General features: G+C 42.2%; 1 protein-coding gene across 1 annotated transcript; it reads left to right on the top strand.

Moving 5' to 3' along the window:
* Positions 1-30,982: 30,982 nt before the first annotated feature.
* Positions 30,983-64,526, top strand: LRIG3 (leucine rich repeats and immunoglobulin like domains 3). The gene is made up of 19 exons (XM_044277089.1): positions 30,983-31,382; positions 45,914-45,985; positions 46,140-46,214; positions 50,346-50,480; positions 51,018-51,161; positions 51,738-51,881; positions 53,241-53,384; positions 53,662-53,805; positions 56,551-56,631; positions 56,785-56,856; positions 57,840-57,911; positions 58,057-58,220; positions 59,117-59,437; positions 59,534-59,815; positions 60,276-60,728; positions 61,615-61,767; positions 62,430-62,573; positions 62,664-62,921; positions 63,933-64,526. Exons 1-19 carry the CDS (start codon positions 31,207-31,209, stop codon positions 64,163-64,165), a joined length of 3,267 nt encoding a protein of 1,088 aa, XP_044133024.1. The 5' UTR covers positions 30,983-31,206; the 3' UTR covers positions 64,166-64,526.
* The last annotated feature ends 7,563 nt before the right edge of the window (positions 64,527-72,089 follow it).

Here is a 72,089-nt window from a genome sequence, read left to right as displayed (position 1 = left end):
ATTCATTTCAATGTAGTTCCGTTCCGCGGGCCCCCCCAAAAAAATTATTGTCTGCAATTGCGGACAAGAATAGTCATGTTCTGCATTGGTCTGGCTGCGTGTGTTCCACAAAATGTGGAATGTACACGGGCCAGTATCCATGTTTTGCAATCTGCAATTTGCCAGTCATTGGATGCAGTAGCTCATGGGACCCCATCCATTTGGAAGGTGACAGATAGGGACCAGTAGACCAGTGAATAGAGCCAAGGAAACAGAATGGAGCAGGTGAGTATGAATTTCTAAAACTATCTGGGGGGGGGGGGGGGGGAGTTGGACAACCCTTTTAACAAGGAATGAAAAAATATATAATCCAAGGGAGGGAGGGAATGGAAAAGAGAGAAAATAGAGGTAGAAAAAAGAGTGTTGATGCATCTGCACAACTGCAAGCCAACTTTTTTTCAATGTGGTCAGCTGATTCTCAGCCAAAAACTGGTATAAAACCAAAGCTTAATATTAAACAAATAACGGAGTGAGATCAGCCCCAACAGCTCAAGTCATACAGGAACCAGCTCAGCGGCCACCCAGTTGGAGGAGTTCAGTTAATATTTGTATAAATATGAAAAACTATTTTGGCATCACTCACACCTAATATTTTCATAGCGTTAATATATGTTTAATCAGATGAGATTTCCTGAAATGTTTCTCTAAACTCAGAAAACCAAGGTGAGCCCCCTTCTAGTTCAGACACAACTCTGGATAAGGTTCCTCTCTTTGTGTAAATGACTTTGACACCTGCACAAAAGAATTCCATTAAAGGTGTCTGTGCCTTCATTTAAAGGCAGGTGTGAAATACTTTTCCAATGATTTGTTCCTGTTATGCTCCATTTCAAGCCATTGATATATTTCAGGCAGTGACATCCCAAACAATGGAGAGGTGTGATATGGTTCTGGATCTGACTCCAATAGTCAGTGATGTATTGTTGATGTATTGCTCCGAATGATATAAAATAATTGGCATACGTACGCCTTGAAAGAGAGATCACACACAGACTGTCACAGAGAAGTCAGTCAATGCAAGATGCTGCGTTTATTGAGATTACATGATATTTTATAGCAAAAAAGAGGAACTTTATGACTCGGCTAATTTTGATGATCTAATTGTCACATTACTAAGTCCCATGACAAGGTATCACATTATCACTCCATACTTTAGCAATGTCAGCACTATGTCAGCAATTTCAATATCATAAAGTGTTTAGTAAGGGATTATTAAGGGAGCTGGCTGCTACTTCAGGGGCCATCTTGTTTGTTAAGCAAACTGTTAGATATAATACAAGCAAGTATACATTTGATACTAGATATATAGATATATGATTCCACAACAGTCCCCCCTTGTAGACTTGATTGTAGACTTGATTGTAGACTTTCCCTAAACCTAGCGAATCCCCTGGCATACCATTCGTATCCTCTTCACCCACAGTGGCGACAACTTATCCCTTGTGAATAAGTTCCCGATTGAGCGGACTTCTGGTAATACCCTGGGATTCATTTGTCCCTAATTCTCATCATCTCTTGGATCTTCAGGTCTGGGTGGAGGAGCTTCATCCGCGGGAGTTGGAGAAGGCGGGGGTGTCGGGAATGTAGGGGGTGTCGGGAATGCAGGGACGACATCCACATCTATTGCGGTGCTAGCCATTTGTTCATAGAGAAGTAGTATGGCTTCTTCAGCAGGCTTCTTTCTGTTGGTGATACGGTTAATGCAGGAAACAACAAATTTGATAAATATGTAGATTACCATCAATATTAGGGCTATCTGTAATATTCCCTGAATTATTCCCATCGTCCATCCACTAATTCCCTTGAACCAGTTACTGGGATTAAGGAATGAGAAAGTGTCAGACCACCATGTTGACTTATCTGCACTGTGAGACTCTAGCCATTCATCACGTATCTCACTCATCTTTTCCAAACCAGCTTTTACTTGTAGATTACCTTGTGGATCGATATAATGGCAGCATGCAGTACCTACTACCTGACACATACCTCCATCCTTTGCAGTCAAGTAGTCTAATACTAAAGTGTGTTGATTAGTGACTATGATGAGCTGATTCTGGACAACATTAGATGTATTCATCAGTTTCATAATTTCCCAAATCTGATCATCCAAGTAGTCGGTAGCCATTACTAGCTTGTCATATGTTTGTGTAAGCATAGGATAGATTAATAGAGTACTAAAGAACTTGTTGGCACCACTCATTTCCACAAGATGGGGTTTTCCATTTGGTCTAGGAATGTTATCTGCGGCTCTTTTATATAAGGTGTGTTTGGGGATAGCATTGACATTTAATTTTCCATGAGGCAGTGTAAAAGTGGCTGGTGTGAGCCTAGCAATTGTACATAAACCTTTGAAATCCGAAGGGAGCCATTTATATGCCCTGTGTCCACATACTAGGTATATATTTTTTGGGACCGAAACCACTGTACTATTGAACAAACGAGTGATTAAGTGGGCTAGTTTGATACCTTCTGCCAGTTTTTGACCCTTTTCTTGACCCTCTGTGGTTTCACTAGTCATCCCTATTGTCAAGTCCTTTACACTGCGCCGGGCGCAGGCCAGATCACCACTTGCTTCAGCATATATACCAATGCACTGTACTGGACTGTCTGGGTTGGAATCATTACAGCCTGATCTGTTATGGGAACTGAAAACCATACCATGGGTTTGTACCTGTAGGCAGTAACAGTGGGTCCAATTTGGGAAGCAGGATACATTGCTCCACATATAGTCATTCCAGGGCATATTGCTATTCTGAGCTGAGGGTCCTGTTCTGTTTATCATTAGCCATGGGGACCCATCCCATGCTACTACTATTAGGGAAGCTTTTATACAACACTTGATGATGTTTGACAAACTTATTGTCCCACCCGTCATCATCCATTTCCGCCGGGGGAGGAATGTATGCACTGGTGAGTGTCATCAGTGCTAGCAGATAAAAGAAAATCATTTTGTTATTTCTGAATCTGGCGGGTTCTTATCCTTTTGCAGTGAGAGGCGTGGATCCAGGTGGATCTCCCTTCGAGCTTTACAGAAGTTGGAGTGGTCAGTAGTACTTGGTAAGGCCCCTCGAAGCGTGGTTCTAGGGTACTTCTGACGTGTTTCTTGACCACTACCCACTCTCCTGGTTTCAGAGTGTGGCTGCCTTCTAGGGAGTCAGGATCTGGAATGGAAGAAAAGACTTGTACATGGATGTTAGACAACTGTTTGCTCAAAGCTATCACATACTTTGCAACAGATTCATAATGCATTTGCAACTGTTGAGGGAAGTACAGCCCCATCCGGGGTCCCGATCCCAAACAATATCTCATGTGGAGTCAGCTTATGGGGAGGTTTGGGAGTGTGTCTGACTGCAAAGAGTGCTATTGGTAAACACTGAACCCAATTGAGCCCTGTCTCCCTAGTCATTTTCAGCATTTTTGACTTTAATACCCCATTCAGTCTCTCGACTTTGCCGCTACTTTGGGGTCTGTAAGGGGTGTGGAATGCCAGGTGTGACCCTACCATCTTCCAGACCTCTTGGGTTAGGTTAGCAGTGAATGCTGGGCCCTGATCACTCTCAATGACCTCAGGTACCCCGTACCTACAGACAGTTTCCTGTATCAATTTTTTAGCAGTAGTTGTTGCTGTCTGATTCCTGACGGGGTAGGCTTCTGGCCACCCAGAGAACATGTCTACCACTACTAACACGTATTGAAACCCTTGGCACATTGGCATCTGGATATGATCAATCTGGATCCTCTGGAAGGGGTATAAGGCTTTTGGGAGACATTTTTTGGGCGTGGGCTCAGTCCTACCTGGATTGCATTGGGCACAGATTAAACATGACTGGACATATTTCACTAGTACAGGAGTGATTCCTGGGGCTACCCATATTTTATCGATGAGCTCTTTCATTATTGTCTTAGATTGATGAGTGGGCCCATGGGCCACAGAGGCTATTACAGGATAGAGTGCTCTAGGCAAGCACACTTTCTTCCCTTGTGTCCAAAGTCCGGATTCTTCTTCCAGGGCTGACTCCTTTAACCAGGTTTCCTTTTCTGAGCGGGTGGCTTGCTTCTGCATCTGTTTCAGTAGATCCCATGATATTTCTTGTTGCTTGACATCCGGTTGTGCTAACATGATTTTATCTGGCTGTGCTCTTTCCTCTTCCATTGCTGCCTGTTTGGCTGCTTGGTCCGCCAATGCATTTCCTTTGGCTTCTGGTGTGTCAGCACGGGTATGTGCCTTTACTTTGATTACTGCTACTTTGGTGGGCAGGAGTACTGCAGTCATCAAAGCCTCCACTGCTAAAGCATGTTTAATTGGGGTTCCTGCTGCTGTAATGTAATCTCTGGCCTTCCATATTATTCCGAAATCATGAACTACTCCAAAAGCATATCTGGAGTCTGTGTAGATGTTAGCAGTGGAGTCTTTTGCTATGAGGCAGGCCTCAGTAAGGGCTATGAGTTCAGCCTCTTGTGCTGACTGGTCTGGGCGCAATTGCCTTGCACACAGTACTTCATACTCACTAGTAACTGCCATGCCTGTATGGAATTTCCCTTTGTCATCGGCATACCTTGAACCGTCTACAAAGAGTGTCCAGTGTGGGTTTTGCAAAGGAGTATCCTGTATTGATGGTGGAGTTCCTACTTCAGCTTCCATCATTGTAATGCAATCATGTTCTTGTTCTTTGTAAAGAGAGTCGGTTGAGGCCCATAGTTCTTCTTCCTGAAGATCTTCTTCAGCACGTAGATCAATAAAATCTGCAGAATCTCCATCTGCAGTATACTCCCCCCTTGGGAGAGGAAGGAGTGCAGCAGGATTGAGGATGTGGCATCTCTGGATGGTGACATTATCTGGCAGAAGCAGGCTACACTGGAGCCTGAGGTGGCGTTGTGCAGTGAGGTGTTTAGGTTGTGTTTGTTGCAGGATAGCTGAGATGTCATGGGGAGCCATGATGGTGAGTGGGTGTCCCAGGACGATGTCAGCTGTAGCGTTCAGGAGAGAACTAGCAGCATGAACGGCCCTGACACAGGAAGGGGTGGCTCTGGCTACAGGGTCTAGACGTTTTGAGAAGTAGCCTAGAGGTCTACTACGACCCCCATGGCTCTGGGTGAGAACTCCAGTGGCATGACCCTGACGTTCCATGACATAAAGGCGAAAGGGAAGCTGATAGTTAGGGATGCCAAGAGCTGGGGCAGTGACAATGATTTGTTTGAGAGATTGGAATGCTTTTATGGCTTCTGCAGTCATTTGGAAAGGAACAGTAGCAATACGGGGTATGCAATCAAATAGTGGCTTGCATTAGAACGGATGCATTAGGGATCCATGGTCTACAGTATGAAATGAGTCCCAGAAAGGTTTGCAGTTGGTGAGGGGTATCTGGCAGTGGGATGTCTGAGACTGCTTTCTTTCTGGCATCCGTAAGATGCTTACTGCCTTGAGAGATGCAGTGACCTAGGAAAACAACTTTTGGAAGACACAACTGTAATTTAGAACGTGAGACTCTGCATCCAGCATCCGCCAGGTAGGCAAGAAGTGAGGCAGATGAGTTCAGGCAGACGGGGTGTGAGTCAGCACAGAGGAGTAAATCATCCACATATTGTAAGAGTTCCACCTCTGGGTGATCTGCTTGCCATGGTTGTAAGATGGATGCCATTGCTTTGCTAAAGCAGGAAGGACTATTATGAGCTCCTTGAGGCAACACCGTCCAGGTGTATTGTTTTCCATCATGTGTAAAAGCAAAGAGAAATTGGGAGTCTTCATGTAATGGGACAGAGAAAAAGGCATTTGCTAGATCAATGACAGTAAAGATAGCAGCCACAGGAGGAATGCTAGCAAGCAAAGTGTGGGGATTTGGTACAATGGGGGTTTCAAAGACCGTAGCCTCATTAACTGCTCTGAGGTCTTGTACCATGCGATATACAGGAGGCTGTCCCTTCACACTCTTCTTTTTAATTGGGTATAAGGGAGTGTTACATGGTGAGGTGGTAATTTTAATAGCTCCATTTGCAAGAAGAGCCTGTATCTGGAGGGTGATAGCATCTCTCTGGGAAATGGAGAGAGGGTATTGTGCTTTATAAGGCAGTAAGTTAGGATTCTTCAAGGTTACAGTGACTGGTGGGACTTTGAGACGCCCAATGTCTTGGGGACCTTTGGTCCAAAGGGTATCAGGGATGAGGTGCAAAATGCTTTGCAGCGAATCCCCTTGTTCATGTGATTCAAGTGACTGGGATTTTAATGCCATTAGGAGGCAGGTTTCTTCAGGACTCAATGCCGTACCTAAAACAACTGTACCATTTTCCTTGAACTGGATGTTGGCACGTATTTTCTGAAGAAAATCTGAGCCTAATAGGTTATAAGGACATGTCTGGCTTACAACAAATTGTGACATTACTCCAGTGGGCAGATGTAACTGTGGAGATTGGCTTTGGGATTTAGTAGAGGGAGTAATCAAGAGAGGCTTAGTAACAGGGTTGTGCTGGGTGACCCCTTCTAAACCAGAGCAGGGTAAATGCATATCTGTGAGCCAGGAAGGGAGTATGGCGTTCTCACATAACACACTGCGGGCTGCACCAGTGTCTACAAGGAATGAGAGTTCCTTCCCTGCCACATCGAGGGTGATTCGAGGGGCGGGGCCTGCAGGAGGGGCAGAGACTGCCATACACGGGGTGTCCCCTCCCAGCAACACTGGTTTGCCAACGTCCTAGTGGGATGGAGCTGGCCATGGAGGAGGAGTTCCTCTTTGGCTCTGATCTGCTGGCCACAGATGTTTGGAGCGACAGTTTCTCTTAATGTGCCCTGGTTTGCCGCACCCATAACAGACACGGGGGCGGGGGTCTTTCCTCTCTTTCTTCTCCCGTCATGACTGCCATGACTGATATGCGGGATTTCTTTGTACTACTCTCCAGCCCTTTTGCAACTTGTTCTAAGATTTCCAATGTTAATGATTTCCATTCTGGGCGACAGGTTACAAGAGCTTTGTTCAGATCTGGCCTAAGGCCATCTACAAATGACCGTGCTAGGAGTCTTAAGTGCACAGGTTCATTTGGACTGAATCCCATATCTTTATAGTTTTGTTTAACTCTTTGTACAAACTTTTCTACTGACTCTGCTTTATCCTGCACCATGTCTTGCAGGGTCGTGGACTGCTCTGCTAGTCTGTCTTTCGCCCACTTATATAATTGCTGAATGAAATCACGGCCAGATTCTGAATCACGAGTGTCATAATTTGCTCCAGGGAGTTCTGGTTGGCGTATGTGATCCATTATAAGTGAAGAAAATTCACCAGTTTTATTTTGTACAATACTTTGCAAGTCTGACCAAGTACACCCGTAGGTTTGATAAACTTGTGCCAATTTTCTATAAAAGGGCATAGGGTGTGTATCTGGGTCAGGCATGAGGTTCACTATGGTGAACAACTGCTGGGGGGTAAAGGACACATACCTAGGTGGCCCGACTGGGCGAGTGTTCAAGTATATTTCCCTTAAGGCTTCAAGATTTCCTTGTCCTATGTTATGGATCTCTCTTTGCAGCTCTGTAATTTGGTTTTGAAAAGACTCATTCATTGCTCTTGCTGCACCCTGCTGACTACTTAGGGTAATATCAGAAAATTGTCCAAGGTGCGGTGGGGGGCTGCGATATCCCGGGGTTTGTGCTGCAGTACCAGGTGCATAGTCCACTGTCTGCTGTGAGTCTTCCCCTGCATCTTCCTTTTGTTTCTCCCCATCCTCATCTTCCTGATCTACAGCACCACTACCTCCTACCATTATATGAGCTGGAGCTATGGGCTGACTGGGTAGCATGTAGGTGCCGTCAGGATTTACAAGTGGGTATATAGCAGTGACTTGTGGCATGACAGAAAGAGCAGGGTTTGGGGAGATTACAAGTCCAGCCTTGGGCGTTGGCTGAGGACAAGATGGCGTCACTGCTGGGACTGGTGAGACGTGCTGGGGGGCTAAAAGAGCATGATTATGTGGGCGTGGAGCACCACAGGCTAAGCACGTATCACGGGGGGCAGGGTTCTGCTGACCACAATGTGTACAAGTCCAACTTCCCCTTTTTCTTTCAGCTGCGCCACTGTTATAGGGCGGTGGCTGTTCCTGTACTAAGACTGGGCCAGGCCGATAGTAATGGAGTCCTGATTTTTCATCAAACATTGCTTCTCCTTTTGTCTGTTCAAATTCTTTGCTACAGTCCAGCCATACCCTGACTGTATCTATCAACTTATCATCATTCAATTTGCCTCTTTTCTCAGTCAACAATGTCTGCCACACAGCAGAACACAATACACCTCCTTTTGCAATACCATAATTCTTTTCTAACTTGCTTAATCCTTTGACATAACCTTTTCCTCTCCGGTCCGCCACGTACTGTTCAGGTGAACAATAGCCCTTCGGGACACTATTTCGGTTACCCATCTTTTCAAAACAACACGTTCTGGAGCCTTCAACACTTTCTGGAGCCTTCAACACTTTCTGGAGCCTTCAACACTTTCTGTCTCTGATAGTTGGATTAGCACAGACACTGACAAACAAACACCTTGAGCTTGAGATTAACACACCACTGGGTTATCAGCAAGCCGTCTCCTTCCCTTCTACTATTTCTTGGGGTTACACACCAGGGTTACCCCTCAATGTAGGCACTTTAGGAGACTTCTATTGTTCTGTCAGTCTATGCCTCTCCTTTCTCCCAGAGACCAGAGAAACCAACCATACACAAAAAAATAATAAAACACAATACATCAAGCTTATCAATACAATGGGGTTCTTACTTTCATGCCCCTGAGGATGCCTCACTGTCGGTGCACCCCTCCCTAGAACAAATATGGATAGACTAAGCCAAGGGACACAGAATAGGTAAGATGAATATATTTTCTCACCTCTTATTACGGGCCGCGGTCCCGGTGTCCGTTGGCTTGTCTCTCTGGGTCCAGTCTCTGGGGGTACGCCAGCAGGAGGTCCAATCCTCAGGCCCCACGTTGGGCGCCAACTGATATGGTTCTGGATCTGACTCCAATAGTCAGTGATGTATTGTTGATGTATTGCTCCGAATGATATAAAATAATTGGCATACGTACGCCTTGAAAGAGAGATCACACACAGACTGTCACAGAGAAGTCAGTCAATGCAAGATGCTGCGTTTATTGAGATTACATGATATTTTATAGCAAAAAAGAGGAACTTTATGACTCGGCTAATTTGATGATCTAATTGTCACATTACTAAGTCCCATGACAAGGTATCACATTATCACTCCATACTTTAGCAATGTCAGCACTATGTCAGCAATTTCAATATCATAAAGTGTTTAGTAAGGGATTATTAAGGGAGCTGGCTGCTACTTCAGGGGCCATCTTGTTTGTTAAGCAAACTGTTAGATATAATACAAGCAAGTATACATTTGATACTAGATATATGATATATGATTCCACAACAGGTGAATGTCAATTATCACTGTCATTCTATTTCAGAAATACTAATGATCAAGTGTTTCTGTTTGCTCAAGACAATTTTGAAGTAAAACAGACTCCACACACCTCATTATTCTCTTCTAATTTTCTGCTGGAGCATCAGTGGTAAGTATAAAAATCTGCATCTGATACACAGTTAAAGGGGTTGTCCGGGTTCAGAGCTGAACCCGGACATACCCTTATTTTCACCCAGGCAGCCCCTCTGAGGCTAGCATCGGAGAATCTGATGCTCCGATGTGCTCCCTTGCCCTGCGCTAAATCGAAACTTCTGCCCGGCAGTGTGGTCGGTGACGTCACCGGCTCTGATGGGCGGGCTTTAGCACTGCCCTAGCCATTTTACTGGCTAGGGCAACGCTAAATCTCACCCATCAGTGCCGGTGACATCACTGGGCTTCCTGGCAGCCCCATTAAAAGCCTGGTTCATCACCGGATCTCCAAAAAATGCCTTTTCGCTGTGCGATTTAGCACTATGCTCAAGTCAGGGGAGCTGCTGGGGTGAAAATGGAGGTATGTTCGGGTTTAGCTCTGAACCTGGACAATCCCTTTAAGATATGGATGTGGACTGTGGTTGTGATCCTCATGGGCAGTGAGGACCAGGAGAAGAGCAACTATTCTTCAGGGAAATTGAAAAGGAGTTGTTGTTTAACAATGGCAGAAAAATCTGGATTCAGGAAGGGTTTGGAGGCAGATACTTTACAAGTCTGCTTTATGTGTTGGTATATATCAGGGAGTACTGTGGTTTTCATACAGTAGAGATACAGGCAGTGGCATCACTAGGTCAAAATATTCAGGGCTTGGGCTCTGGATGTTTTGCCCAGGGCCTGAGCATTGTGGCCGCAGACTATACAAGTGTATTGCCACTCACTCTCATAGGCCTCAGGCCTGTGGCTACAGGCCTGACATCTATGAGAGAGCAGAATGGCACAGGAGGTCATGATGCAATGACTATCGGCACCGGGTCTCAGGCAGCACGATGATGCAGGCAGTAACTTGATTTAAACCTAAACACCTGAGTCCAAATGGTGGCAACTCGACCCACAGGATGGAAGGGGCCTGTGGCTTGTATCATAGACAGCACCAGGGAGTAAGCTGAGTATTGTATTTTTTCCATTCCATGGGAATATGTTACTGGTAGCACTATGTAGGGGGGCATTATAACGGCAAGGGGGCTGTATAAGTGCTGGGAACATTATACCTAATTGGGGCACAATGTAGGGGGACATTATAAATAAAGGGGTTCACTTTAAGTACTGGGGCACTACAGGGGGTACTGTAAGTGCTGGAGGCAGTACAGGGGCACACTATAATACTGGGGGCACTACAGGTGGTACCTACTAGTGGCACTACAGGGCAATATAGAAACATAGAAACATAGAATGTGTCGGCAGATAAGAACCATTTGGCCCATCTAGTCTGCCCAATATACTAAATACTATGAATAGCCCTTGGCCCTATCTTATATGAAGGATGGCCTTATGCCTATCCCATGCATGCTTAAACTCCTCCACTGTATTTGCAGCTACCACTTCTGCAGGAAGGCTATTCCATGCATCCACTACTCTCTCAGTAAAGTAATACTTCCTGATATTACTTTTAAACCTTTGCCCCTCTAATTTAAAACTATGTCCTCTTGTAGCAGTTTTTCTTCTTTAAATATTCTCTCCTCTTTTACCTTGTTGATTCCCTTTATGTATTTGAAAGTTTTTATCATATCCCCTCTGTCTCGTCTTTCTTCCAAGCTATACATGTTAAGGTTCTTTAATCTTTCCTGGTAACTTTTATCCTGCAATCCATGTACTCGTTTAGTAGCTCTTCTCTGAACTCTTTCCAAAGTATCAATATCCTTCTGGAGATATGGTCTCCAGTACTGCGCACAATACTCCAAATGAGGTCTCACTAGTGCTCTGTAGAGCGGCATGAGCACCTCCCTCTTTCTACTGGTAATGCCTCTCCCTATACACCCAAGCATTCTGCTAGCATTTCCTGCTGCTCTATGACATTGTCTGCCTACGTTTAAGTCTTCTGAAATAATGACCCCTAAATCCCTTTCTTCAGATACTGAGGTTAGGACTGTATCACTGATTTTATATTCTGCTCTTGGGTTTTTACGCCCCAGGTGCATTATCTTGCACTTATCAACATTACATTTTAGTTGCCAGATTTTTGACCATTCCTCTAGTTTTCCTAAATCTTTTTCCATTTGGTGTATCCCTCCAGGAACATCAACCCTGTTACAAATCTTTGTGTCATCAGCAAAAAGACACACCTTACCATCGAAGCCTTCTGCAATTTCGCTGATAAAGATATTAAACAATATGGTTCCCAGAACAGATCCCTGAGGTACCCCACTGGTAACAAGACCATGGTCTGAATATACTCCATTGACTACAACCCTCTGTTGTCTGTCCCTCAGCCACTGCCTAATCCATTCAACAATATGGGAGTCCAAGCCCAATGACTGCACTTTATTAAGCCTTCTATGTGGGACAGTATCAAAAGCCTTACTAAAGTCCAGATAAGCGATGACTACTGCACCTCCACCATCTATTATTTTAGTCACCCAATCAAAAAAATCTATAAGATTAGTTTGACATGATCTCCCTGAAGTAAACCCATGCTGTTTTTCATCTTTCAATCCATGGGATTTTAGATGTTCCACAATCCTCTCCTTAAGTATGGTTTCCATTAATTTCCCCACTATTGATGTCAGGCTTACTGGCCTATAGTTGCCCGATTCCTCCCTACTATCTTTTTTGTGAATGGGTACAACATTTGCTAATTTCAAATCTTCTGGGACGACTCCTGTTGCCAGTGATTGGTTAAATAAATCTAATGGTTTTGCTAGTTCACCGCTGAGCTCTTTTAATAGCTTTGGGTGTATCCCATCAGGCCCCTGTGACTTATTTGTATTAATTTTAGACAGCTGACTTAGAACCTCTTCCTCTGTAAAGACACATGCATCAAAAGATTCATTAGTCTTCCTTCCTAACTGAGGTCCTTTTCCTTCATTTTTCTTTGTAAAAACTGAACAGAAGTATTTATTGAAGCAGTCAGCTAGTTCTTTATCTTCTTCCATATACCTTCCTTCTTTTGTTTTTAATTTGGTAATTCCTTGTTTTAGTTTCCTTTTTTCATTTGAAAAATGTCTTAGGGGGTCATTACTCATTATAATTATTGGGGCACTATAGAGGGTGTTATACCAACTGAGGGTATAAGAGGGGACATTATAACTACTGGGGGCACTATCCTTAGGATGAAAAACCTGTAGTGCTAGTTTAGGTGCTCCGGATCCTTTGAAGTTTTTTTTGTACAACAGCAGCTCTCCCTTGAATGGAGTTTTGCAGTCCCATGCACCGTTGGTGGCCAGTACTGCTGATGTGCTTGAAAAAAGCTAAAGTGGCTTCTGGACCTTCGTGTTCATACCAGAACATTTATGTAATGGAAGTAATTTAATATCAACTATTAAAAAATATCGGACAACCGGATATATGAGAGCAAGGCCGAATAAGAATTTTCTCCTGCAGATGTAAAAATGCTAACATACTTATCTTTGATATTAGTGAAATCATTTTTCTGCCTACACCAGAACATTTGCGGAACTGCCTGCCGGAATCCTCTGCCACAAGTGTGAAAGTACCCTAAAACTCACTCTCCCACCTAGGAAATTACAAATAGCAAAAATGGCACTTGGTAGGTGGGAGTCCTGTTACAGATTTTACATTGGGCCACAGAAGCTTCTAGCTAGGCCTGTGAAACATAATGCCTTCACTCTAAATAATAAAAAGTGACCCAACAGTTCTTCTATTTAGTAAAAAAGCATTGTCTGTGAGCAGCTCCAGTGCTGAGCCCGTGCCTTTCTATCCACTCACTGGGCACAGCTTTACTCCAGCCTATTGTTACTATGTACTAAACCTAAATGCTATTCATTTAGCATTTGAATAAACTGACCTTTCACAGCTCACCTTTTACTCAGTCAGCACCACTTAATAGAAAAAAACTACTTATGAATGAATCCTTCTATAGGAACTTGTTTTGGGCAACATGCTGATTAACTCATTTGCTTTCTAAAAGTTTTCAAGCCTTTCTAGGAGACATATTACAGATAAATAGATTCCAGCTTGACGGCGTTACTTTAATCTACCTAACTTCAGGAGACTGGAGTATATTTGCTTACCCCATAGTTTGAGACTGGTTCATTGCAACTCTATGCTTGCATCTATAAATCAAAGTATCAATTCAATTAAAACTGTTAATCCCTGTCTCATTCAAAACAGGAATCTACAGAATAAAATTAGCAAGGTTTCTACCATGACAATGGGCTCCTGGCCAAGTATTAGTGACATTGAAGGGGGATTTTCTGGGAGGTCAATATTGATGCCCTATCCTCATCAATATCTGACTCGTGGGGGTCCAACACCCAGCACCCCCAATGATCATCTGATACATGAGTGCAAGCCAATAGGCAGGGGTGTAGCCTAGGCTACTTTCACACTTGCGGCAGGACGAATCCAACAAACTATTCACCCTGTCGGATCAGTCCTTGCGCTGTTTTGCCGGACCGCTGCTCCATTGACTATAATGGGGACGGGGCGGAGCTACGGCGCAGTACGGCAGTTCGAGGTGAGAGGCCGTGCATGGTGCTCGCATCAAGAGAAAAGACCATCACTCACTGATGGATTGCAGTATATATTGATTTATTGCCACATTATAGTATACTTGTGACGCGTTTCTGCTCTAGTCTGAACATGTTTGAAGAAGGCTCAGTGCCGGTCTTTTCTCTTGTTTCTATCCTGAAGATAGGTCAGCAATATCGAACTCCTACAAAACCACTTTGCGATTTTTGTATCTGATGAAAAAGCATTTCCACTTGAAAAGTATTTGAATGTACTGATGTTATGAAACTCCAGACTTACCATATGTAGATTAACCCCTTAATGACCAGGCCATTTTGCACCTTCGTGACCAAAGTTTTGTAAATCTGACATGTGTCACTTTATGTGGTAATAACTTTTGAATGCCTTTACTTATCCAAGCCATTCTTGTGACGCATTGTACTTCATGTGAGTGGAAAATTTCACTTGATATAAACCACCTTTATTTATATAAACATCTTAAATTTTCAGAAAATTTGGAAACATTTGTAAATTTTTAAGGCAGATAGTAATACCTCACAAAATACAGTAGTTATCACTTTACATTCCCCATATGTTTACTTTATGTTGGCATCATTTTGTAAATGTCATTTTATTTTTTTAGGATGTTAGAAGGCTTAGTATTTTAGAAGCAAATCTTAAATTTTTTTAAAAAAATTCCAAAACCCACTTTTTTGATTGGTACCATTTTGGTCTATATTGGACTTTTTGATCGCTGGACATTACACTTTTTTTGATGTAAGGTTACAAAAAATGTCTCTTTTGGCACAGTTTTTATTAAAAAAAAAACTTTTACGGTATTCACCTTAGGGGATAGATCATCATGTGATATTTTTATAGAGCAGGTTGTTATGGACAAAGTGATACCTAATATGTCAACTTTTTTTTATATTATTTCGGTTTTACACAATAAAAGCATTTTTTTAAAAAATCATGCTTTTGTGTCTCCATTTTCTGAAATACTACAAGAAAATTTAGACTAGAACCTTCAGAATCACAGATGCATATCCATGAAGCAAACATGATTATAAAAAAGAAAATGGCTGCATACCTTTATACATGCAAACAATAGAGCTAAGAAATGGAGGTCATTTTAAATAAAAGTGGTACAATACCGACTACAAACAAATTAATGGAAGCTCTTAGTACACATATTTAATCAAACGTGTGTCGTGTTTGTATGTATAATGGTGTGCAGCCATTTTCTTTTTTATATCTATTTCTGAAAGTTATATTTTTTTTATTTTTTGGATGATTGTCTCATGCAGGGGTTCATTTTTGCAGGATGAGGTGACTGGTATTATTTTGGTCTATATTGGACATTTGATCAATTGGAATTATGCTTTTTTATGTAAGGTGACAAAAAAAATAATTTTTTGGCACAGTTTCTTTTATTTTTTTTACGGCATTCACCTTAGGGGGTAGATCATGTGATATTTTTATAGAGCAGGTTGTTACTGGATCTGGGATGGTTGGGAGGTATGTACTACAGATTACATGCAGCAGTACAGAGATGATGCATTGGTGCAGAGCTCTACTGCTGCTGTCACCGCCAGACATCTGAGAAGCTCTGACAGACATTCTTCAGAACCTCCTGCTTGCGGTTCTTTTGTTTTGCTTTTGTTTTGTCATCTCGTTTCCCTCTCTCAGCTGTCATCTAGTTGCACTGATTGCATCCCTTTAAATCCCCTCCCATACTGCATCACTTTGCGGTTTATACAACTTCCTGGAGTGTGTACATGCTGGATGCTACAACTGAGGCTTCTACAGATAAGTCTGTTCATTTATTTGTGTTTTCCTGTTTGCTTGATCCTAAGTGACCCTGACTCCCTCCATATTAAGTGTAGGGAGCCGGTGGTCGTGTCCCCTCACTATTATAGGGTGTTCAGGTGTCATACAGTCGAGGCATGAGGGCATGCAATTTTCTATCATAGAGATCTTTGCATGGGCTGAGAAGACAGGGAGAGTTTCAGGGCTTAAATAGGGGTCACCCTTTTGTTCCTTAGTTTCGGATCAAGCCAGTCGGATCCTTATTTGTAATTTCTTGTTTTCTGTTACACCATCCGTGACAACTGCCAGGAGCTACAGATATGGGCCTGGTGAAAAACATCTCCAGCAGGTCAGGAGCTTTAACTAGCAGTAGCATGGGCCACATGCGACCCTGGGTTGGGCTTGCCTGATGTGCAGTAGATGTATGTAAGTAAAAATATAGGGTGTAAAATTAGCTGTTTTCTCTGACAAACCTTTAATCAGAAGGAACAATAATGAGGATATGTGCAAGAGTTTGAATTGCCTGAATAAATGTATCTTCAACACATCTCTTCTTGTTTCAGCTCCTTCCATGAGGGAGGGCATGGTCCTTGCAGCTCAGGATTGCACAGATTTACTGCACTCAGTGTATAAATCTCTGTGTTATCCACAACCAGTCACATTTTACAGAAGTCTGAGTGTAAGGCTGAGTTCACACGAGCGTGTATGGATAAGGTCCGGATGCATTGCGGAAAACCTGCGCGAGTAGGTACACAATTGCAGTCAGTTTTGACTGCGATTGCGTTCCGTTGTTCAGTTTTTATGGCGCGGGTGCAATGCGTTTTGCACGCGTATGATAAAAAACTGACTGTGGTACCCAGACCCGAACTTCTTCACAGAAGTTCAGGTTTGGGTTCGGTGGTGTGTAGCTGTAATTATTTTCCCTTATAACATGGTTATAAGGGGAAATAATAGCATGCTTTAATACAGAATGCTTAGTAGAAGGTCAATTGAGGGTTAAAAAATAAAAAACAATATTAACTCACCTTCTCCTCTTGAGTAGTTGCCGGTCTCTTCTTACTTCTTTAATCATGAGCTGCCGGCTAAAGGACCTGTGGTGACGTCAGATCACATGGTCCAAACACATGGTCCATCACCACGGTGATGGATCATGTGATTGGACCATGTGGTATGTGGTAATACAGAAAATAATACAGTGAATAGACTGTCATCTTAGCAACCATGCGTGAAAATCGCACCGCATCTGCACTTGATTGCGGATGCTTGCGATTTTCACTCAGCCCCATTCACTTCTATGGGGCCTGCGTTGCGTGATAAACGCACAATATAGAGCATGCTGCGATTTTCACGCAACGCATAAGTGATGTGTGAAAATCACAGCTCATGTGCACAGCCCCAAAGAAATGAATGGGTCCAGATTCAGTGCGGGTGCAATGCGTTCACCTCCCGCATTGCACTCGCGCGGAAATCTCGCCCGTGTGAACTCAGCCTAAGATCTGACTGTTCAGTTAGCAGATAACATAGAGATTTTTGCAGACACCAATATCACTGCATTGCCAGGACATTTGAATTACACTCAACTGTATGTGGGCATTTTTTTTTTGTGTATATACTTTTCCATGTGAGCAATTTTCAGAGTTGGCATCTGTAAAAGTATGTCTGCAAGCCACAATGATTACACCTTCTAAAAAGCATTGCTAAGATATCTGAAATACAACTCCAATATAAAGGACGATCTTAATAGATGAGGGGTGGGTTGCAATGGGCAAAATATATTTTATTTCATTTGTAAGATCCGTCTAAAGGTCCTTTTACAGAGTCTATTAGTGTTCATTTTAATACAACCAATGCAAACTGAATAGGGGGATGAATGATCGTCACTATGATTGTTCATCTCCATTTATTTTGCATATTGCCAGAAACACATGTGTACATGGGATGTTGTGCTGCCAATAAACAGTGATTTTTGATGTCGCAAGAAAAATGCGATCACCCGACAAATTATCATTTGCTTGTTTGTTGGGTGATGAGCCCCATGTTGACACTGGGGCAATGACTGAGAAGAAACGATTTTTGTTCCCAATCATCGGCCTGTGGAAAAGGGCCTTAATTGGTCAGAAAGCTGTGTGCGTACCTTATGTGTCTGAAATAAAAGAATACCAAAATGAAGAGCAATCAGTATCCTAAATAACAAGCCTGCTTCTAAACATGAGGATTACCTGTGCTATTGTGAGGTCTCTTAACACATGAATATATGAAAGGGAAGTGCTAATTGGTATAGCAATGGCTTGACCGTGATAATTAATAGCAACTGGACAATCCATTGTGTGTTTGTTGGTCCCAATCTAATTAACACTTACGATTAAATCAGTACTGGATAGTACATGTTATTCCACAATTATTACAGCATTAGGTTCTCCTTACTAACACAATGTGGCATGCTCACCTTCCAGAATAACTGTGTTTCTTTAATGACAGAAGTTTTTTACATTTTTAAATGGCATAAATTAGTTCATATAAATTGAGAATGAATGAGCGCATGAACCAAAGTGAAGAGAGAATATTGAAACCGTTGCATTCACTCATGCACCACCTTGACTCCATTGTTTATGGGGGTCCATTGCAGCTGACTGAGCCCCACAGCAAATTTTTGAACGTCCAACCCAAGAGGGGTCTTTCTAACGCTCTTTTGCCTGAAGAAGCTGGAGAGAGTTACAAAAGTATGGCCACCTCTTCTGGTGGCTACCCCAGCAGGCAAGATGAAGATTGAGAGACCCATGTTCTGGAGATAGATGTGGGTCCTACTGTATATTCTGTGGATATACCATAAATGTCTATAATGGGTATAACCCTTTAATTATCTGTATTTGGGTCAAGTTTGTAAAGCAGTAACTTGTTTCGCAAGTTTGTAATCACCACTCACTGGCTTCATCATTAAAGGGGTTGTCCCATCTCAGACAATGAGGGTTATCACTAGGATTGTCTGATAGGTGCGAGACCCACACCTATATCGAGAACGGGGCCTCGCAAGTGACGGAGGGCACAATGCGCATGCGCAGCCGCCCTCCATTCATTTCTATGGGGCCACTGAAAATAGCAGAGCGCTGGCACGGATATTTCCGTCGGACCCATAGAAATTAATGGGAGACTGGGCCGCGCATGTGCAGTACATTCCCATTCACTTCAATGGGAGCAGCGTTTGGTGGTGGACGGACCCCGGGAAATCTGGGGTCCTCCAGCCACAGCTCTCCCCGCTCTATTCTCGTTATAGGTGCGGGACCCGCACCTATCAGACAATGGGGGCATATCCTAGTGATATGCCCCCATTGTCTGAGATGTTTTTTTTCATTAACCTACAGAAGTTGGCAGCTCAGAGTTCCTATTGTTCAGTGTTTAGAACCTGCTTTGTGAACCAGAATATACAACTTCCTGGACAAAAGACTCTTGTTTGCTGCTTCAAAGGGATTCAGTCATCAGGTATTTCCCTCTCAAACTGTTTGGATAGACACATAGCTGTGGTTCACCTCATTAAAACACGGTTTTTCTTTTCTTGATCTGTGGCTCCGTTCCCGAGTTATGGCCTTTGGTGCAAACAGGGTGTCATCATTGCCCTGGTTGCACCCAAGCTCCACTCATTTCGGTGGTCAGCCGCCCCATGGTTGCTTTGATTGAAAGGGCCAGGCAGTGGCAAAGCAGCAAGGGAGGGATGACCTATCAGATTGGGGTAGGTCTGACTCCCAGATTCCTGATCACTGATGAACTCTTTGGACGGGCTGCTGTGCTACAAAACAGGCACTGGTTCATACTCTGGTTAGTGGCCAAGAATAGTACTTTGCTGTCAGGAAGCCTGTTCCATAGACCAGCAGCCCTTCAATCAGCCTGTCAGTGGAGGGTGCCAGCGGTTAGATCCTCACCAATCTGACAAGGATAGACCATCACTGTTTTAGGGCCCGAAAGTTCCTTCAATGTAAAACTTGTCTATAAAATATATTTTCTTGTCATGTGGTTATTGTATCATCATTTGAAAATATTATTGTTATTATTATTATTAACGTTGGCTTTTTTCCTCTGCAATATCACTCTTTTTTTGCTTGTTAGAATTACAAATTAAGAAATATGATAGCCTAAACATTTTAATTGCCCCTAGGGAGTCATGCTCAGTCACTGGAACATATTGCTCACAGCTGTGCAGAAATAGCCATCCATGAGCCTCCCAGGCCCTTAATTCTACCTCAATTAAATTGTTTAAGATACTTTAATTATTATTTACATGTCAAGCAGTGACTATTTACATTCTCAAATTATCCCTATTAATTAGCCAGGCAGTAAATTGGACTTTCACGCGCACATGTTAATTGAGTTTATATTCTATATCGGAAAATGCCCTATAAGTATGTAATTTAGGAAAATAAAATGAACATTGCAATACATTAGCATATGAAAAGATGATCTTGAATTTACCAAGAGTCGCTATTTCATAATGTATATCTACTAAGATTATTTGTGTATGGCAGTAAATAGAACCCCTAGAAATCTGCATTATGAACCCATTGTGACTCCTTGTACTTCTCTATGGTGACGGTAAAAACAAAAGTACTAATGAAATAAATATACAGAATATTGCTCACAAAAACATGGTATTTTTACATATTTATCTATCTGATTTAATTGGCCCACCCAGCGGTAGACTGTGGAACATAAAGTGGCCCTGGAAAAAAGCCGAAAAGTGTCTTCATGTTGTAAATGGGTCCAAATTGATAGAAGGAGGGTCAACACAAGTAGGCAGGGCCAACAGATGTAGGTGGGGCAGAAGTACCATAGTATATATAGAGAGGCTGAGCACTCTCCACCTGGACCACACAGAGGCTTACACCTAAATGCAGATCAATTGCTAAGACAATAAAACAGAATAAGCAATAAAATATTCAAAATAAAAACAGCATCATAAATAACTGAACATACAATGAAAAACAATGGGTCCTTTATGAAACTCGGAATAATAATATATCCTAAGGTGTGTATATAATCGATGAAGTATTTTTGTCGAATAAATGCTCAAATATTTGTTCAGATAAGTGTCCGGACAACATTCGATAAATTTCTTTTGATTATTTCATTTGATTATTTCAATATATTCGACGGATATCCCCTGTCTGGCAAAACAATAATCACACTTGCGATTGCCGTCTGACTAGAGCTCACAGTGGCGTCCCACGTGGCTGATGGTGTCAGATCCGGCGGTACCTGATTAAAATAGTTCAGCTGGAGTGATGCAGGTAAGTTGACAGCCCTCGATATAGATATTATCCAGTGATCTTCTCGACTTTTTCAGGTGTAGCGAGAGTGTGAATCAAGTATAGCATTTGTCGTGACTCTGTTGGTTTATAGGTCAGGATATTAGCTGTATGCCATAAAAGTTCGTCAGGGTGAAATTTTCGATCCAAGTTGTTGGGGTCAAGAGGTTCATCAGCTGATGTGCGGGTCTTAAAAAAACAGACGCGTTTCGGGGTCTTTTCCTAGCCTCTTCCTCAGTGGAAGTACCATAGTGCAGCACAAAATACAGTCCCAGCAGAACCAAATAGCACAGTGCAGCATAAAATACTGCCACCCTTGCTGCTGTATTCAACTATATCACTATCCTGAGGATAGTCAACCATAAAACAGTAGAACCGCAGCACTCTCTTGTCTCTATATATCCTTTATTCCATCAAATTCATGCAGGTCGAAACGTCGCATGAATTTGATGGCATAAAGGATATATAGAGACAAGAGAGTGCTGCGGTTCTACTGTTTTGTGGTTGCCTATTTGGAGGGGCGCTACGGACTGGCGTCTAACACCGCATGCACCACCACACATAAGGCCAGTATACCCCTATGTGCTGCTACACCTACTATACCGTTATCCTGAGGATAGTGACACCGTTGAATTCAGAAGGGCACCTAGAGGAACAGGCCAGGTGCATAAGTACCTGATGCTCCTAGCATTAATTAATGCTAAGACCATCAGATAGTTATGTACCCAGCCTGCGGCCTTGAAGAGGACCCACCAGGAAATTTTCCCATACTGTCTATGACCAGTCCATCCCTGGGCCCACTCCACTTGATTTCATTCTGCACTTCCGTTCTGCAGGCATGTTGATGATTTACATGATTTACATTAACAATAATGCATTGTGACCACTCTGCATTGAGCTTTATCACCTACCCAGTACACCTGTCCTGCCCCTGGTCATGTGTTTTATCAATGCCATGGCTTGGATCCCTGGCTCTTTGTCTCAGCGCATGTTCATAGTCTAAATACTGCGCATGGACTGTGAAAACCAAAACTTTAGCCGTCCCATATATGTGCTGACAACACACACGGATGAAGGATACCAGGCAGCGAAGATCATGTGTTGGATGTACAGCACGCAATCTTGTCTTTAACAAATAGAAAGGAAATCGAGTAAGCCACATTTGATTCAAGGGATCTATGAGGCAAAATAAAAGTAAGTAAATTAGGCTGGGTGCACATACATTGGTCATGTCTGGCCAGTTTTTGTGGGGGGGGGGTGCATAGACAGACACAAGTGATATATGCACTGTAGTGCACAGGTCCAGGGTCTTTAGACTGATAGTTCTGGACAGAAAACCATAGCATGCAACATTTTTCTATCCAGCACTATTTTACATCCAGCATGCACCAGATGCGCAATGCATTAGAAAAGTCTTCAGATCCTTTCACTTTTTTCCCATTTTATGTTGAGGCCATTTGCTAAAATAAAAATAATCTAGTTTCCCCATCATTCTGCATTCAATACCCAATAACGACAAAGTAAAAACAAAATGTTCAAAATCTTTGCTTTTATTGAAAGGGAGAAACTAACGGAGTCATTTACAAATCAGAAATACGCCTATATTAAGCATATTTCTGGCTCAGATTGTGGCGCAAAGGTTGGCATTTGTGCCGCAATCTGCGACTCATCCCCGCTCACGACAGGTCTAAAAAAGTGGCCAGCAGGCCCGTCTCATTTGCCATTTTCTAGTGCCTGGTTTAGGCGCATAAAATTGTCTAAAGGTAAGACAGCTAGGAAGCTGTGCTACATTTAGAAGCCGCAGTGAATCTGGTGAAGTTATGTAGAGGCCGGAGCCTCTACATAACTCCGGCAATCCACCCCAGCTATAGTCTTTATTAATACCGGCGTCTAAAATGCCGTCTTAATAAATGACCCTCTAAGTTCCTGCATTGATATAAGTATTCAGACCCTTAACTCAGGACTTAGTTGAAGCACCTTTAGCAGCAATTACAGCCTCAGGTCTTCTTGGGTATGATGCTACAAAGTTTGCACACCTAGATTTGGGGATTTTCTGCCATTCTACAAATCTTCTCTAGCTCTGTCAGGTTGGATGGGGACCATCGATGGACAGCCATTTTCAGGTCTCTCCAGAGGTGTTTGATTGGGTTCAAGTCAGGGTTCTGTCTGGGTCATTTAGGACATTCACAGAGTTGTCCCTAAACCACTCCTGTGTTGTCTTGACTGCGTGCTTATAGTCATTGTCTTGTTGGAAAGTGACCTATTGCCCCAGTCTGAGGTCCACAGCACTCTGGATCAGATTTTCATTTAGAATATCTCCATTCCACTTTCCCTTAACTCTGACCAGTCTCCCTGTCATAGCCACTTAAAAACAACCCCACAGCATGATGCTGCCACCACCATGCATCACTGTAGGCATGGTATTGGGCAATTGATGATCAGTGCCTGGTTTCCTCCAGATATGATGTTTAGGCTTGTTTCACACTGCAGGCAGGCTGTTCTGGCTTATTTGCCATATCGAGGCCGGATCACTGCCAGACCCTATTACAGTTAAAGCGGTTGTCAGGGATTTTATTATTGATTGTCTACCCTTAGGTCATCAATGTCAGATCGGCGGGGATCCGACACCTGGCACCCCTGTTGATCAGCTGTATGAGGAGATGGCGCGCACAGTGCACATGTGCCGTCTCCCCTCTCTCTTCCTGTTCACCGCTGCTGTCTATGGCATAGCAGCTGTGATCAGGAAGAGAGAAGGGAGAGGGCATGTGCACACGTCGTCTCCTCACACAGCTGATCGGCGGGTGTGCCAGATGTTGGACCTCCGCCGATCTGATATTGATGATCTATACTGAGGATTGGTCATCAATATTAAAAGCCCGGACAACCCCTTTAATGGGGCTGGATGGCATTCCGATTTCATCTGTCAATGCTGGATTCCATAGGCTGCTCCCGGCTGGAACAGCCTGCTGAATTCGTAAACGCAAATGTGAAACAAGCCTTAGAATTGAAGACAAAAAGTTCAATCTTGGGTTCATCGGACCAGAGAATCTTATGTCTCACAATTTGATAGTCCTTTAGGTGCTTTTTTGCAAACTCATGTGTCTTTTACTGAGAAGAGGCTTCTTTCTGGCCACTCTGCCCTAATTCCCAGATTGGTGGAGTGCTACTCTGATGGTTGACCTTCTGGAAGTTTCTCCCCTATACAGCATGATAATTGGGTTCTTGGTCATTTCTCTCACCAAGACCCTTCTCCTCTGAGTACTTTTGTACTTTGATGGGGCAGTAAGCTCTGGGAAGAGACTTGGTTGTTCCATACTTCTTCCATTTAAGAGGTTACTGTGCTCTTGGGAACGTTTAGTGCTGCAAAAATTATTTGTATCCTTCTCCAGATCTGTGCCTCCACACAATCCTGTCTCTGTGCTCTACAAACACTTTTTTACTCCTTATGGCTTAGTTTCTGCTCTAATATGCATTGTCAGCTTTGAGACATTATATAGCCAGGGCTGTACCTTTTCAAATCATGACCAGTCAACTGAATTTATCACAAGTGGACTCCAATCAAGATTTAGAAACATCTCAAAGATGATCAAGAGAAATGGGAGGCCCCCAGTGCTAAATTTCAAGTGTCTTAGTATAGGGTCTGAATACTTATGTTTGTGTGAAATTTTAGTTTTTCCTTTTTAATACATTTTTAAAAAAAATTGAAATTCTGTTTTCATTTTCTTATTATGTGGTATTGAGTGCAGATTGATGTGCAGATTGATGTGGGAAAACTTGACTTTCCTTCATTTAGCCGAAGGCCGCAACATAACAAAATGTGAAAAATGAAAGGGTCTGAAGGCTTTCCAAATGCATTGTATATGAACAATCCCATAGGAAACTATGGGATCAGTTCTGCCCAGTTTCTTATCCAGCGTTTTCTGACATAGGCTGAAGGGGAAACTGAGGCAGATGTCTGGATATATATTATGCAGGCCTTACAAAGTGGTCTACACAGTTCTCAATTTTTTTTCTCTCTTAATTTTTTATTTATTAAATACTATGTACAAGATGCAGCTTCTTTATATAGGTCATTTGTAGTCCACATGGTCCTATTAAATGTGGAATATGTAAATGAAGTTATTTTTGATCAGCAACACAGTTTTGCAATTATGCATGTCCAGAGCCATTTACAATGGTTGATGTTTATCTGATTCTGGTTGCCTAAAGATAAGTAAATTTGCTTAAATAGTAAAAAGGAAAAAAAATATACTTTTTGGCTTAAATCTTTAAAAGTTAAATATTTAAAGCCCAAGGCAACATCTCACAAAGTGTTCATATGGTTGTGTTTGTTGTAATCAGTGAACTGAAATTATGCATCATTTTCTCTCCATGGTTGTGAGTCTAAGATCACATAGAGTCAAGAATAATTACTGCCAAGATAGGGATGTCTACATGCACTTTGGGATACCTAACATGTAGTTATAGCACAAGAGAAAAAAAGATCTAAAATTGCTAGGAAATTACTTAACTACACTTTGTTTGCCTTGGGGGCATACAGATTAACAATGACTAATAGCAGGAACTCCTATAAAAGAGAGCAGAGGCTGTTGTTAGAAAGGCAAATTATATATATATATGTTCTCCAATACACAATTCACACACGTAACTGCATTGTAAACTTATCACCTGTGTTTTGACACTGCCAGAGTAAACATGCAGTGACAACAGCCCAGAGTTTTAAAAGTACTAAAATGAGGTACATCTCAATAAATTAGAATATCATTGAAAAGTTAATTTATTTCAGTAATTTAAATCAAAAAGTGAAATTCATATTTGATATAGATTCATAACACACAGAGTGATCTATTTCATGCATTTATTTCTTTTAATGTTGATGATTATGGCTTACAGCTAATAAAGACCCAAAAGTCAGTATTGGGGCTCATGCACATGAATTTTTTTTTTTGCGTTCAGTATACTGGCCGTTTTTTTTAGTTCAGTATGCGTTACTTATACTGAACCATTCATTTCAATGGGTCAGCAAAATAAACTGAAGTGTCTCCGTGTGCATTCCGTTTTCCGTATTTCCATTCAAAGATAGAACATGTCCTATTATTGCCCGCAAATCACGTTCCGTGGCTCCATTTAAGTCAATGGGTCCGCAAAAAAAAAAAAAAAAAAGAACACATAGGCTGGGTTCACACGGGCGTGACGGATTGGCTCAGGATGCGTTCAGGGTGCGTTCAGTGAAACTCGCATCATTTTGTAAGCGAGTTCAGTCAATTTTGTCTGCGATTGCGTTCAGTTGTTCAGTTTTTTTCCGCGCGGGTGCAATGCGTTTTAATGCGTTTTTCACGCGCTGTGATAAAAAACTGAAGGTTTACAAACAACATCTCTTAGCAACCATCAGTAAAAAAACTGATCGCACCCGCACCTGCTTGCAGATGCAATGTGTTTTTCACGCAGTCCTATTCACTTCTATGGAGCCAGGGCTGCGTGAAAAACGCAGAATATAGAACATGCTGCGATTTTTACGCAACACAGAACTGATGCATGAAAAACAACGCTCATGTACACAGACCCATTGAAATGAATGGGTCCGGATTCAGTGCACGTGCTATGCGTTCATGTCACGCATTGCACCCCGCGCGGAAATCACGCTCGTGTGAAAGGGACCATAGTCTTTCATATCCGTTCAATTTAAACCATCTATTGGAAATGTTATGTCCAGCCCGCAAAACACTGAAAAAGCCATACGGTCGTGTGCATGAGCCCTTAGAGATGAGCTAATTTCCGCTTATGAAATTCGTTCACACTTCGTTAGTTGGTTAAAGGTAAATTGCGTTATGGATTCCGTTCCCACGGACCATAACGCAATTCTATGATGGGATGCATTACGGAATGCCTTTAGAGGCATTCCGTTATTCATTCCGTCATAATAGAAGTCTATGGGCTGCAAAACGGATCCGTCCTGTTTCCGTTATGCAGGAGAGGACTTTGATTCGAATTTTAGGATAAATTCAATTTGCCACGAAGGCGAATTTCCTTGTGCTTTGTGGTAGCAAATTGATTTTACCTGAAATACTGTTAAAAAAAAAAAACTAAAAAAACATACCTACCTCATCCATTTGCCGCCGCCATCTTGATTGAAGATCTTGCACGAAATCCTGCATTATGTCATGATGAGCCGCGCAGGATTTTGTGCTATATCTTCAATCAAGATGGCGGTGGCCGGCCCGTCATGAGCAAATGGATGAGTTTATAGGGGTTGTCTGGGATTGAGGACTTTGTTACATTAGTACAAGACAGACATAGATATAACATACATCCATGTCCTACCTTTTCCACATGTTTCTCAAGCCCGTTTTCGTAAAGGAAATTCTTTGCCGGAAGTGAACTTTTCTTAGACTCGGTGATGTACCGGGTCCCTTGCAGGAGCGCTGAAGCCTCTTCTTCCGGCTGCTCAGGGAGCCCGGTGACATCACCGGCACTGATGGGCTCTGGCCAGTAAAATGGCTAGGGCAGCGCTAAAGCCTGCCCATCAGAGCCGGTGACGTCACCGATCACACTGCTCAGCGGAAGCCTCTGCCGGGCATTGTGTTATTGTAAACAAAAGAGCCTTTACCTGGCGCAATTTAGCGCAGGGCAAAGGAGAGCATTGGAGCATGAACTACTCCGATGCTCAAGTCACGGGGGCTGCCTGGGTGAAAATGGAGGTTTGTCCCGGTTCAGCTCTGAACTCGGACAACCCCTTTAATTTGACACTGTCATCAGATGCCGCAATCAGCTATGAACGCGGCATCTGAAGAGTACAATGACAGGGAGCCGCACATTTGCCGCTCCCTGTCATTGTACTCACTACTTACAAAGAAATGCGCTTCGTGATGAAGTAATTCGGCGAAGCAGCAAAATTGAATTTTTGAATACTTCGCTCATCTCTAGCTATAAGCATAATAATTTTATTCAGGTATGCTCAACCTGCGGCCCTCCAGCTGTTGTAAAACTACAACTCCCACCATGCCCTTCTGTAGGCTGTCCGGGAATGATAAGAGTTGTAGTTTTGCAACAGCTAGAGGGCCGCAGGTTGAGCATGCCTGATTTCAAGAAATAAACACTTGAAATAGATCACAATGTATGCAATGAATATATAGAATATATGAGTTTCACCTTGTGAACTGAATTGCTGAAATAAATTACGGTAACTTTTTGCGTCTCCAAGTAGAGTGAAGTCTGATCAGAACACTGTATCCAGCACTGCACGTGGATAGCGGCACTATAACTGTGCCGAGGGCTTTTCTCACCTGACAAGAAGGCGGCTTATCTAGTCTCTCTTATCTCTAGTCACTTGCTCTTGCCAACACTTCAGATAAGACAAGTTCACACATTCCTCACAAACTTACAAATTGCACTTCAGTTCATGATAGAAATATGCTCTGTTTTAGACCTCGAAAAATGCAAACCTCCTTCTCTGCGCGGGCAGAGTATGATGACCTGGGATTTCATCTCACGTGGTCATATGTGGTCATATGTGGTCGTTTCCCAGTCCAATTATCTATCAGCTATGATGGAGGTGACTACGTTTAGATAATTGCGTGATAAGATAAGGCTTCTTGGAGAGATGTCACACAAGGTCCTACATACTACTGTTACCCTCCTCACAACAATTAGTGGACATCATGAGACTTTTACCGGTGGGTGCTACAGGCATTGACCTTAGGTAAGATGTACAGCAGTGATCCTAGCCGAATTTTACAAACAGGTCAGAAGATAATCCACAGGTAACCTGTGTAACCCCTGACATCTGAGGTGGCTTTCCCCAGGAGTGCTGCGCTCTTGGGGCACGAATGGCTTGCCCGCACGGGGATCGGGGGAGCTGTTAGTTTGCTGTGGTAGCATCAGTCTCTCTGAAGGATCCAAGGCTACCACAGCCGTAGTTCCTATAGAGTCCTGACTGTGGCAGGACTCCATAGGAATGTGCTGAATGTCCTATAGGCCGCAATGATAATTCATTCTATCTATGAGACAGGCGATCGCATGTCCAAGTCCCCTATATAAGTGTAAAAAAGGAAAAAAGTTGTTTTTTTTTAAATACAAAAATATAAAAATTCTAATAACTCCCCTTTCCCTATATATATAAAAAAAACATGAATAAAAAATAAAGATAATTTGCACTGATATTTCCCAAAACGCTCAAACTATCAAAGTATTTATTGAAATGCCGGATCCGTCTCTCCAGTGTCATGCGGAAAAACGGATCCGACATTTTTTTTTTTCAAATTTTTTGCAGTCTGAGCATGCGCAGACCGCAATGCCGGATCCGTTTTTCCGGAACACTTGGGGCCAGATCCGGCATTAATGCATGTCAATGGGAAAAATGCCGGATCCGGCATTCCGGCAAGTGTTACAGAATTTTGGACAGAGATAAAACCGTAGCATCCTGCGGTATTATCTCCATCCTGAAAAGTCAAAAAGACTGAACTGAAGACATCCTGATGCATCCTGAACGGATTACTCTCCATTCAGAATGCATGGGGATGAAACTGATCAGTTATTTTCCGGTATTGAGCCTCTAGGACGGAACTCAGCGCCGGAAAAGAAAAACGCTAGTGTGAAAGTATCCTAAGCCAGTTCTACTTTACACCAGTTTGATAAACCTCCCCCCAAAACTATACAAATTTCAGAAAGCTGCAAATGTTTTCATGGTCAAAAGGATATTTGTCATCCTTAAAGGCCTCATGCTCACGAACGTTGTTTGTTTCTGTGTCCGTTCCGTTTTTATTGTGGATAGGATGCGGACCCATTAATTTTAATGGGTCCGCATCCGTATGTCCGTTCCGTAGCCCCCGCAAAAAATATAGAACATGTCCTATTCTTGTCCATTTTAGGCATTGTTACAATGGTTCTGGGAAAAAAACATGGCATACGATTTTTTTTGCGGACCGCAAAACACATACGGTCATGTGCATGTAGCCTAGGTACTTTCACACTAGTGTTTTTGTTTTCCGGTATTGAGTTCCATCCTAGGGGCTCAATACCGAAAAAGAACTGATCAGTTTTATCCTAATGCATTCTGAATGGAGAGCAATCCGCAGACCTTTAAAAAAAGTACCGGATCCGTTTTCCCGGATGACAACCGGAAAGACGGATCTGGTATTGCAATGCATTTGTGAGACGGATCCGCATCCAGATCCGTCTCACAAATGCATCTGTTTGCGTCAGGGTAACTAAGGGTACTATCACACTTGCGGCAGAGGATTCCGGCAGGCAGTTCTGTCGCTGGAACTGCCTGCCGGATCCGTCAAAACGTATGCAAACTGATGGCATTTGTCAGACTGATCAGGATCCTGATCCGTATGACAAATGCATTGAAATGCTGGATCCCAAAAAAAAACGGACCCGGCATTTATTTTTTTATTACATTTTTTTATGTTCTGAGCATGCGCAGACCGCATTGCCGGATCTGGCATTAATGCATGTCAATGGGAAAAAAATAACGGATCCGGCATTCCAGCAAGTGTTCCGAAATTTGGGACGGAGATAAAACCGTAGCATGCTGCGGTATTATCTCCGTCCTGAAAGGTCAAACAGACTGAACTGAAGACATCCTGAACGGATCACTCTCCATTCAGAATGCATGGGGATAACACTGATCAGTTCTTTTCCGGTCTGGAGCCCTGTGACGGAATCACGCTGGTGTGACAGCTCCCTAATGAGCGCTTATCAGCAGTGAGTGCAATCTTGAGAGGTGTGAGGCGGAGGACTGTAATCTCCACTCGTCGCTCCCCTCCCCTCCCCCACACTCTGCGGGCTTGTTGTCATCACGTGACGGGGGCTGCGCTGACCAATAGGAGCGGAGCCCCGCACCCTTCCTGGCCCGGCCGGGGGGACACTGAGGGGAAAGTTTCTTCACACACAAGTTGGACTTTTCTTGTCTCCGCGCTGCCACACTGCGGGCACTGTACCCGGTATGCCAGTGTCCCGGCCCGGAGGAAGGAGTTACTGCTAGAGCCCGGATTAATAATGCCGCCGTCCACCATGTCGCTGCTGCTCCTGCTCTTACTGGAAGGTGCGCTTGGATTGGGGACCGAGCGGGGGTCCTGCCCGGCTCCCTGCCGCTGTTTCGGGGAGCTGCTGGATTGTAGCCGCGGGGATCTGCTCTCGGTACCGGAGAACCTCCCGGGATGGGCCGTACAGCTGTGAGTATCCGGCAGACGCATGAGTGTGAACAGGAGCCGGCCAAGGCGCCCGGATAAAGGGGTCTGACATCTTGTGCACGATGTGGAGGCAGCTCTCTGTCTATAGATGGCACAATGCTGGGGGTGGTAGTCCATGTTTCTCCCCGGTGCTGTGATATTGTTTATCTGCTGGGTTTCTAGGATGTATTAGGCTTTGTGACTAGGACACACTGTGCTTCATCAGCTCCTACTGTGATCTGCTTGTGTCAGGTTGGCCTTGGTTGGAGCAGGTCCAGGGCCACCCTTAAGGAATTGCTTCAGATTTTAGGAAGATTTAGAAAATCTCTTAATTATTCAGTCATGTGGCGGAGTGGGAGAGTAGAGTACTCTGGAGGGATGGTTCTCAAAACCTGCCGTGTATCCCATGCCAGAAACCGCCATGGTTTCTGCCTCGGGTTTTAATTTTGAATGATGCTCTCCTGCTCTTGGCTTGGCTCCATTTAATGGCGTTAAATCATGATTGGGCTCCCGCCGCGACATTCCAAGGTGTCTGTATGAACTGTGGCGTGGCCTCCCAGTTTCAGCACAGATTTGGCCTTGTTTACTAAGCGCCGAATCTACGCTGTGACCCATGCCAAAAAGTAATTTGAGCCTACCCTAAACCAGCAGTTCACTTCCACAGACCACTGGACCCAGTATACGGTGTGTCAATTTCTTCAAAGTATCCCCAAGGCTATCAGCTCTGCACAGTGTAGGTGCCTTCCTGAGACGTGAGACACATGCCACGGGTTGAGACGCTAGGCCTTGTACAGTGCATGACGCAGTTGAAGTAATCTCCAGCATGGTTGTTAGAGGCAGTCTGCTTCATGTTGTTAAAGGGGGTCTCCGGGAATTAAGGAAATAAAAATACGTAAATATTACTTTATTATAAATATATTTACAAATACCTTTCATTAGTTATGATGGCTCGTTTTGTCTGAGGGTCCATTCACACGTCTGTAGAATGGGTCCGGATCTGTTCCGCATTAATTCGTCTCCCGAAAAAAAAAATAGAACATGTCCGCAATTGCGGACAAGAAAAGGCAGTTCTATAGGGGTGCCGGCCGGGTGTATTGTGGATCCGCAATACACTATGGACGTGTCAGTGGACCCTAAGGAGAAATAAAATGGCTTCTGTCCTACTAGCACACACAAAACCTTTCTAATCACACAGCAGGACATATTACTTCACAACACTGAGCTAAAGAGCTGCCTCATCCTCCTCTGACTACTTGTCAGGGATTATGATCCTGAATACAGATGAGAAGATCTTCAGCTAAATCTCTGTAGGAATGGAGTTCATGAGGAGACATGAAGTACAGAGAGGACGGACAGGACAGACTGGTAATGGAGACTGCATACAAGTGCTGCTCATTGGCCACATCTGCTCATGAACTCCATTCCTACAGAGATTCAGCTGATGACCATATTAAACTGTATTCCAGATCATAATCCCTGACGAGCAGAGAGGAAGATGGGGCAGCTCTCTATATCTCAGTTTTGTGAAGTAGCTTGTCCTCCTGGGTGATTAAGACAGGTTTTGAGTTTTCACTTTCTTAATTCCCGGAGAACCCCTTTAAGTGTTGTCTGGATTCCTCTTAAAATTGGACAACTCAGAGGATCGACCTGTGATAAGGAGTAGATGATAACTTACCTGACAGATCTGCAGCTTCAGTTCTGCTGTGGGGCACTGTTTTCTGGTTGCAGCGGTGTCATCAACACGTGCCCGTTGCAGCAGTCACATGTTGTTGACATGACTTTATCACTGCAATGTGGACAACGGAGCCCTGTCTGGAGAACCAGATTGGGATCTGTCAGGTGAGGCTGAATTCTTATCTCTGGTGAACATTTCTGGCAGGTTGTTCCAGCAGAAATCTGACATTGCCAGATCCTACAGATCACCACCAGATCCCTATTGACTATAATGGGATCCAGCGGTGATCCGGCAGCTTTCCAGTATAAATGCGGGGTCGGCCTGGATTCTCTTGCCGCAGATGTGAACTACATGTCGTATGTTTTATTCCGATTGCCTCTCAGCATCTTTGCCACGCTGCCGCCGGAACTCCTGCCCGCCCCATTATAGTCAAGGGGGCCGGAGTAGACCTGCGGCAGAACAGATCCGGCAGGCTGTTCAACCACCAGAACAGCCTACCGGAGAAGGCTGCCGCTAGTGTGAAAGTAGCCTTAAACACATGCCAAAATGCAACAATATTGTAGACAAATTGAGGTGCAGTAAATAGTGAATATGCTAATGCTGTCCATTTGTTGTAAAACATAGGAATGTCTCTGAGGCTTTATAAAAAATGTCTTGGGTTAGGTTCTAAGTCAATGGCATCCATTGGGTGTTGGTGGTGTCCAGCATAGGCCAGATACAGCAATTTAGCTATTCTCTTCCTATGCTGGAACAGAGTAAGGAATTGTGGCGCATATGTGAACTTAAAGGGGTTGGCCCATCTCATACATTGGGGAAATATCGCTAGGATATGCCACCAATGTCTGCTAGATGGGGGGTCCCAGAGATGGAACCCACACATATCTCTGGAACAGAGTCCACAAAGTGAAGGAGAGCCGCCCTCCGTTCATTTATATGGGAATGCCAAAAATAGCAGATCGCTGGCTCGGCTATTTGCGTCAGCCCCTTAGAAGTGAATGGAGCGGTGGCTGCACGGTGCACTTCCCATTCAGTTATATGGGACTTCAAAAAGTAGCCAAGTGCGATGCGCTGCTATTTTCTGTGCTCCCATAGAAATGACTGGAGTCCGCTCTCCTATTTGCAGACTCCGTTGTAGCGATAGGTGCAGGTCACACCTCGGGGTGCACCTATCAGACATTGGTATATCCTAGCGATATGCCACCAATATATGGGATGGGCTAACCGCTTTTGGGCTCGGTCTACACGACGACATGTGTCGCACGGCACTGCACAATGGTGTCGCACTGCGACATACTGTAATGCAACAGTCATAAAAAAAAATTCAAATACATTTTTTGCGACAGTCGCAGCATGTCGCAGTGCGACACCATAGACTATCATTATAAAAATTGGCGCATGACAAATGTCGTCGTGAAGACCTAGCCTTAGGGTGACCATACACAGTAGCTTGGCATGTTAGGCCAACAATACACTGTGTATGGGGGCTTTAGGTCTTTTTTTAAATGAGCAAGTGTTCCACACGGGTGCGATGTGTGAAGCAAATGCATAGTATCCGGACTGAGTACATGAGCGTTGTTTTTCCCACACGTATTTCTGCATTCGGGGAAAAATCGCAGCATGACCTATATTAAGCGCTTTTTCACGCAGCTCTGGTTCCATAGAAGTGAATGGGGCTGGCATGAAAAACGCATTGTAAATCCGGATGCAGTCCAGGTGCAATGCGTTTTTCACTGATGGTTGCTAGCTGATGTAGTTTGTAATTCTTCATATTTTTATTTTTTTTACACGCTTAAAAAAAAAAAAACTGATTGCACCCGTGCAGGAAAAATAAACCCTGAATGCAGTCGCAGACAAAACTGACTAAACCTTCACACTGGCGTTTTGGTTTCCGTTTGTGAGATCCGTTCAGGGCTCTCACAATCGGTCAAAAACGGATCAGTTTTGCCCTAATGCATTCTGAATGGAAAAGGATTCGCTCAGAATGCAACAGTTTGCCTGCGCTCCGTCTCCATTCCTGCTCTGGAGGCGGACACCAAAACTCTACCTGAAGCGTTTTTGTGTCCGTCTGACGAAACTGAGCCAAACAGATCCTGACACACAATGTAAGTCAGTGGGGACGGATCCGTTTTCTATGACACAATAGAAAACGGATCTGTCCTCCATTGACTTTCAGTGGTGTTCAACACGGATCCGTCTTGGCTATGTTACAGATAATACAAACGGATCCGTTCAGAACGGATGCAGATGGTTGTATTATCTGAATGGATCCATCTGTGCAGATGCATGACGGATCTGTAAAAAAAAAAAAAATAATATATATATATATATATATATATATATATATATATATATATATATATATATATATATATATATATATATATATATATTACACACATAATGGGAGGCTGTTTTAATGCAAATTCTGTGGTAGGTCAGCCTTCAACGCCTTGAGAAGTCTGCTCCACTCACTAAACTTCTGCTGAGGCTTCTTTGCAAATAGGCTGAATTTGTTAGAGGGGGGAAAAAAAAAACCTTAGCTTTAGCCTAGTCGTATAGTAATTTGTCAAGGAAATTCTTACCACACCTTAATAATGTAACCCAATCCGCCCCGGCTGGGAGCGTTCACATCTACTGCTGTGGTGTTGTGTTCATGAAGCAGATGTTTGATACTTTTTATGTTATATATTTTTTTTTTTTTTTTGTTTACATCCAAATGATACATTTTTGTAGACTCATTTTTTTTTAACTGTTGAGAAAGCTGGTGCAAACCCAGTCAGGTTGTGACTTCCACACAGAAGTGGTTCCTTTTCATGTCGGTGACAGGAGTTTGCAATTCTTTATGAGGTTTTTTATTGTTCAGAAACAAATGAAGGTTTCAGCATTTATTAGCAGGACGCGTTTTTAGTGGTTTTCTGCCTTAATTGCTTTATGCCATTCTGGTGGAATAAAAATACTTGATTGTAAGGCATGCTGTTACTATGGCGGGCCATAGGATCAGACAGAAGAAGGAATATATGTATGTATGTATGTATGTTTTTTTTTTTTCTCCAAATAACATATTTGGCCAAAAATATACAGAACAGGGTCTGTGAATATCAAGAGGAGAAGGGGAACATGATCTGATGGAGGCATCTTCTAGTTGGTTACCTCGAGATCTGTGATGGCTAACCTCCGGCACTCTAACTACAACTCCCAAGTTGCACACATAGAAATGAATGGAGCATGCTGGGAGTCATAGTTTCCCCACAGCTGGAGTGCCAGAGGTTAGCCATCACTGGTACTACTGTGAAGTCTAGGAGTGGACAGTTGGATACCTGATGGTAGTTGGCTTGTTCTAGATTGTAATTTACTTAGTTCTTTTGCAGTCTAAATTGTCACATTGCATACAACAGTCTCAAAAGCTACATTATTAATAATAATAATAATATTATATATATTATTTATTTTTTTACACTTATATAGTGCTGACATATTCTGCATCGCTTTTCAGACATGGCACATCGACAGCAAGTGACTATCTGCACAAAAATGTGGATCAGTCATGGATGCAAAATACGGGTGTGCTTGAGTCCAGGTTTACACTTTGGTGTTGATTGTGTGTGTTTTTTTTTTTTTTTTTTTTTTTTGTACAGATGAAACTTGTTAAATCAATGTTTGACATGTAAAAATTGCTGTGTGTAAATGAAATCCGGTCTTTAATCGTATGATTGCATGCTACATCACATAGTGTTGCTAGTGGAAAGGGAAGGGTGATGTCCCTGTGTCAGAGTATTATTTTTATTTTTTTTAAGACTATAATCGAACATGTGGAATGTGTAAAATCTGTAAAATTTTACGAGTCGTTTCTAATTGTAAAATATAGATAAGAATTGAAATTACATGTGGCTAATTGTGCTCAATTACATCATCTGGAGGCCACGCTGTTTTCCTCTGAAAATTGACAACACATGGGAGAGAGCATTCCATTTCAATTGTATGATGAAGAGCTTTTGATTGCGGCGCAGTCCAGAGGGCAAATATCCCTTGTGCTGAGCAGTGTGTAGTTTTTTTTTTTTTTTTTTTTAAGGAAGAAAATAAAGGTTTTAGTACACTATGCATTTCCCTTTTTAATAAACCGCATACAGAGCTTAAGTCACCAGTTATGGCAATATTGTATTAAGCAGTTCATTACAATCTGGATAAACTATACATAATGTCTGCCTGCGAGTGCTTAGAGTCTAGAGAACTCCTTATAGAACCCAGAAATGTTTGTTTCTTTAAAGGGAACCGGGATTTTGGGTATAGAGCTGAGGACATGGGTTACTAGATGGCCGCTAGCACATCCGCAATACCCAGTCCCCATAGCTCTGTGTGCTTTTATTGTGTAAAAAAAACAAAACTATTTGATACATATGCAAATTAACCTGAGTCATATTTTTCAAGCTCTGATTCATCTCAGGGTTAATTTGCATATGTATAAAATAGTTTTTTATACACAATAAAAGCACACAGAGCTATGGGGACTGGGTATTGCGGATGTGCGAGCGGCCATCTAGTAACCCATGTCCTCAGCTCTATACCCCAAATCCTGGTGACAGGTTCCCTTTAAGTGGATTTGTACGGGGGAAAAAATTGTGATATTGTATCACCTGATGTGTCACAGAGGCATTTTCCTCTAGAGCACCATGTGGAGGCACACAGTCCAGTATGGAACTGTAGGCATGGCTTTGACATGTATGTGCTTGAGACTTTGTATGTCATGGAATCTGTCTTCATGCTCTTTTTTTTTTTTTTTTTTTTTTTTTTTTTTTTTTTTTTATTTAGTCCTTTCTAACTATCAATCCTCTCCCTCCCTGGCTGGGTGGTCAAGAACATGGCAGGGAAGGCATATGAGAAGAGCCCAAAGTGTAGCCTGGTTTCCTGCCAATAAAGTTTGGTGGCAGCCTGCCTGTAGACTGTGGACAGAGCTCCCACAAACCCCAGTACAGCAGCCAGAAAGCCTGGAGTTACTGCTTTCACCATCTTTCCTTGGTTACAGTTAGTTTTCTTCTGTGATCTACCTTCCACTTAGATTATTTCTTACATCTCCTTATAGAATGCCTCTGTATAGATGACAAGTTCTTTGGGTATTTGCTACAATGGTGTTGTCAGACATCGTCTCTGTAGCAGCCAGTCTTCTTCAGACTAGGCTGGTCCATCGGTGTATGGGGACTGTATGACTCCTTTTAGTATGGAACCGTAAGGCCTCTTTCACACAAGCGTTATAGATTCGCTCAAATCTTTTCAGGAAAAAACTGATGGCTTTGCACACAAGTTCAGTCAGTTTTGTCTGCCATGGCATTCAGTCTTGCAGTTTTTTTTCCACGTGGGTGCATTTGTTTTTTGATGTATTTAAAAAAAAATTAAGAATGACCATCTACATCTCCTAGGAAACGCCAGTGAAAATGCTTCCCGCGTGAAAAACGCAAAATATAGAACATACTGGGAATTTTTTTTCTTTCTTGATGACATTTTGCTAGTTATCCAACTGTCTCAACTAGACAGGCTTGTACAAGAAATCTCCCCCAATAAATACTAGTGACTCTTGCTTCAGGAAAGATGTTGAGCCCATTTGCATGACTGAAGCTATTAGGTATGATTAAACTACCTCGGGAGAGGTGTTAGAACTGCTCTGTACATGTGCCCAAAAAAAGAATATGTGCAAAGTACAACTTCTGATGGATGTCTGTTGTGTTAAGTCTACCCCCTTTTTTTGTTTGTGTGTCCACTTATGTCTGGCAGGGAAAGTGCCTTCGGCCTATCATTTTCTCTCAGGAAATTGCATCTAATCACTCCCACATGTCTGTAAATACAGAATGGGTCCAGGTAATGAGAAATGCCTCTAGAATGGAAAAAATGTGACTGCGCTGTTCTCGCACATAAACACAATACAATATGACTTTATACTGATACTAGTGGCTGGAAACTGAGCATTTGTGCCCGATTGTAAAATAAACTAGTGCAATCATCCCTGCCCTCCAGTTATATTCTAGCTCTTATTTACTGTTGTATGTGGGTAAAGTGAAAGCTGGAACCTGATTGGCCACCATGGCCACCGGCGACTAAAAACTGGAATTTAATTGGCCATTGCTTTTGCCGGTACAAGTTTCAATACTTTTTTTCGTGTAACCTTAGAAGGGTTGTCTGGGTTCAGAGCTGAACCCGCACATATCCCAGTTTTCACCCAGGTAGCTTTCCTTGCCACAGGGCAAGGGCTATTTCTTTATATTTTTTTACACTGCCAGGCGAAGGCTTCTTCCTAGCAGTGTTCCCGTCACTAATTGGCGGACTTTAGCGCTGACCTAGCCTTTTTACATCTCAAAACCAGGAATAGATCTGTGCCATTTTAATACACCCTGTATGCATCCATTTCGACCGACTCCGGTTGTATTAAATCTGCACTGAACAAACCAGATCCAGTATGAAAAACATTGTAAGTCAATGGCCACCGGTTCAATTTTTTTTTTTTTTCGTTAACAAAAAAAATCTTATCTGGCACCATTGACTCACATTCATTTTCATGTTTGTTCTGTGTCATTGACAGGACACAAAACCACAGCTTGCAGCGGGTTTGTGTCCAGTCAAAAAATGCTACAAAACGGAATGCACCTTGATCTGTTCTGTCCCCATTGACAGCATCTTAAAACTGGAAAGCCACAACGTGAGTGAAACCTAGACCTGCACCAGATTTATCACAGGGGCTCCGGCTGGATGGTATATGTGGTGATAGACACTTTTGTCTAACAATCTATCCCAACTAATGATTGCCTTCTTTACGACGGAATGTTGGTGCAATTTTGGTTCAAAAGAGCACCCCTTTCTGCTAAGCCCCCCTCCTTTGTAAGAGTTGAGGAAATTTGAGAAAACATAGTTTCTGTTACCATGTTAGTTTCACCAAATGGCGCCAATTTGTGCTACGTTTAGACAGAGTTTACGTGCAGAAACATTAGTACATCTAGGCTTGCATGTATAAACTTGGTGTCACTGTAATAAGGATTTTTTTTATTTTTTTATTATTTTTCTTCTTTTCCAAATGATTCGGCCAGCACGTTTGCTGTTTACTTAGCTGCAAACTTGAATATGTGTCAAATAAACACACATCTCACAAGGCAGATCCAGTTCTGTTGTTCTTTTCAAGTGAACATTCCTAAAATTCATTCAGGAACATTGCATCTGTGTAAATAAACCCAGAGTTGAAGACAGAAACCCCACTGTGTTTACTCAATTAACAGCTGTGACATTTGGCCCTGGAGTCACAGGGCTGCATCTCTGTAGGTGTGAGGGACACATGTGGTCAAGCTGCTCCACAAACAGCCTTCACTTTGTGCAAAGAACTTCCTGCTCTAGATGGATCTGGAAATGTGGAAGGGTAGTTCCCATCTTGGCTAGTGATGGCATAGCCCTAGGATATGCCATCACTTTCTGATCAGTGAGGTTCCAACCTCAAGGACCTGTACTGATCTTGAAAGTAAAGGGGTTGGTTTGCACTGTTTACTTCTAAATTTCCCTTGCCACCCAGTTGTGAAGAGAACTGCAGCCAGCCCCAGTGAAGGGTCAAAGCATTGCACAAGCGCTGCAACACGTAAATTCTCAGGCTTGTAGGAGTCTCGGTGGTCCGACCTCTGCTAGTCGTAAAGTGATGGCATATCCTAGTAATATTCCATCACTCGTTTCCGTCATGGATCTGCACAAACGCATCCTTTCAGATAATACAACTGTCTGCATCCGTTCAGATCAGATCTGTTTGTATTATCTTTAACATAGACAAAACAGATCCGTCTTGAACACCATTTGGCTCAGTTTCGTCAGACGGACACCAAAACGCTGCAAGCAGCGTTTTGGTGTTCGCCTCCAAAGTGGAATGGAGACTGAACTGAGGCAAACTGATGCATTCTGAGCGAATCCTTATACATTCAGAATGCATGAGGGCAAAACTGATCCGTTTTGGACCGCTCGTGAGAGCCCTGAAACGGATCTCACAAACAGAAAGCCAAAACGCCAGTGTGAAAGTAGCCTAAGCTTAGATAACCCCTTGTAATAATGTAAAATCGCAATGTTGTGCAATCACTATGCTAAAAGCAAAGGCATCATCCTCCGCTTATAGTCTGTATCGTTTTCATCCAAACCCATTAGTGTGAAATGAGCCTTATACCAGTCCTCATTGGTTTTCAAAGTATGATTACATTTATTAAAGTTACTGACCCATCAATACTTTGCAGTAAACTGATTAGGAGGGAAGGGGGTGCACTGTCCGTAGACCCTACAAGGAAACTTCCCAGGGGGTCTGTCTGAGCCCTCCTCACAACCTTCAGCCATGGTAAGTAATGGCCTGGCGTTCTGCTTCAGATTTCTAAATTTAACTGTATTGTCATCCTAAGGCAACTGGACAGAACATGGCCGTTGGCAGTTTTTAGGAAGTTATTTTGTGCTGCTGGGGCAGTACAGTATTTTGTGATAAACTGTGGTATTTGTCTCTGCTGGGGTGGTATTATGTGCCGCAATATGGTATTGTTGACCCTGACCTCTGTCAGTTTGGGCCCCACTACAAAATAGGGTCACTCCCCCCCCCCCCCCCCCCCCTCCTCAAGGCCACTTTAACAATCTCCCGACCGCCTAACGCAGGGATGCGTCCTGCGGGCGGCCGGGTTATTCCTCCTTGACGCATCGGCGCGTCATCGCGTGAGGCGAGATTTCCACAGATCCGCAAAACACTGACACCGGCAATGTGCTTTCCGCATTTTGAGGATCCGCACATTGCCAGAACTATATAGAAAATGCCTTTTCTTGTCCACAATTGCAAAAAATGTACAAAGTTGTCATTTACAGAGATATTTCTCTCACCCAGCATGGGTATATGTAAAAAATACACCCCAAAACACATTGCCCTACTTCTTCTGAGTACGGCGATACCACATGTGTGACACTTTTTTGCAGCCTAGGTGCACAAAGGGGGGACCAAATTCCAATGAGTACTTTTAGGATTCCACAGGGCATTTTTTACGTATTTGAATTCCAAACTACTTCTCACACTTTAGGGCCCCTAAAATGCAAGGGCAGTATGACTACCCCACATGTGACCCCATTTTGGAAAGAAGACACCCCAAGGTATTCTGTGAGGGGTATGGTGAGTTCATGTAAAATTGAATTTTTTTGTCACAAGTTAGTGGAATATGAGACTTTGTAAGGAAAAAAAATAATAATAATTTCCTGCTAACTTGTGACAAAAAATAAAAACTTCCATGAACTTACTATGCCCATCAGCGAATACCTTAGGGTGTCTACTTTCTGAAATGGGGTAATTTGTGGGGTGTTTCTACTGTCTGGGCATTGTAGAATCTCAGGAAACAGTGACAGGTGTAAGTGCGTAAATAAATTTTTTGCACCATAGTTTGTAAACGCTATAACTTTTACCCAAACCAATAAATATACACTTATTGCATTTTTTTTTTTTTTAATCAAAGACCTGTAGAACAATAAATTTTGAGAAAATTTTATTAGAAATGTAGTTTTATTTGAAAAAAAAGCTGTGAAAACGTTCTTTAATCCCCTGCTGACGCTTCTCTAGTCAGGCTTGAAGTCATGGAGGCAGCGGCCTCCTTGCTTCAAGTCACAGTAACCACGCCCCCTTCCCTGCCCCTTCACTGTGACTGACAGCGCTTATGCACAACAGTTTGGCTGGCTTTGCCGAACTGCCGGCTGTCAGTCACAGCGAAGGGGGTGTGGTTACCGTGACTTGAAGCAAGGAGGCCCCCCACGCCGGCAGGTGATAAAATAACGTTTTTACAGTGTTTTGCTTCTCTGCCTGCAGGAAGAAAATGATCGTTACAAACTCACTGCTGGCTACTCTAAGGTACTGCTGCCAGCTTGGGATGTTTGTTGGAGGTGACCGGTTCCCTTAAGTTCCCAGTCTGCCCCTGCAGGCCTCATAGACCTGGGATCCAGTGACACAAATCTAATGATTTTTTATTTATTTTTTCTACTGGAAAAACTTCTGGTATGGTGTGACTTATAGTCTGGGCAGCATGGAGGATCAGTGACTAGCACTGGTGCCTTGCAGTGCTGGGATCCTGGGTTCAAATCCGGCAACTCTCCAAAAATAGGCAAAATTGTCTTCCTACGAAATTGACCCTAGTGTCTGATGGGGTCCAGCACCTAAATGGCAGCCACTGACTTCCCAGGGAGTTGCCCCAACCACACAGCTATTCCTGCGCTTTGGCTCTTTATGAGAAAAGCACATTACAAATGTTTATAACTGCTCCTTTGATGAATTGTTGCATCCGGCTGTAACATTTTAGTTTTTTCTTTATGAATCTATAGTATAGGTTTTTCACATAAGTCACTATTGTTACATGCTTGTTTTGCTGCTGTTAAAACACAAAAATGTGTAGCATTTCCAGTCCACAACAGAATGTACCTGACACAGATTTGAAACCAAATCCTTATTTTTTTTTTTTCATGGTTGTTATTCATGGAAAGTTTAAAAGAGTTTATTTTCAAAATGTGTAAATCCCATCTGCTGTCCCAGGTAACCCACCACCCCCTCCCACCGCAGCTCGTTTTTCAGAAAAACATTTTCCCCTTGCACAGCCATTTGCCTTGCATTTATAGCTGACAGATTGTGGTTACAGCTGCGGGTGTATTTGGAGGTATACAGCATAAAACCTGAAGTTGCAGAAACATGTGCGAGTGAGACCACCTCTGTAGGAATCTTTTCATATAATGACTCCTACAGAACCAGGTGCATTGTGAAGAGGGGGTCACCAGCACATTCTCATGACTCGGGGACGCTGGCAGGGTGCATTTTCATGTCCTACAAGGATGTTGGTTCTTTTCTAGCATTGTGTCCATGACACAGGTTTATTTTAGCTCCTCTCTTATGCGTGGCTGTAAAACCTTTCTAGTGATCTTTTATGTGTGCTTGTTTTAAAGTAAAAAATGAAAGCTGTACATATTTTCAGGGTTTAAAATAGCGTAGTGTGTTTGATTCATTGTGGAAGCTGTTAGGCTTGTGGCTGCAGTGATGAAATCCAGATGGACGGGGGCTTGAGCTCCCAGTGAAAGTGTCTGGCTCCACTGTGGTCCATCATGCAGTATTTTAATAGTTTCAAGGCTCTGCTCTTTTGTGTTTGGGCCTAATCCCACGAGAACACATTTTCTCACCTCTTCATGTGCTACATGAATAGCAAAAGGTGTCTTTTATTAGTATTTTTTATTTTTTTTTTCCTTTTAAAGAAAGCGCTTAAAATGTAGTTTTCCAACATTTGCTGATTTTCTTTGTATTCTTTGCCATTTCTTTTCATTTCTTTTGAGTATATGGATGATAATGCTTACGTTTTGGAAACTAATAATAAATAGGATCAAACTGAGGTGCTGTATAGTTTCTACAAAGCCTTCTTTGCCAAGCTTGATTATTCATTAAGGAATGTTTAAGTCATCGGCTTTCTACCTATACCTGGGTCACATGTCAATAAATCCCAAATCTTTGTCTTCTACTTCATCTGTATCTTATTAATAGCCGATCTGCACTACTATATAACAGAAGAAGCAAGGCAAGGAATAGGACTGGAACATGCCATTAGCCTTCAAAAGTCCATGCTATGAAGTAATTTCTCGAGTTTCTTCTTTTCTTTATAAGGCCTCATGCACACGACTGCAGTTTTTTCGGCTGGAATGCGGACCCATTCACTTCAATGGGGCCGCAAAAGATGCGGACAGCACTCCGTGTGCTGTCTGCACCCGTTGCTCCGCAAAATAAAATATAACCTGTTCTATTCTTGTCCGCGTTTTGCGGACAAGAATAGGCAGTTATATTAATGGCTGTCCGTTCCGTTTTGCAAATTGCGGAACGCACACTGACTCCATCCGTGTTTTGCTGAACGCAAAACGCACAACGGTCGTGTGTAGTTTTCATCCTCTAGCATTTTAGGGTTGAACTCCTCACTCCATCCATATTTTGGAAAGATGCTCTAAAGGCGCCCATACACAGTGAGACCTGGTCGCAGGATCTGCATGAGAATTACCCCTCCTTGCCGGGCAATCTTCATGCTGATACTGTGGGCAGGCCTTGCTTTTTTTATTTATTTTATTGGGTATGTAATGCCAAATCAAGCCAGTAATCTCAGGTGAACCAGTTTTGATGATTAGGAATATATTTTTCATTCCTACTGAACTGGTGAAGTTCTAGTCCTCTCTTAGGCTACATGCACACGAATGTTAGGGATCCGTGCCCATTGTGTTCCACAATGCACGGGCTCAGACCGTAGAGCAGCCGTATGCGCATCGCGGACCCATTCAATTGAATACCCCATTCCGCATCCGATTCAGTCCGCACTGCAAAAAAGTAGTGTATGCCCTACTTTTCTGTGGTGCAGAGGCACGGTCAGAAACACCACGGAAGCACTCAGTGATTGCCGACCCATTCAAGTGATGGGTACGCGATCTGTGATGCGGAATGCACACGGCCGGTTTCCATGTATTACGGACCCGCTGTATGCGGGCCACAATACGGCCACGGGGGACACACGGTCATGTGCATGTAGCCTTGGGCTATGTTCAGATCTGCAGTGGAAGCTCACACAAAAAAGCAGGAAAGAGTACCGCTGCATGCAATGGTATTTTGTCTGCCAGAAACTGTGAAACTTAACCATTGTATGTAGTGGGGTCTTGCATGTGCCATATCCACCTTCGCTATAATCACTATAATTATGAAATTAGTCATTTTTAAACTATAAACTTTAGTGTAGAAAAAAAAAGTAATAAAATGGAAGTATCCAAAAGGAGTATAATATACTATAATTCACAGCATGGATTTAACCATATCAATATATTATTTTTAAAGGGACTTGAGTCAGAACAAACTTTCTTCAATCAAAGCTAGCTCGATGAGTCACCTCCATAATCTACGTGAACTGTAAGTTTGCCTTGTTTATGTGCCTTTCTTAGTTTTTAATATGGTGTTATGGATTCCTGAATGTAGATATGTTTGCCTTGTCTATCCTTTTCTTGTGTATTTCTTGTAATATGAATGGGAGCTTAAAAATAAATCAATGTTTTTCTTTAAACAGGAGATTAAATAGAAATGACTTGAAGATGATACCCAATCTTGGTCCTTTGTCCACAAATATTACACTTCTTTCCCTGTGAGTATAATTGCTCATTTTTACTATTGTAAATACTAAATGTGCCTTAATTCTGGCTTGGTCTACTTTCACACTTGTGTTTTGGCTTTCCGTTTGTGAGATCCATTTAGGGCTCTCAAAAGCGGTCAGTTTTGCCCTAATGCGTCAGTTTGCCTCCGTTCAGTCACTATTCTGCTCTGGAGGTGGACACCAAAACGCTGCCTGCAGCAGTTTTGCTGTCCGCTTGACAAAGCGGGGCCAAACTGATCCATCCTGATACACAATGTAAGTCAACTGGGACGGATCTGTTTTCTGACACAATAGAAAACTCATCCGTCCCCCATTGACTTTCTTTGCTGTTAGAGACTGATCCGCCGTGGCTATAGAAGACATAATGCAACCAGATCCGTTCATGAAGGATGCATGCGGTTGTGATACTGTAATGTAGCCTTACCGTTCACCAGAATCTTTTCCATTTTTGGCCTATAATGCCACGTCTCCTTTTGGCACATTCATTTAATAAATGTCTAAAAACAATTGGTTCCTTTTTTTTTTTTTTTTTTTTTTTTTTTCATGCACAAGATGGCGGTTGTCTAACTTTGTAACACATTTACAAAAGTTTTTTCAAGTTTGAGGTTTTAGCACACATTTATGTTGTAATTTGTATCTACCCGGCTGTGGTATAAAATGTGCCTGGGTACCTAACTTTGCAAGGTGCTCCAAATCTCGCATCACCCAATGTATGCCACTGTGATAAATTTGACAGATCAATAGGCTGCCTGTTTTACCATCTGGTGTATGTCTCTGTGGTCTGTTGTGGGCATCCTCCACTGTGTGCATTTTTTGCTGGGGATCGCCCTTAGCAACAGACCACAAGCACAGTATCTGCTCCCCTGAGTATAAATGCACAACTGCATTTGGGGTTGAGCATTTCCTGCCTTTTGAGACCACGTATTTTTGTCATTCAAATTGTATATTTAAACTCCAATCTAAATGCGCCTTGATTACCACCCATAGTCAGCATTTAGGTGCACCTGTGAGGCCTGACACATATCAGCCAGCCATGGGTGGGACTCTAAGCCCCCTCCTTCTTCCCATTGTATGTGTGGTTAGTCACACTGGAGGGAACTGGGAGCTGTTTGCTGTGAGTCGGACCTTATGCTGCTGTAATTTGCCCACTGGCTCCTGGTACTACCCATACGGTACAGGTAGGTTTAGCGTTATATCCCGTGCCACATGAGAAACCTTGGCGCGGTGCGCAGGCTCAGGTATGTTCTTAATATAAGGATAAACTGGCTAAAGTCTCTTTTTTTTTTTTTTTTTTTTTTTTTTTTTTTTTTTTTTTTTTTTTAAACATCAGTGTGAAGGTTTAGTCAGATGTTACGGTTTGCATCCACCACAGTAGTGCACCTATTCGAGTAGTTAGGTTTCATTTAGAATAGATATCGCCTATTTGTCTTTACGTTTTACGCTTTTAAATGAGCAGTTATTAGAAATTCTTTAATAGCAACTGTTCTTCAAACTAAATTTAGTTAGGCTTCATGCACACTGATATTTTTAACGGACGTTTATTTCACTGATGCCTTTCTGAGAAACAGAAGTTAAAATCGGACCCATTCGGTCTGTCGGTGAAAAACGGACAAGATGTTCTAATTTTGTGAATAACCCCATAGACTACCATTGGTCTTAAAACAGACATGTGATGGCCGTTAAAAAAAAATAGATTATATATATATATAATATCATGTAGCCTTAAAGAGGACCTTTCACCGATTTTTACACTGTGAACTAAGAATACAGACATGTAGAGCGGCGCCCGGGGATCTCACTGCACTTACTATTATCGCCGGGCGCCGCTTCGTTCTCCTGCTATGCCCTCCGGTATCTCTGCTCACTAAGTTATAGTAGGCGGAGTCTGCCCTTGTTCTTCTGTAGCGCTGGCCAATCGCATTGCAGAGCTCACAGCCTGGGAGAAAATAACCTCCCAGGCTGTGAGCTCTGCACTGCGATTGGCCAGCGCTAGAGCAGAACAAGGGCAGACTCCGCCTACTATAACTTAGTGAGCGGAGATACCGGAGGGAAAAGCAGGAGAACGGAGCGGCGCCCGGGGATAAGGATCCCCGGGCGCCGCTCTACATGTCTGTATACTTAGTTCACAGTGTAAAAATCGGTGAAAGGTCCTCTTTAAGGTGTAGCATGGATTACAAAACACTGTAGTATGTATTCCCGGTGTTGGCTTTTAAGAAAAAACTAAAGTACAAATCTGTACATCATACAAATAAGGCTACTTTCACACTAGCGTTCGGGCGGATCCGTTCTGAACGGATCCGCCCATAATAATGCAGACGGAGGCTCCGTTCAGAACGGATCCGTCTGCATTATATTAGCTAAAAAAAGCTAAGTGTGAAATTAGCCTGAGCGGATCCGTCCAGACTTTCAATGTAAAGTCAATGGGGGACGGATCCGCTTGAAGATTGAGCCACATTGTGGCATCTTCAAACGGATCCGTCCCCATTGACTTACATTGAAAGTCTGGACGGATCCGCACGCCTCCGCACGGCCAGGCGGACACCCGAACGCTGCAAGCAGCGTTCAGCTGTCCGCCTGTCCGTGCGGAGGCGAGCGGAGTGGAGGCTGAACGCCGCCAGACTGATGCAGTCTGAGCGGATCCGCTCCATTCAGACTGCATCAGGGCTGGACGGCTGCGTTCGGGTCCGCTCGTGAGCTCCTTCAAACGGAGCTCACGAACGGAAACCCGAACGCTAGTGTGAAAGCAGCCTAAAGGTATTCCAACCCTAATAAAACTATAATTTTACATGGTGATCCTATATGTCCGTCATGCAGGTTTAGAGACTGGCACATCAGTATTTTATGGAAAATACTTTTAGAAAACGAGCCATGAAGGTTTTAACTTGTTGCTTTTAACACTTTACAAAGCAGAAGCAGACATGGTTATGTGTGATAAGTCTTAAATATTCCTAAAAGAATATGAATAGTCTAAATGGTCCTACCATTGCCGCTGCGTTCTAAGTGCACTAGACCGCCTTTACTTTCCACCTGCAGAGAATGTGCCCCCCCCCCCATTAATGTGTTTTTATTGCTACTTTGAGTTTTAAAGCAACTTGCATAGGTTTTTATAAGCCAGGTGCTCGTTTCTTATTAAACTGTGAGGTATGAGGACATCAGGAGATAACCGTAGAGGTAGAAGACTTAAGACGTTCAGGAATGGTCTGTCAGCCTGACAATTAAGATACCAGATTCAGCCTAAAATACTTATGTATAGGTTACCTCTGATTTTTAAGAATCCTGAAAGCAGGAGTAGGGTTTTCTATATAGATCTGAATTATTCCGCTCTAATTTGAGCACATTAGGCCATGTTAATGTTTTGTGATAGTTCTTATGGCTGAATGAATAATGGATTCTGTATCTGTGTTATAATGAACGCTTGTGCACAAAGGCGTCCCTGTGCACCAGCCTGGATTACAACTGAGCACTTTCAGGCTGCAATTTAGAGGGTGTGCGGTTCAGGAAATTGCTGGCCCCTGCCGTAACAAGCCTTGCTGCATAGGAGAGTTTATCACTCGGGTAATTTATGGCTTTAACACCTTGTCAGTAATTACCTTCTTAATAAACCAGTATTGTGCCCTGCTGCTTTTGCACATTACATTTTTGAGAAGCTACACCTGTATCATTTATTGCAGGCCTGTGAGCCAAAATTGGGATTAATTATGGTGTTAAAATAATAGTAATATACCATCTGTATCACTGTGCTTTTTCCTAAACTCCATTTTTCCTAACCCTTTATGTAAATTCTGAATGAAGTCAGCATTAAAAATTTCCATTTCAAAAGAGAATTACTCAACACACAGCTGCAACAGCCGCCAGATGCGTGCCTTTAAGAGTTTTTATATATTTTTATTTTTATTTAAAGAGACCCTTTTGTAATTTATTTAGCCTCCCCTTTATATAAGAATATCTGTTCAGTTACAAGTGATGTCATTTTTACTAATACATAGTAACGTGTAGGACTCTTCAGTCATTTCAGCATCTTGTACTATGTGAGAAGAGGGTTTGTAATGATCTGCCCCGATCACGACAAGTTTATTGAACATCTCTTTATTCATTTTATTTTTTCTAAAAATTTTATTTCAGAACAAACAACAAGATTGATTCTGTGTTGCCTGAACACCTTCAACCTTACCATTCACTGGAAACCTTAGATTTAAGTAATAATCTGATTACCGAGCTGAAAACGCCATCATTTCCTGTACTGAGGCTCAAATACCTGTAAGTAATATATATATCTGTAACAGTCAATGCATTGGTTTCATATTTTTATTCAATAATATGACAACCATTTGGTATCCTTCATTCCTTGAATACTTAAAGGGGTTGTCTCGCTTCGGCAAATGGCCTTTATCATGTAGAGAAAGTTAATACAAGCCACTTACTAATGTATTGTGATTGTCCATATTGTGTCCTTTGCTGGCTGGATTCATTTTTCCAGCACATTATACACTGCTCATATCCTATATATCCCTATAGTGTGCAAGCACGACCACCACTGCTGAATTGTAGGGTGGTGGTAACCCCTGGATACAAGCAGTGTATAATGTCATAAAAAAATCAATCTAGTTAACAAAGGAAGCAATCTGAACAAATCGCAATACATTACTAAGTGCCTGGTATTAACTTTCTCTACATGATAAATGCCACTTACTAAAGTGAGACAACCCCTTTAATTGCATAAAAATGGCATACTTTATACTACCCATTTATGTGTATTATGTCAATAGCAAGTTGATCTTATTTGACCTTTTATAGGTACATCAATAAAAACCTAATAACCTCTATGGAATCTGGTGCGTTTGACAACTTATCTGCTACATTACAAGTGCTGAAGCTCAATAAGAACCGGATTGGCTACATCCCGCCAAAAATGTTCAAGCTGTCCAATCTCCAGCATCTGTAAGTCTCAAGTCAAACTTTCACATTCACCTGGAAACTGCTCTATCCGTTTACTCTCCCTGTTCGTATAGTTCAGCTTTTATCCCTTTATCCCTCATTTGATGAGGGAACTTGGGTATCCTCTAAAACTTGCCTACATGTTAGCAGTTTTGTGTTTCTTGTCTTTTAAAGAACGTCTCACATTGACTCTCATTCTGTATCTCTTCTGAAACCTCTATGGTAGTATATGCAATTCTCTGAAACTAAACATTTAGTCCCATTCACACATCGGGTTTTGAAAAGGCGAAATTCGCCATGTATTCTGCGTTAGAAATCCCTCCAGCTTCTGCCGCAGAACCTTTTATGGACTTCAGCTGGATCTGTCTGGACATCACATCGAGATAGCACTTGTCTATTTTCTTTGGTTGCAACCATAAACCTCAGGTGCAGGAAGTGCAGTGGAACGTGGAGGGCACAACTGCTGGTGGCTTTTTGGCATGCAATCTGTGCCAATTTCTGCAGGCGAAAATCTGTGTGTGAATGGGGCCTTACTGGTCTAAAATTGTATTTTAACCATCTTTTTGTCTTCTGTTACAGGGAGTTGAAGCGTAATCGAATAAAACATATAGATGGACTCGCTTTCCAAGGCCTTGATGCCTTAAAATATTTGACTATCCAGAGGAATGGGATCACACGGCTTATGGATGGAGCCTTCTGGGGACTGAGCAACATGGAAGTTTTGTAAGTCTATAACACTGTCTTTTTCTATAGTTCAATATGGTGGAGAATCCTCAAGCTAAATAAGTTTGCTAAATGGTTTCTCATAATCTGGTCTAGTCACTTGTGGAAGTAGGGAATTTTTTGAAGATCGCAGGAAGAGCAATTTACCATTAACCCTAAACATTGTCTACTGCGCCTGTAGTTCATTATTTTACAGGGGAAAACTGTGACTATCCTCTCTAAAGTAAAGCTTAACCCCATGTGGTGCTTATAGTAAGGGCTTATTCACGTGTCCGTTTCGAGAGCACAAAAACTCTCGTATGTCATCCACAAAAGTCTGAGTTCAGTATTTGTGAATACAAAAAACATAAGCTTTTTTTTTTTTTTTTATTCCAAACTTTGTATGAACGTTCTCTTCAAAGGGTCAGTGAAAATCTCAGTAGACCTGGATGGCATCCTGTTCGCCATCAGTGGTTTTCACAGACCCATTGAATAGAATGGGCACATGGACTTAAAGTAGTGTATTCTCCAGTGTTTTTCCACAAATGGAATTCAGTGGATCCATCTGCTGTCCATGGAGAACATGGTTGTGACTGAAAGACATGTGGGTAAGGCCTCATGCACATGAACGTATTTTCTTTCCATGTCCATTCCGTGTGTTTTTTTTGTTTTGTTTTTTTGTATGTGGAACCATTCACTTCAATGTATCCGCCCCAAAAAATTTAGTTACTCCGTGTGCATTATGTTTCAGTGTCCATATTTCTGTTCCACCAAAAAATAGAACATGTCCTATTATTGTCCGCATTACGGACAAGGATAGTACTGTTCTATTATGGGCCAGCTGTTCCATTCCGCAAAATACGGAATGCACACAGATGTCATCCGTGTTTTTTGCGTACCGCAAAATACATACGTTCGTGTGCATGAGGCCTAAGTCTGTGGGTGCATCAAGTTCATCACTGCTTCCACCATAGGTTTGTTAGGCTCTTTTCACACTGTGATTTGCAGTGCTGAGGTTTCTGTTCAGAGGATATACTAACAGAAATGTGGGATGTATGCGTTTTTTGCTGGATGCCTATGTATGCGAGCCCAGCTGAGGCTAAATGCGCACTCTTCGGCACATGTGGGGAAGTGCTGTGTGAAAGGAGCCGTACTACATACTGTCGTTAGTGAGTTGCATATTGTCACAGTGTGGGTACATTTTTAAATATGAAAATGTTTGCGAAAATTATCTCCTTGCAAAAGAGTGCTAGGTTCTGTGATCCAGGTGGACTGTTCTCTCTTTTTAGTTGCAGTGCTTTGCCATGACGTGCTGGTATTGTTTTTCCTTCTGTTCATTTTGCATGTATATGTTTACATTTGCATTTTTCCATTTTTAAGGCTGTTGGATCATAACAACCTCACAGAGATTAGTCGAGGCTGGTTGTATGGCTTGCTTATGTTGCAGCACCTCCATCTCGGCCAGAACGCCATCAGCAGGATCAGCCCCGATGCCTGGGAGTTTTGCCAAAAACTCAGCGAGCTGTAAGTTGCTTTTAATTAGTTCCAGTTTTTAGTTACAGATTCAATGCCAAAACATGAGTTTCTTACCACAGATTTGTTCTTTTTTTCAGAACAGCATTACTAAGGCATTTTTTCTTTCTGATTTCACGTAGACTTGTTATTCCGCCTTCCCCTTTATGGGACATGTTGTTACAATTAAGACTGGTCCATGTTAAAATGTACATCAAATTTTTGTGCGTAATTTTAGTTTTCACGAAGGGTAACACTTTATTTTAATTTTTTCTTTTGCATTTTACAGAGATTTAACCTTCAATGAACTAACAAGATTAGAAGAGTCAAGTTTTATGGGATTAAGCCTGCTTGGTAGACTATTTATAGGCAATAACCAAATTAGTAATATCGCTGATGGTGCTTTTCATGGACTGTCCAGTTTGAACACATTGTAAGTGACCATGCATCTCTTGTAAAAGATTTCTGTGGTTTCCCACTTGTGGTGTACTGCTTAAACTGAATCGTGTTGATGCGAGTCCTGGTAATTTTATGTGTGAATAAAGACCCCATAACACTGACCGACCATCAGGCAGATAAATACTAACAAACATTTGTAGGAACACTTGTTAAAGATGATCTGCCGGTGTAAAGGTGCCTCCGATTACCTGATGAATGAGTGAAACACTTGTTCATTGGGCATTAAGATCATTGGTGCAGTCACGTAAATCATTTGCCAGCAGCAGATTGTGCCACCTAAACAGCACTTAGCTGCCAGAAAACAATGATTCTTTAGGAGACAGAGTGATGGCATTATCGTTCACTCCTCCCCATACTGTGGAGGGGTCACCTCCACTGACGAGCAGGCAAAAGAACGCTTCCTTCTCGACAATCGTCCTGTTCAGTTGAGCACTGTAAAGGCTGTATTACACAGCCCGATGTGGTAGCGGATTGTCGGGAAGGGGACCCATCCTATTACATGCAGTAATCTCCGCAGCATGGGGAGGAGCGAACGCTATGCCATTGCTCGTCACCATGCTGTATAGTGGTTTGCCAGCAGCAGATTGTGATTAGACACCACGACTTGCCTCCTGCAAACGAGAGATTATATATATATATATATATATATATATATATATATATATATATATATATATATATATATATATATAATTTTATTTATTTTTACATGTCAAAAGATTTGTATTGTTCGATGAACCAGCTCATTCATTGGGCAATTGGTGGCAGCATTAGACTGCAAGATGATTCTGCCCAAAAATCGGCAGTGTAATACAGGCTTTAAGGGGCCTTTTAATAATTGCCTGGAATAGCTTTGTGCTCTTGAACAATGAGTTTGCTTGGAGGTAAAGGCCAGAAAAGATCAATGGAAAGATCCTGGTGACTACTTTTGTGTCCTTATTTACATCTAAATTAGAATGGACACCCACCACCGACCTTATACTTCTATGTTGTATTGGTTGATGATGCAGGGAAAAGTATTTACTAGCAAAGTATCCATTTTATCTCATTACATTTTACCATTTATACCTTTTGGAAACTTTATTAATCACATACAGTGAGATACAAAATTATGTATTTTTTAATGTTACTACAAATTGGCTGCTTCTAAGCTCATGTTGGCCTGGTTTGAGTTTTCTGTGAATGACTACTGGGGTAGTCTGACTTAAAAAATTGCAATTTATGCTAATTATTGTGATCCTTAAAAATCAGTCCTGATTATACGGTGATCATCTGCAAGACTTGCTATGAGTGTATTGCTTTCTCAACTATTTGCGTCCAGCAATAGATATGAATGATTTTTTTCGTACCTGGTATCTTTCAGTCTAAGCCCCATTTAAATGTATTGTCCTTTCCCTTAGGGTCCATTCACACGTCCATAGAAAGGGTCCACATCCGTTTCACAATTCTGCGGAATGGGGGCGGACCCATTCATTCTCTATGTGCTATCCGCATTTCCGGAGCGCAGCCCAGAACTTCCTGCATTTGCGGACAAGAATAGGCAGTTCTATGGGGGTGCCGGCCGGGTGTATTGCAGATCCGTAATGCACTACGGACGTGTGAATGGACCCTTATGGTGACTGGTCAGATTGGAGACAAAGCTAACGATCTAATGGCCCCTTCACACAGGCCAATAATTGGGGCAACAGAAAGCGGCATTCCTAGGCATGCTCATTCCCAATAATTGCCTTGTGTAAAGGCACCACAAATGAAGAGTCACTGATGCTGACTCCTAAGGCCGAATGCACACGGCCGTGAGTGGCCCGTGGTAACGCGGCCTGGATTCCTGCTGAGAGCAGGAGCGCACGGCGTCATTGGTTGCTATGACGCCGTGCGCTTCCTGCCGCCACTGCACTACAGTAATACAGTGTATTACTGTAGTGCAGCGGCGGCAGGAAGCGCACGGCGTCATAGCAACCAATGACGCCGTGCGCTCCTGCTCTCAGCAGGAATCCAGGCCGCGTTACCACGGACCACTCACGGCCGTGTGCATTCGGCCTTTAATCATCATTTCTGGGCAGCAGATCATATTTGTCTCAACAATGATTCTTGATGGTGATGAGCGATCGCAGTAGCGATCACCACTCCCCATGTAGAGATAATTGCGGTGTATAAATGCATCACCTTTAAGCAGACTATTACCAGGAATGAATTGTTTGTTCGCAAGAGTTGCCTGCTGTGTCAGCCTGTGCAAAGGGGCTTTTAATCTGATCCTACAAGCTCCCACTAACTCTGAGATGTTAAGTTTTAATAACTATTTAGAATTTGAGGTTCAAAGCAGGTTAATTCCCCAATCAGGTCCTTACAGGGCACAGGAAAAAGCTAAGGAGGAGATTTGTAAAATGCTAGAAAATAATCATTTGTCCTATAGCCCTAAAGAACTCACCAGGGGGGGAAACCATCCCAGTATCAATTGTTATGAATAGCAGGTCATGTGAAGGCTAATGCTGGCCTGTCCTAGGGTTGACTGACTGTTATCAGTGCCTTAGGTTATGCAACCTCACCTCACAGTTGGTGGAACAATACTTGAGGGTTTAATTCCAAAAAAACATTAACGACCTTAGAAAGCAGATGCTTTCCTGCGGGTTTTTTGTGATGTTATTTCTGTTTTAAATATATGATTTATTATATTAACTAAGCTTACGTATTTAACATGTTTGTTTCTTTTTTGTATTTTAAGGGATCTGAAGAATAATGAAATTTCTTGGACCATTGAAGATATGAATGGAGCATTCTCTGGGCTTGACAAATTAAAAAAGCTGTAAGTAATTTTACTGCCATTTGTTTATTAGCGAGTTAGTCACATACTTGGAGGGCTTCTTTAAATATACGAAACGTTCCACATCTGATTGTCTCTACAACCAGGGTTCCATAATCGCTGTGTTTTTAACGTGCACTGATATTTGTCTTGTAGGATGCTGCAAGGTAATCGGATCGGGTCGATAACGAAAAAAGCATTTTCATGGTTGGAAGCACTTGAATACTTGTAAGTACATTGAAGGACATTTACAAAGTGAAATGTATAAGAATCTTAGTGTAAATTGAGGCAAAACTTGTTAACAGGCTGTGCCCCAAAATGTATTTTTCACCTGACCAGACGGTTTTGGAAGTGACTAGAGGGGGATTGGATAAGATGAGTGCTCCAGATTTATTAATGACGTGCACCTTTTTGACGCAAACCTTTTGGTGTAAAGTAAGACAAAGAATGGGATGTGTGAGAGAAAAGTGTGTAACATATCTAATTAGATGGGCCAGTTTTATCACCTTGTGTAGCCCAGCTATGATAACTTTGGCACAGTTTCTGCATTCTTGTCCAGCTTTATACTGTATTAAAGGGATTTTGACATGATTAATGTAAAACATGAAAATAAGTCGTCATATAGTATATGACAATCTTTCTGAAGTTAGAACCAGCATTGTACCTCCCAGGGGATGCAGAGCTTCCCACATTCATTGCATCATTTCTCTGCTAGATTGTCTTCAGGCTGGCAGCTCTGGGTGTGTCCCCTTTCTCAGGGGACATCTCCTTTGTGCTCTCTGCCTGTAACTGTCAGAGCTGCTAACAGTAGATATGGATGGTGGCAGTTGAAGGATAGAACTGAGCATGTGCAACCCACCTCAGGAGGATGCGCACAGGGCTATACAGGATAAAAACTACGGGGTGCCATTATAATGAGGCAGAGAAAATATCTCGCTGCTGGAGAACTTTTGTAACGAAGTAAATGCTTAGTTCAGCTCATGCTGAATTATATTAAAATAATATCGGCAATTCTAAATCTCCCCCATCTCTTTGTGCTTTGGACAGGGGACAATAGTTTTGTTGTAATATATTATATAGTTTTCTTCTAGTAAAGATAGTTTTGAATATTTATGACCCCACCACTGGTTTTACTCTGTTTTGTTATTTAGGTATTTTATTGCCCAGTATTTTATTTATTCTTTCCTCCCTCCCTCTTTCTCCACATTCAGGGATCTTAGTAACAATGCCATCATGTCAATGCAGAGTAATGCATTTTCGCAGATGAAGAGGCTTCAGCAACTGTAAGTGTTTGGGCCTTTTCAAAAGAATGATACAGGTCCCATGTTTGGAGTCCTGATCAATAATCACTGCCATGCTTTTGCCAATTTTCCCAAAGCAATTTGAATGCATTTTTGAAACCTACCTAAATGTTCTTTTGTCCTACAGGCATCTGAACACGTCAAGCCTTTTGTGTGATTGTCAGCTGAAATGGCTACCTCAGTGGTTAACCGAAAATAAGTTACAGAAGTTTGTAAATGCAAACTGTGCTCATCCCCAAAGTCTAAAAGGCAAAAGTATCTTCTCTGTGAGCGCTGATGGGTTTGTGTGTGGTAAGTTTCTAGTGGTGTTTTTTTTTTTTTTTGGTTTTGTTTTTTACGTGTCCTATTATGTTTTTTTTATAACAACTACTTGCATCCCACATGTAAAAGCAATTCTGGAGCATCTATTCTTATGAGTCTATACTGTGCTATTCCTGCTAGAAGTTATGAATGAATTACTAGTAGTTTACAATGAAGGTCTAGCTAGATCCTTCTATTTCTATTTGGGGAGGCAGCACTGATTGGATAATATCAGACTGTGCAGGTACAACCCACCCTCCCCGACTGGTAAAACTCATCTGGACCTTCATTGCAAACTACTAGTAATTATTTCATAACTTTTTACCAGGAATAATAAAGGAACAGCCCATCATATTCATAAGAATAGATGCTCCAGAAATGTTGTTACAAGGGGGGGGGTGTAAGTAGTAGTCTTTAAGTCAAAGGAATGGATCCTAAATAGAATATAATGGCAAACCTTTTCAATTCTTTGATTTTCTTGAATCCATTCTTGATGGACTCTTATGGGCAATATCGGTTTAGTTTTTTTTTTTTTTTTGTCCTAGGAGAGACCATGGCAGTGTTAATGACCCTTTTTGCACACGGGGACCGACAGCTCTAGCTATTTCATTGTGTGCAGAGGACTGTCTGTCGTCTTGGTTGATCAGGGTAATCGGGACTCGCTGTCTCTCCTAGGAGTCCGGTCAGAAATCCTACTTCACTTCATATAAACCTATGTATCACAGCTCAGCTTCACTCCCTGCTTTCAGATACAGGAGCAGAAATCGCCTGACCCGGCCACTTAAAATACAGACTTTACAGTGTGCACTAGTCTTGTCTATTTTATTCAGACGGTTGTATAATAACTATACTAACTTTTTTTTTTTTTTTTCTTGATTTATGCATAGATGATTTTCCAAAACCCCAAATTACTGTCCAACCTGAAACGCAGTCTGCACTAAAAGGTTCCAATGTGACCTTTATATGCTCAGCGGCCAGCAGCAGTGACTCCCCAATGACTTTTTCTTGGAAAAAAGATAATGAAATTCTACACGATGCAGAGATGGAAAGTTATGCTCACCAGCGTGTACAAGGTGGCGATGTGATGGCGTATACCACTATTCTGAGGTTGCGCAATGTGGAGTTCATCAGTGAAGGAAAATACCAGTGTGTCATCTCCAATCATTTTGGAACAACGTACTCTGTCAAGGCCAGGTTAACCGTTAACAGTATGTATTGCTATTTTTCCTCTCCTTTTCTGATAATTGGGTGTTTAAAATGACATTTAGGACTAAACATTTTTTTTTTTTTTTTTTTTTTTTCAGTGCTTCCTTCATTTACAAAGATGCCCATAGACCTTACTATTCGTGCTGGATCTACCGCTCGACTTGAGTGTGCTGCAGTTGGTCACCCAACACCACAGATAGCTTGGCAGAAAAATGGCGGCACAGATTTTCCTGCAGCCCGTGAAAGAAGGATGCATGTCATGCCAGAAGATGATGTGTTTTTTATTGTGAATGCCAAAATTGGAGACACTGGTGTTTACAGCTGTACAGCCCAGAATAGTGCAGGCAGCATTTCAGCTAATGCTACACTGACCGTGCTAGGTAAGCATCACAGTTTATCATATTCAACTGTTAAGACTTTAATCGTAAGAGGACCATAAAGCCTGAAAAATGAGAACTGTCATAAAAACGCTTTCTCTATGTACCCTAGATTTGGTCTGGATGGCTTTTGGCATGTTTTGGTTTTTCTTGGACTGTCTTATTGAGAGGACCTTTTTGCTATGACCTTGCCTTACATGTCCGAGACTATTGGTTCTTTCTTAGTCTGTGGTAGAGCGCATTCTTTTGGAGAGCTTGTAGGAATGTTGTAATGTGGAAAACAAAATACTATCTTTGGCAGAAAATAATCTGAGTGTATGTAGAACTGGGATAGTGTTGAGTGGGATGTAGGCCATTTCCAGAATTGAGACGGCACTACCCTGCATTTGAAATCTGTTTTTGCATTGTGGACAGAAAGTATGATTCAGTAAACGCATTCTTATTTCCTTTTTCTTAACTACAGAAACCCCTTCATTTCTGAGACCGTTAGTAGATCGAACTGTATCAAAAGGAGAAACCACAGTCCTGCAGTGCATAGCAGGGGGAAACCCAACACCAAAAGTGAATTGGACAAAGGATGATAATCCATTGACTGTAACGGAGAGACACTTTTTTGCAGCTGGCAATCAACTGCTCATTCTTGTGGACACTGACTTTGAAGATGCTGGGAAATACACTTGTGAGATGTCCAATATTCTTGGAACTGAGAGGGGCAATATACAGCTTTCTGTAATTCCCAATCCAACATGCGATTCCCCTGCAAATGCCACCCCATCATTGGAGGATGATGGATGGGCCACCGTCGGGGTGGTCATTATAGCCGTGGTTTGCTGTGTTGTGGGAACCTCCCTTGTATGGGTGGTCATCATATACCACACACGAAGAAAGAATGAGGATTGCAGTGTTACAAACACAGGTGGGTATTACTGTAGAGCAAGCCAGGAAAAAAAGCTGCTGGTGTTCAATTATGGTTAATCAAATTGGCATTCATAAATGGTTAGAGGGGCGTAAGAGTCCAGAGAACATATGTTTATGCAGTAAGCTTTATTTGGCATAAAAACGTTATGGTTTCTAAAAATCCGGGTTTTGGGTTAAAATGTACCACAGATTACAATAGTAGAGCCATCCTAAACCTCAGAATATTCGACACCACTTTTTTTTTTTATTTACAAACTCGGGCTGGCGTTTCTGGGTCTTTTTGTGAGATCCGTTTCAGGGATCTCGCAAGCGGCCCAAAACGGATCAGTTCAGCCCCAATGGATTCTGAACGGCTATCCGTTAAGAATGCATAAGTTTGCAAAAACGGCTCCGTTCAGCCTCCATTCCACTCTGGAGGCGGACACCAAAACTCTGCTTGCAGCGTTTTGGTGTCCGCCTGACGATGCAGAGCCAAACGGATCCGTCCTGACTTACAATGTAAGTCAATGGGGACGGATCCGTTTTCAATGACACAATATGGTGCAATTGAAAACTGATCCGTCCCCCATTGACTTTAAATGTAAGCTCCTTTTTTACCTAGACTTTTTTTTTTTTTTTTTTTTATGAATAATGCAAACGGATCCGTTCTGAACGGATACAAGTGTTTGCATTATCGGTGCGGATCCGTCTGTGCAGATACAAGATGGATCCGCACCAAACGCAGGTGTGAAAGTGGCCTCATGCGTTTTCTAAACATAATGAGACTATAATTGACAGTTTTTGTATCCCATACATTGAGGTATTTGAATTGAAACCTTTTGTTATTTTCTGTGCTGTGTTGACCAATTTTAATATGCATTTAATTCAACCCTATCATTATACAGATGAGACCAACTTACCGGTGGATACTCCAAGCTACTTGTCCTCCCAGGGAACCCTTGCAGAGAGACAAGAAGGATACATCTCTGAAAATGGAAGCCATCATTTCATAACTTCCTCTATGAGTGGTTATTTCTTGCAGCAAAGAGACACTAATGGTATATATATGGCTTTAAGTTTTTTTTTTCCTCAGTTGCTGGTCTTTTAATTCAGTTTAGTAATGGGGTTTGTGTAGTTCAGTTGAAATACACAGCCACATCTCGCTGCACAAGGTGACAAACAATACCCTGTGCATAAAAAGTAAGCCTTTTAGTTAATTGCCATTTAGTTACGGTATTTTTCGCCCTATAAGACGCACCTAGGTTTTAGAGGACAATTTAAAAAAAATGTCATTTGGACCTTGGGTCAGACCACCAATCAAAATAAAAAACACTTGTCTCTTCCTCCGGCTGCCACCGCTTCTCACCTCGAGCGCTCTTCCTGCTGCCGGCTGTGCTATAAGCCGACGCGCACAGCGTGAGGTCAAGGAGTGCCCTCACACTGTGCGCAGCCACAGCACAGCTGAGGACCAGGAAGCTGTGAGTACAGAGCCTTCACCGCTTTCCGGTCCTCAGGTACTAATGAGCGCCTCCATAATGGAAGCGCTCATTTGTATTCACCCCTTAAGATGCAGGGACGTTTTCCCCCACACGGTATATGTAACACAGCTCAGTGGAAAAGTAAACTTTCATATACCTCTGTTAATGTGCCTTGGGAGTGGTTGCACAGAGTTTCCTTTAATTTTCCGAATAAAAGGAATCTTGTATTGTTTTATTTATAGGAATTTGTCATTTGGATAATGAAAGTGAAGCTGACTTACAAACTGGAAATGAGCCACTTTACTATCGCTACATGGGGCAGCAGAGCTCATTATATTTAAAAGGAAGTGTATACAACCCTGAAGGATGCGAAATCTATCACACAGGTCAGTGAAAACATCAGCATACCGCCTCTTTGTGTTTTATATGTGACCAATATAATGCAAATATTAAGTGATATTTATTTATTCAATCAGGTTACAGCTCAGATCAAAGATCTACAAACCTTGATGCTTATGAAGCAGATTATTCAACCGAAAAGGGCTTTAGTTCCTCATATACACAGCAAAACAATGATAATTTCATCAATAGTTCAGATGTCCATGAAACTTTTCCTGTGATTTATGCTTTTCCTGGTTCTGTCTGTGATCAAAGTGAAAATAACAGAGTTAAAAGTGATTCAGAGACGGAGCTTTTTGGCTCCAAGCTAAATTCAGATAAAACATTGCACATGGGTAAGATAACTTTATTATTAAAACTTATTTGGCTTTACTTAGGCTGATGTGACTAAAACATTCTTGCATCTTAAATCTAGTGTAACTGATGGCAGATAATCTAATTGCAAACCGATGAATGTGTCATTTAAGTCAATTAATACTATAGTTATAGTCATTTGGACTTGATAGATCAAGCTTGCCTAGTTTTCCATCATAGACCAAATGTAAAGAAACCTCCAAAACCTTAAAGTGGTTGCTTGGCCAATTGTTAGTATTTTTTTATTTTTATTTTATTTTTATTTTTTTATTAATCTCATTCCAACCATTTAAGGCGGTTCATTCATCAGATACTTCACAATAAAACTGTCTTGCCTAAAACATGTTTGCTCGACAGTTGAAAATCATAGTATTGGTCCCATCTTCCTAGGTGCCTACATTCTTCAGAAAATCAATGTATTCAAATATGCAAATTAACTAACTCCTCCTAGGAGCAATGAGGGTGATGTTGTTGCTCCCAGAGGCTCCGCTCACTGCCCTTCATGCTGCAGCCCCAACACTGACTGACAAGGCCAGGCAGTGAAGATTTACCGTATTTACTCCTGGCCTTCAAGTCTCGCAGACCTCATTCTGCATGGGCACTGTAAAGGGATGGCACGCCCCTATTTTAGTAATGGTTATTAATTTAGTCTTTTTTACTTGGAATATCACTGCTGTTGCAAATATAGGACCCCCTTATAAATGGCTCACTGCTTCACATACTATAAAGCTTAGATTAACGACAAGATTAAAGACAAGATATTAACTAGATAATAAAATGAGAATTTGACGGTCCGCAATTTTGTTACCTTTTTTTTTTTTTTTTTTTTTTTTTTTTTTTTTAGAAATCGGAGGCATCACATTTTAAAAAATTTTAAATGGCATATTCAAATCATGGCCCCATCTATATACTTGCAGGTCCTAATCTATAGATTTGTTGATTCTTCTGGAAAAATTTGCTTAACATTTATTTATTTTTTCTCTTCTTCCCAGGCACATTTGGGAAGTCTGTTTGGAAGCCCCCTCATGAACCTTTTCCGAAAACAATGGGATATGTGACAACACATAGTAATGATCATTCCTCTTTGGATATACATTTAGATTGTGATAACGAAAAAACATCAAAAATGGCTTTTACAGATGAAACTGGGAAAGATTTCTACAAGCAAAAGATTTCTGAAGATCATAGGACTCCTATGTTTTATGGCTATGATATAGACACATAGCAGCTTTAACATTATTTCTTAATCCAAAGACCTTCACTTTCTACCTCAGCAATAGACTTTGCCCAAAGGGAAAAAAGAATTAGACCTATGAGCAAATGCAAAGTCTCCAGAAAGGATTTCTGCAAAAAATCTGAAGAAAAAACTTTGCATAAAATATCAGCTTATTTTAGAGCTTTGTTTTTATATAAAGAAAAAAAAACTGCCATAATTTAAAACTGTAAATATTGAGTATAAATATTTTTGTATTTTTATATCAGATTTTCTATGGAAAATGAATAGTAATGTATTCCTAAAAAGTTGCCAAATCTTGTTGGTATTGTAAATTTGCACAGTATGGTGAATAAATAAAGGTGCTCTAATATGTTAACAACTGAGGGAAGCGAACTTTACTATGCAGGTGGCTAAGTTTAGGCCAGGTAAGTGGTTGGTCAATGCTTCAAGAGGGATGATTAGTTTGGACTTCAAAGCTGAGTCTATAGGAGAGTTGCGACCCGGCTGACAGGCATCAACTCTGGCTACAACTGATGCTGCTAGTAGGGGGTCTGGCCAAAGAATATAATAATAATAAGAGGTCAATATGAGGAATGTTGGAAATGTTAGCTTCTAAATGGGGTCATAATTGGTCAGCACCCCACCCCCTTTTAATAGTGACCTCCACAGCACCCCACACAGTGCCCAGCCTCCTTAAAATGGAACTCCACAGCAAACTACCCCCTTAACTTAGCCCTTCACAGCAGCCTGCCCATTTAACTGCAAGTTCCACAGCACCTCAACCCCTTCACAGTGACCTCTACAGCACCCCGCCCCTTAACAGTGACTTCCATAGTGGGCAATCCCCTTAACTGTGACCTCCACCATTCCCTGCCCCCTTAACAGAGACCTCCACAGAGCCAGCCCCTTTAACAGTGACTGCCACAATACCCTGCTTTCTTAACAGTGACCTTGCAGTACCCTGCTGCCTTAACAGTTACCTCCACAGTCCCATGCCCCCTTAACAGTGACCTCCACAGTAGCCTGACAATCGTCCAATTGAATTCCTTTTCTTACGGGGCATTATTGTCTTTAATTGACAGTATATAAAACCCCACAGAATTAGTATACACTTAAGGTCGTGTGAGTTACGTCAGCCTCTACAACAACGTTGGCTAAGTGTTGCAATCAAAATCATATTAACTGACACATAAGCTGTTTTATACTAAAAATGTCCTTCGTTGCCTATGGCAACCAATCAGTGCTCATATAATCCACCTTGTGACTAGGATAGTATATGCAACCCCGACACGTTTCCCCTGTTCACGGGTTCATCAGGGGGTGATAGGATATGGATCATGGATACCGACATAGATAGTGTGGCATCCGTATCTAGATACACGTTATCCAATTACATAATACCAAGGCTCCAATAATCATTGACAGGAGGAACATTTCAACTGTTAGACAAGCCCTACTACATAGGGTTGGGTGTTAAATATGTTTTTTGTTTTGTGTATCTGATTTTTGGTAAGCACCTTCCCTTTTTCTAGGGTATTATCAATATCAAACTCTTACAATAGGTTTCTTGGATGCAGAGAATGTCTGTCTTAAGTGAATTCACCTTCTTCCATGTAAGCAATAGTGATAGCCATGATGAGTATAAAGAGTACAGCTAGCTAAGTAGGGGATCACAAGACACTTTCCGGGAGAGTAAGTGCAAGAACACTGAACATCAAACAACTAAAACTGAGCGTTGGAAAATAAAAGGAAATAGAAACACAAATGTATAGCAAAACTGACAGAGCAGTGGGTGAGACTGCGCAAACCGTGGGGTAGGTTTGCAGAATGTAGAAAGTAGTGTCCTGCTATAACATGGAAAAAAATTTAAGAAACCATAGGACCTCACATATTCATGGTAGCAGGGGTCCAGTCATGGGTAAGTTTTGACAGGTGGCTAAGTCAATAGGGAACTTGAAAGATTCCATAGGCGCAGAACTTCAAGTCCCTGGTCAAGAGACATGATGGCGTGTATTATCCCATTCCTATTGATGAGTTTCGTGGGGTAACCCCACTTGTCAAGAATTCCATTCTGCTGCAGGGTTTGAGTAGTAGGCAGTAATGGGCGTTTTTCCTGGCTTGCAGTTTGGCTTGAGACCGGTCAGGGAATTAAGTGATCGCTTGAAAGGGTTCTGGCAACTTTTGCTGTTTCCTGGACACTTGCATCAGCCAGTCTTTGACATGGAATAAATGAATGTGAGCAATTCAAACTCATGGAATTATCTCTGGAAGGTTTTTACGTTTTTGTAACCTATGGGCTCCATCCATAATCAACTCTGCTTCAGATGCTTGTGGACCGCTTGGAGTATCCATTTAATATACTGTACAGTGGGAGGTCAGCCAGTGATATGGAGTCGGGAATTCCCTGGAATTTAAAATGATTGTGTTTATTTCGGCCCTACAAATTGGCAATTTTTAGCTTTTTCAGCTCTGCAGATGAAGATTCCCCAATTTTTGTCTCCACATTGTCTACCCATTCTCTTCCACTTACAGTAATATTGGATATAGCCTGTGCAGTGCCTTTTTGGATAGATCGTTGCAACGCCAACATGGCTTCTATCATAAAGGATTCTGAAGGCGCTTGGTTGCTGGTATGTACAGCCCCTAATGCATTATCAGTCCCCATAGAGGAATCATTAGGAGAAAAACTTGTATCTCCTGAGAGAGACAGTGTGGTGTCACACCATGCTTTTTATTTTACTGGGCTTGCTGTGGCTGAGCCCTTTTCTTGTCTGCCCCCTTGAGGAATATCCCCCTCAGCCTGACTGTGAGAAGATGGCCATGTAGAAGCAGGTGATCGCGGGGAGGAGGATGCCGTATCTTTAAGTGGCGATCTGTGATCAGACTGTATGTTTGGAGAGAGTCCTGGCGTGGGCTCTCGCTCTAATGCCTCCAGAGCTAAGTCCTCTTGTGTGAGCGGTAGTGAGTGTTCTGGAAAGGACGCGGCACCGCCATCATTACTTACTGCTACATGTGGTGCAAAGAACACTGAGTAGTTTTGGCGCTTCCTTTTTCATCCACCTGGTCATTCTTTGAGGGAGCTCTGGAGCCTGTGCTCGGTTTCAGGTTGCTGATGACCATGAGGTCTTGCTATTATCGCTGCTGAGCAGAATGCCTGCGAGAAGCGAAGTCTTCACATTTTGCTCCTTGGCCAGGTCACACCCCAAGTTGTACTTTCTAATGGCTCCATTTAATATTTCATACGATGTAGTGGGAAGCCTCCCTAGCGCCGGATACGCTGTCACACACCATCACACCATCTTGCTTTAATCTTCCACATGTATATTAAGCTGCCCCTGATTATTCTGATTGATGAAAGGTGTCGAGCCCTTGCTTAGACGATATGTTTGGGAGTTTTAGCTAGGTCAGGGTTGTCGGATAGGGTTTGGGTTGTGGATATCTCGGGTTAATTACAGGTCCTAGTTGATCTGTGTCCCGCAGTGATTTTTCACATGGTGTTGTGTGTCCTTGTAGCTGTACTGACCTCAGCCATAGTAGGACACTCGCCAATATCCCCCCACCCCTCTCTTTACCACTCTACACAGTTTTGTGTCCGCCCGGCTCATACCCGTTAGATTGTGACATTTACTTAGTCACAATTTGGGTGTGATTGATAGGGTTGAGCGAACCCAAACTGCAAAGTTCGGGTTTGTACCGAACTTTGAGAGGTTGGATACCCGTACCCGAACTCAGACTTTTTTTTTACTGCAGTTCGGGTGATTTTAAAATGATAGCATTCTTAAGATAAAATGCTAAATAAAATGTCCATTGTGGGGTTAAAAATAAAAAAAACTCACCTCATTCACTTGATCAAACTGCAAAAGGACCTGCGGTGACTGCATCGCAGGTCCTGCTGAATGAAAATAGAATCTATCGTCATTCAGCAGGACCAATCAAGTGGATGAGGTGAGTTATTATTATTATTTTTTTTAACCCCTCAATGGCCATTTTATTTAGCATTCTATTTGGTCCCCATTGACTTTATTGGGGTTCGGTTCGGTGTTCGGGTCAAGTCTGTGCCCTGAACCCGAACTTCATTGCGTTCGCTCATCCCTAGTGGTTGACCGTGCAGTACTTATGTCATTTTTTTGGGCTTTTATATTGATAGGGGAGCCTCTAATTTACAGGAAAGGCATGACTTATATGTTTATAGTCCTCTGCTTTTTTCTGGAAGCCCACTTGCCATCAAATGTCACTCTGCTTATTGTATCTAATTGTTTAGGGTTTTTAACCTACACATCCCCCTTTCTTTTTGTTTATTTGTAAATGAATAAAGAATATTTTTAACGCCTCTTTCTACTGTGACAATAAAAATGTAGTGGGAAGCTAGAAAAAAAATTCCAAATGAGGTGGAATCGGAAAAAAAATGCAATTCTAACAACATGCTATGGATTTTGTTTTTACAGCGTTCACTATGCAGCAAAACTGGTTTGTGCTCTTCATTCTCCGAGTCAGCACAATTACCCCAATACCTCATTTGTATCGTTTTTCTTGTGATTTAATTCTGAAAAAAAGCGAAATTTGGGGAAAAAAATCTTTTTTTCTTTTCATCACCATAACCTGGTTGGGTCTTCTGAGCTGTGTGAGGGTTAATTTTTTGATGATCTGTAGTGTGTATGACTTTTTGATCACCTTTCATTCAATTTTTTGGGGAGGTAAAGTAATGAAAAAACAGTGAATCGGCCATTTTCATTTATTTTCTGTTACGCCATTCTCCATATGGGATCATTTAAAAAAAAAAAAAATTTTAATAGTACTGGCATTTTTGATGCGCCGATGCCTATGATGTTTATTTTAAATTTATTTTTATTTAGATTTTGGGTAAAATGGTTGATTTTTGAATTTTATTAATTTTTTACTTTTTTTTTTTCTTTCTTAGGCCTCCAAATGGACCCTAAAATGCAATCATTAGAAAGCAATTTGTATAAAGTAATGGAATTTTATCAGTATATTACAATTCAGTGCTGCCACCTGCTGGCTTGAATTGTAAAATGCAAGTAATAAGCCCAGAAGCCTAGTACAGGCTCTGGCTCATTACTGCAGTGGAACGCCTTCCCTGATCGCAAGCCCAGGAGAGTTGTTCCTGCCCAGCTAGAGCTAACTTCCGGGTTTTCAGCTTCTCAGATGCTGTGGTCACATTTGACCATGGCATCTGAGGGGTTACATATTCGATATTTGTAATCGTGGACATTAGCCCGGGGTCTCTGCTGTGTGAAACAGTAGGTACCCAGTTGCTGTGTCGCTTGTTCCAGGATTATTATGGTATTTAACCCCTTAAGGACCCGTGCCATACATGTACGGTGCTGGTAGACATGACTTAAGGACCAGCACCATACATGTACGGCAGGCTGATCAGACAGGTGCAGGAGCTGATCACTGTCACTGTGCAGTCACTGATAGCCGGACCCCTGCTGTATGTGTCGGCATCAGTGAAAACACTGATGCCAGCGCAATAAAACCCTTGCATCCTTGGTATCCTGCCGGGTGTGGGGTGGCCATCGGGGCTGTTCCTCTGTCCGTTGGAGCCCAGCTGCACCCCTTCTGCTTGAGCCCAGCACCGCCCCACTGCTAATTTATTCCCTCCTCATCGCCGACCTCATAGGCCTGGTGCGCTGTAATCTCCTGCATGCGCTGTGGATAGACCTGACGGCACCCGCGCGGTGTCCCGGCATCGGCCTGACAGAACACATTGCACATGTGCTGACTGGTCTTTCCACGGCTCAGGCGCGAGATTACGGCGCACCAGGCATATGAGGTCCCACCAGCTAGTTACATAGACACACTCCTATGACTGCTCCTAACAACACCCAGCAAGTTCATAGCTCCTCCCACCAAGCTAGTTACATAGACACACTCCTATGACTGCCCCTAACACCCAGAGTAAAAACACTAGTGTGATAGTAGCCTTACCTGATTGCGCTGCCTCCTATCCCTGCTCCTTTTCTCTTCAATTTCTGACCTCGCATGCTGCGCCCGGAGGATGAAGACTGGCAGCACCGATATCTACAACATAACTTTACCTGCCGATTGGGGTTTGCGTTCCCAGCAGGTGAGCCTCTGCAACGTCAAAAACTAACCAGGCATCCTGCTGCGCTACCTGTGAGCACTGCTCTCCCTCTTTTCTTCTTGTTGCTGCTTTGACACAACCATGCACCTAACATCACAGGTAATAAAAAAGAAACTGCATGCACATGGTCATGTGACCACAGTCTAGAACGGCAAATAGATGCAATAAAGGTAAAATAAATGCATTACTAAATGACTGCTACTATCATAAGTTATTTTTTCAAAGGCTGCTAATGCCCTTTATGCCACATCCCTCTGATAGACTTTACGGCTGGGTTCACACCTGAGCGTTTTACAGCGCGTTCCTACGCGCTGTAAAACGCTCAACAAGGAGAAACCAATGATTCCCTATGGGAATGGTTCACACTTGGGCGTTTTACAGCGCGTACGATCGCGCTGTAAAACGCCCGACGCTCCAAAAAGTACATGAGCGACTTTTGGGGCGTTTGTGGCCATAGGACACTGTAGTGAATCACACAAACGCGCGTCAAACGCGCGTTTACTATTACAAAAACGCGCATAAAAATGCTCAAGTGTGAACCCAGCCTACCTCTTTCCCGTTAAGCCACAACGCTAAGTAAAAAAAAGTATCTAAAACACTTTGTAGTGCACAGCAGGAACTCCATAATTCCAGTGCTTTTTGCTTAGTAAATCTCCCTTATTGTTTTTACATCTGTGCATTCCAAGACCTTTCAAATTTCTACAGCCTGCCAGATCCTAAACGCTAGTGTGCAACTAGTCTTACAGTGTGATAACAGCAGTGCAGTTTTGGATATTTAAATTATCAATGGCAAGGTAATGATAAAAATTTGTATTGCTATTTTTTTTATTTATTTAATTTTAAACATTAAAGAGTAACTAAACTTTTTTTAAATTTTCTTTTAAACTTTTCTAAATAGCCCAAAAATCATTTACATTATTAATTAATTATGCTGTTTTCCATCCAAAGTCTTGGGATTGTACCGCTTCTTAAAATCACCATTCTGGTACAGCTGAGTACGGATTTCTCGCTGCCGTAGAGAACTCTGCACAAGACGGCCCACAGATTGCTGTTCCTGCCTGTGCTCCCCTCAAGCTAATTCTGGCACAGCACATCGGTACCCTGTGCCCTTTACCCATGAGCACTACCAGAATTTAGCTAAGTGGAGTGGGCTGTTGTCTGTGCCTGCCCCTCTCATCTCAAGGCTCTCTATAGCACATGTATAGGAGGACTATTTAGAACAGTTTAAAAGAAAATTATAAACATTTTTTTTTACTCTTTACACCTTTGTGCAGGAACTACATTTTCACATCCATAACATTTTTCTCTATCTGATGGGACTAAGAGCTGGGATCTGTACCAACCAACCTAACAGGGGCCTTTCTTCTCTTCCTCTCTCTCTAATATAGTCTTCCACCTAATAGGAAGAGATTACATACTGGACCAAACTACCTAGCGAAATAAGGATAAGAACTTCTAATAAATTTTATACAGCTAAGGATTAGCACTAAAGGTGCATAGAACCTTTTATAAAGTTTGAGGATTTGTCCCAGCTGTTTTAGATGAGTATTTTAACTCGACTCTACATTTTAAAGGGAAACATTTAATGCCTCACATAGTGACATTCTACAGAACTGGAAGCTTTCCTATTTGAGCATAATAATGGCTTTCCTTGTCCTTGGCATCAGTTATTTCCTTGGGTTCTGCCTTCAGACTCAAAAGGGAGTATGTAATTAGAAAATGACCTTTTGTTTAAATCACACTTTTATGTTAAACATATTTCAAAGAATTTTTGATATTTTTTTAATTTTCCATGTCAATATCTATATCAGAAAAAAAATATTAAAA

The sequence above is a fragment of the Bufo gargarizans genome, chromosome 2 (genome assembly GCF_014858855.1).
Source record: "Bufo gargarizans isolate SCDJY-AF-19 chromosome 2, ASM1485885v1, whole genome shotgun sequence".
Taxonomy (NCBI): domain Eukaryota; kingdom Metazoa; phylum Chordata; class Amphibia; order Anura; family Bufonidae; genus Bufo; species Bufo gargarizans.
The sequence above is the reverse complement of the archived record's forward strand: the minus strand, read 5'-3'. Positions and strand labels throughout refer to the sequence as shown.

Bases quoted from the DNA above. Each gene is read 5' to 3' on its own strand.
- LRIG3 (XM_044277089.1), top strand. From the start codon at position 31,207: ATGCCGCCGTCCACCATGTCGCTGCTGCTCCTGCTCTTACTGGAAGGT. The intron at 45,986-46,139 runs GTAAGTTTGCCT...TTCTTTAAACAG, and splicing joins CTCCATAATCTACGTGAACT to GAGATTAAATAGAAATGACT. The intron at 50,481-51,017 runs GTAAGTAATATA...GACCTTTTATAG, and splicing joins GTACTGAGGCTCAAATACCT to GTACATCAATAAAAACCTAA.